Genomic DNA, 72,089 nt, shown 5'->3' on the forward strand with positions numbered 1-72,089 from the left:
TAAAAATTACATTCAATAAAAGGCCAGGAGAAAATAGATAAAAAATTAACTGGAAACTAAATAATCTCATCCTAAAGAATGAATGGGTGAAACAGCAAATCATAGACACAATAATTTCATCCAAGAGAATAACAATAACAAGACAACATACCAAAATATGTGGGATGCGCCCAAAGCAGTAATAAGGGGAAGTTTTGAATCTCTAGATACTTAGTTGCATAAAATAGAGAAAGAAAAGATCAGTGAATTCAGCTTACAAGTAAAGAAGCTAAAAAAAAAAAAAAACAAATTAAAAATCTCCAATCAAATACCAAACTTGAAAGTCTAAAAATAAGAGGAGAGATAAGTAAAATTGAAAGCAAAAAAAAAAAAAAAACTATTTAATTAATAAATAAAACTAAGAGTTGGTTTTATGACAAAACCAACAAAATAACCTTTTAGTTAATTTGATTAGAAAAAGGGAAGAGGAAAGACAAATTGTTAGTCTCAAAAATGAAAAGAAAGAACTTTTCACCAATGAAGAGGAAATTAGAGCAATAATTATGAGTTATTTTGCCCAACTTTATGCCAATAAACTTGATAACCTAAGTGAATTGAAGAATATCTACAAAAATATAGATTGCCCAGATTAATAGAAGAGGAAATAAATTACTTAAATAGTCACATTTTAGAAAAAGAAATAGAACAAGCTATTAATCAACTCCCTAAGAAAAAATCCCCACTAACAGATGAATTTACATGTGAATTCTACCAAACATTTAAAGAACAGTTGACTCCAATACTATATAAGCTATTTGAAAAAATAGTGAATGAAGGACTCCTACCAAATTCCTTTTATGACACAGACATGGTTCTGATACCTAAACCAAGTAGGACAAAAACAGATAACAGAGAAAGAAAATTATAGATCAATCTTCCTAATTAATATTGATGCATAAATCTAAAATAAAATATTAAGATTTAACAGAAAATCATCCCCAAGATAATACATCATAACTGAGTAAGATTTATACCAGGAATACACAACTGGTTCAATATTAGGAAAACTATTAGCATAATTGAGTATATCAATAACCAAAGTAACAAAACCCATATGATTATTTCAAAAGATGCAGAAAAAGCATATAATAAAATCTAACACCCATTCCTATTAAAAACACTAGTAAATATAGGAATAAATAAACTTTTACTTAAAATAGTCTGTAGTATCTATTTAAAACCATCAGCAAGCATCATATATAATGGGGATAAACTAGAACCATTCCCAATAACATCAGAGGTGAAACAAAATTGCCCACTATCACCATTGCAATGCAATATTGTATTAGAAATTCTACCCTTGGCAATAAGAGAAAAAAAAAGAGATTAAAGGAATTAAAGTAGGTCATGAGGATACCAAATTATCACTCTTTGCAGATGATATGATGGTATACTTAGAGAACCCCAGAGAATCAACTAAAAAGCTATTAGAAATAATTCATAACTTTAGCAAAGTTGCAGGACACAAAATAAATCCACACAAATCATCAGCATTCTTATACATCACTAACAAAATACAACAGTGAGAGATACAAAGAGAAATTCCATTTAAAATGACCTTTGATAATATAAAACATTTGGGAATTTATCTGCCAAGGGAAAGTCAGGAACTATATAAGCAAAACTATATAAGCAAAACTTTCCACACAAATGAAGTCAGATCTAAGCAACTGGAAAAATATCAAGTGCTCATAGATAGGTCCAGCAAATATAATAAAGATGACAATTCTCCCTAAACTAATCCTATTTAGTGCTATACCAATCAAATACCCAAGAAACTATTTTACTGAACTAGAAAAACTAACAACAAAATTCATCTGGAAGAAAAAAAGGTCAAGAAATTCAAAGGAATTAATGAAGAGAAACGCAAATGAAGATGGCCTAGCTATACCAGATCTAAAATTGTATTATAAAGCAGCAGTCATCAAAATCATTTGGTACTGGTTAAGAAATAGAGAAGTTGATCAGTGGAATAGGTTAGATTCACAGAACAAAATAATCAATGACTATAACAATTTAGTATTTGACAAACACAAAGGCCCCAGCTTTTGGGATAAGAATTCACCATTTGACCAAAACTACTGGGAAAATTGGAAACTAGTATGGCAGAAAGTAGGCATAGACCTACACCTAATAAGATATACCAAGATAAGGTTGAAATGGGTTCATGATCTAGACATAAAGAATGATACTATAAACAAATTAAAAGAACATAGGATAGTTTACCTCTCAGATTTGTGGAGGAGGAAGAAATTTATAACCAAAGAAGGACTAGAGACCATTATTGATTATAAAATATATAATTTTGATTATGTTAAGTTAAAATGTTTTTGTACAAAACTAATGTAGGCAAGATTAGAAGGGAAGCAATAAACTGGGAAAACATTTTTACATCCAAAGGATATGATACAAAGGCCTTCTTTCTAGAATATATAGAGAATTGACTCAAATTTATAATAGTTCAAGCCATTCTCCAATTGATAAATGGTAAAAAAAAAAAAAAAAAAAAAATAGGAACAATTTTCAAATGAAGAAATTGAAACTATTTATGGCCACATTAAAACATACTCCAAATCACTATTGATCAGAGAAATGCAAATTAAGACATCTCTGAGATACCACTACACATCCCTCAGATTGGCTAAGATAACAGGAAAAGATAATGACGTATATTGGAGGAGATGTGGGAAAATTGGGACATTGATACATTGTTAGTGGAATTGTGAATGGATTCAAACATTCTGGAGAACAGTTTGGAACTATGTTCAAAAAGTTATCAAACTATGCATACCCTTTGACCTAACAGTGTTATTACCAGTCTTATATCCCAAAAAGATCTTAAAGGAGGGACAGGTACCCCACATATGTAAAAATATTTGTAGCAGCATTCTTTGTAGTGGCAAGAAACCGAAAACTGAGTGGATACCCATCAATTGGAGAATGACTAAATAAATTATGGAATGTTGTGGAATAAGGCCTTTACCAGAACCTTTGAATGTAAAAATTATTTCTCAGTTTATTGCTTCCAAGTTGTATCTTCTTAACAGCAGTAGTCTTCTGATGATGTTGCAGAACTGTGAGTCCCAAAAAATAATAGGATCCAAAATATTAGAATTCTGAGTCAACCATTAGGCAAAGGTGAGGCATATGACAGGCATCAATAAATTGAAATAAGAAATGACCAGCAGGATGATTTCAGAGACGTTTGGAGAGGCCTATATGAACCGATGCTAAATGAAATGAGCAGAACCAGGAGATCATTTTACATGGCAACAAGAAAACTATACAATGATCAGTTCTGATGGATGTCGTTCTCTTCAACAATGAGTTGATTCAAACCAATTCCAATTGTTCAGTGATGAAGAGAGCCATCTACACCCAGAGAGAGGACTGTGGGAACTGAGTGCAAACCACAACATAGCATTCTCATTCTTTATATTGTTGTTTGCTTGCATTTTGTTTTCTTAGTTTTTTTTTTCCTTCTTGATCCAATTTTTCTTATGCAGCAAAATAACTGTATAAATATGTATACATATATTGGATTTAACATATATAACATATATTGAACTACCTACCATTTAAGGGAAGGGGTTGTGGGAAGAAGGGGATAATTTGGAACAGAAGGCTTTGCAAGGGTCAATTTTGAAAAATTACCCATGCATATGTTTTGTAAATAAAAAGCTTTAATAAAACAACTAAAATTTTAAAAACCCTCAAAACTCAAAAATTCCAGATTTTGGGATTAAAAATTCACTATTTGACAAAAGTTGCTGGGAAAATTGGAAAACAGTTTGCAGAAAGTAGGAAATGACTAACACCTAACACCCCACACCAAGATAAGGTCAACATGGGCTCATGATTCTATAAAAAAAAAATCAGCAGGATGATTTCAGAAAGGCCTGGAGAGAGTTACATGAACTGATGCTAACTGAAGTGAGTAGAACTAAGAAAACATTGTACATAACAAGAAGATAGTGTGATTATCAGTTGTGATGGAAGTGGCTCTTTTCAACAATGAGGTGATTCAGGCCAATTCCCAGAGACTTATGATAAAGAGAGCCATCTAATCCAGAAAGAAAATACAGGGACTGAGTGTGGATCACAACATAGTATTTTCCCCTTTTTTGTTGTTGTTCATTTGCTTTTTTCTTTCTCATTTTTCCCCCTTTTTGATCTAATTTTCCTTGTGCAGCATGATAAATGTGGAAATATATATGGAAGAATTGCACATATTTAACATATATCAGATTACTTGCTGTCTAGGGGAAGCTGTGGGGAGAGAGAAAATAATCTGGAACATAAGGTTTGCAAGGATGAATGCTGAAAAATATCTTCACATATATTTTAAAAATAAAAAAATCTATTTAAAAAAAGTGACTCTTACCCATATCTTCCCATAAATCATTCATCATGCTAGGAGATCATTCTTTGAGTTTTTGATATCATATAGTATTTAATAGATATCTATAAAATGATGAAAAGAAAAAAGAAAAGAAAAAACACAGGAAGAATCTTAGAGTAGAATGAAGCCAATATAAAAATACAAAGGGAAGCACAAAATTATAGTTATTCAAAAGAGTCAGAAATGTTCAGTGACCCTTGATAACAAATATATCATGTTGTTTAGTATTTACTTTCTTAAAATCATTGAATTTTAGAGGTTTAAAATAGTAAACTTTTCCCTGGAATGAAGGTATTTCTTCTTCTTCTTTTTCTTCTTCTTTTTCTTCTTCTTCTTCTTCTTCTTCTTCTTCTTCTTCTTCTTCTTCTTCTTCTTCTTCTTCTTCTTCTTCTTCTTCTTCTTCTTCTTCTTCTTCTTTTAATTATTATAGCTTTTAATTTGAGAAACATATGTATGGGTAATTTTTTCAACATTGGCTCTTGCAAAACCTTCTGTTCAAATTTTTCCCTCCTTTCCCCCATCCCCTCCCCTAGATGGTAGGTAATCCAATACATCTTAAATATGTTAAAATATATGTTAAATCCAATATATGTATAAATAATTTATACAATTATCTTGCTGCACAAGAAAAATCAGATCAAGAAAGAAAAAACTGAGAAAGAAAACAAAATGCAAGCAAACAACAACAGAGCGAGTGAAAATGCTATGTTGTGGTCCACACTCAGTTCCCACAATCCTCTCTCTGGATATATATGGCATTCTTCATCACTGAAAAACTGGAATTGGTTTGAATCATCTCATTGTTGAAGAGAGCCATGTCCATCAGAATTGATCATCATGTAGTATTGTTGTTGAAGTACATAATGATCTCCTAGTTCTGCTCATTTCACTCAGCATCATCAGTTCATGTAAGTCTCTCTAGGCCTCTCTGAAATCATCCTGTTGGTCATTTCTTACAGAACAATAATATTCCATAATGTTTATATATCACAACTTATTCAGCCATTCTCCAACTGATGGGCATCTATTTAGTTTCCAGTTTCTTGCCACTACAAAGAGGGCTAACTCAAACATTTTTGCACATGAGGTCCCTTTCTCTCCTTTAAGATCTCTTTTGGATATAATGCCAGTAGAAACACTGCTAGATCAAAGGGTATGCACATTTTGATAACTTTTTGAGCATAATTCTAAATTGCTCTCCAGAATGGATGTATTTGTTCATAGTTTCACCAGCAATGTATCAGTGTCCCAGTTTTCCCACATCCTCTCCAACATTCGTCATTATCTTTTTCCTGTCATCTAAGCCAATCTGAGAGGTGTGTAATGGTGTCTCAGAATTGTCTTAATTTGCATTTCTCTGATCAATAATGATTTGGAGCATCTTTTCATATGACTACAAATAGTTTCAATTTCTTCACCTGAAAATTGTTTGTATCCTGTGACCATGTATCAATTGGAGAATGGCTTGATTTCTTATAAATTTGAGTCAATTCTCTCTCTTTTGGAAATAAGGCCTTTACCAAAACCTTTGAATGTAAAAATGATTTCTCAATTTATTGCTTCGAAGTTGTATCTTCTTAACAGCAACAGTCTTCTGATGGTGTTACAGAACTGTGAGTCATGAAAAATAATAGGATCCAAAAAATTAGAATTCTGGGTCAACCAATAGGCAAAGGTGAGGCATATGACAGGCATTAGTAAATTGAGAAATTTTTTATGCAATACATTTCCATAAAAGTTATGTTGTGACAGCAAATGTAGACTATCTTACAAAAAAGCTCAAAAAACATAAGGTTAAAAAATAAGTATGCTTCAATATATCCAGGTCTTCAGATACAATTCAGTTTTCTATAGGTTTAGATAGCATTTTTCATCATAAGTCTTTCAGAGATGTGTTGGATCATAGTATTGTGGAGAACAGCAGTCATTCATAGCTGATCTTTCACAACATTGCTATTACTTTGTACACAGTAGTTTTCACTTTGCACGAGCTCATGGAGGATTTTCTAGATTTTTCTGAGAGCATCCTGCTCATCATTTCTTATAGCACAATTCCATCACATCACACACCACAATTTATTCAGCCACTCCCAGTTAATGGGCATCCCCTTATTTTCCAGTTCATTACCCTGAAAAAAATGCTACTATAAATATTTTTTTATCAAATAGATCCTTTCTTAAAAATTTCTTTTGGGATTTATAAATAGTATTGGTAATGTTAGGTTAAAGGTTAGGTATGATTTTATAGCCCTTTGGCATAGTTCCAAATTGCTTTACAGAGTGGTTGAATCACAAACTGAGACATCTTAATAATAAGGAAATATACAAAAGTAGAGTGCTATTAGAGAAATGTGTGACTGGAAATTGAAGAGGCCCCATCATATAACAGGAAGAAATTCTAACTATGTGTTGTATCTTAAAGATGAAGAAATCAAGAACTTTGAAGTTAATTGCACAGATCACAAAGATATAAGCATCAGTCAGTCAGTCCACAAACATTTATTAATCACATAGTGTCAGATACCATGTTAAACTCTCAAGATTCAAGGAAATGCAGTTATATTCTTTGCTCTCAAGGAGATCCTATTAATAGGGAAGATAAACTGTGGAAGAAATATATAGAGTTGATGGGAGGCAATCTCAGAGATAAAACAACAGCAGAAGATGGTATTTGAGTTTAGTCCTATAGGAAGCTAGGGAAACTAAAAGGCAGAAGAAGAGGGAAAGTATTCAAAGCATGAGGGTAAAGCCAGCACAGTCCTGGACAGAGGTGATAAGAGTATCCAATGCAAGGAACAGAAAGTAAAACTGGGTAGCCAGATTGAAGTATGTGTGGAACCTGGCAACCTAGGAAGGGACTGCTTAGAAATGACTTTAAATGTCAAACAGTAAACTTTATTTTTCATCACTGGAGTTTATTGAATAAGGAGATTATATGGGCAAGTCATTCTAACATTTTGACAGCTGAGTGAAGGCTGGGACTGGAATAGTGGGAAGTGACTTGAATCAGAATTAACAATTAAATAACAATTAAAAAGCCATGCAATATAGTCAGAATCAAAACAAAGATCTACTGATCACTCAAAGTTTTCTTCTATGCTACCATATTGCTTTAGCTGCACTAAATATTGTAATCATGCTACTCTCTGGGAATAAAGCTATAAATACATTGGAAAGAACCTTAGATCAGAGAACTGGATCCTGTCTTCAACTCTCAGTTTCTTCATCTATAAAATACAAAGTGGATTCAGTGACTTTTCCAAGATCACCCTATTAACCATGTGCAGAAGCAAGATTTGAATACTGGGTCTCTGCCTCCAACTCCAATAATTTTTCCTCTGTACCATACCACTGATTACCTGTATGACTTGGTAATACTTTCTTTTTCACAAAACAAGCAGTTTGGACAATGGCAATATTAAAGCTCTTTCACAGCTTTAATCTATGCTATTAATCTATACTCCAAAATCCTATAATCTTATAAAATAAAATAAACATGTCATAAATTACTGCTGCTAGGGAACATAATTTTTGTATCAAATCAGAACTCATCACTTTTTAGAAAATGGCATTTTACATTTTTGGTGTTTTTTGTTTTGTTTTGTTTTGTCAAATGAATCTATACAAAAGAACTCCTCCCCATTCCCTGAAGTCCTTGATCCTTATAGATTGTAGACTGTCCCTCATCAGAAAAAAAAAATCTTAGTTTGCCTACAACTTTAAACACAAATCCTTGCTGTTTCACATAGTAAGTACTGTCAAAAGGGCTGATTAGAGAGTTACTATTGGAAAATGATTACTTGTTTCTGAAAAGGGGTGGGATGAGAATCATGGGCCATCAAAGGCCAGGCACAAGGAGAAAGAACAAAGCTGAATTTGAGATACTTAGCCCTTTTCTGTTTCCAGCACAGTACTTTAGCTTATCTGGATTCTGGCCATTGCAGAGAGCAAAAGAAAGCTGAAGAAACAATTTCATTCCAAGAACAAGAATAAAAGTTCATGCTGATCACATTTGGCTGTCTAGATATGATGTATTCTTCTTTGTTCTGTTTTTGGTTTTTGGTTTTGGTTTTTGTTTTTGCTTTCTCATCCCTCACAGTCTTTATGTAGGAGTCATCTCTTGTATATGGTTCTTGTGATAGGACCCAATTACTGGACAAAGATTGAGTCTAAATGAGGTATGGAACAACTACTCCTCAAAGGAAGAAGCCAGGGCAAGGGGAGAGGCCCCAGCTGGGAAAGATCAGCTACACTCAACAGGACCTCTCCCACATATATAAACAGATTAGACATATGGGAAGAGGGTGTAGAAATAAAATACTGAGGTCTCTGAGGGTCATTATAAGCTTGGGCCTACTCAGTATGCATGACCATAGGTCACAAGCCCATGGAACCACAGGTTTCAGTTCATTTGCTGAAAATCATTGCTTGCTCCTGAAAGGATAGATTTTCAATTTCCCAGATGAAACAATCAAATGCTCTAGATATATAGCACTGGCTTGGGAATTCAGTCTTGGAATTTAGCCCTGGTTTGGCAATGATGTGACCTCAGGCAAGTCCTCATCTATAAAATGAAGGCTGTATAAGAATCCTTCCATATTTGGCTTTTGTATAGGAAGGAAGGAAGGAAGGAAGGAAGGAAGGAAGGAAGGAAGGGAAGGAAGGAAGGAAGAAAGAAAGAAAGAAAGAAAGAAAGAAAGAAAGAAAGAAAGAAAGAAAGAAAGAAAGAAAGAAAGAAAGAAGAAGAAGAAGAAGAAGAAGGAAGGAAGGAAGAAAGAAAGAAAGAAAGAAAGAAAGAAAGAAAGAAAGAAAGAAAGAAAGAAAGAAAAAGAAAGAAAGAAAGAAAGAAAGAAAGAAAGAAAGAAAGAAAGAAAGAAAGAAAGGAAGAGAGAGAGAGAGAAAGAAAGAAAGAGAGAGAGAAAGAGAAAGAAAGAAAAAAAGAAAAAGAAAGAAAGAAAAATGAAAGAAAGAAAGAAAGAAAAAAGAAAGAAAGTAAGAAAGGAAGGAAGAAAGAAAGAAAGAAAGAAAGAAAGAAAGAAAGAAAGAAAGAAAGAAAGAAAGAAAGAAAGAAAGAAAGAAAAAGAAGAGATGAGATGGAGGGAGGAAGGGAGAATGGAAGGAGAGAAAAGGGGACGGGAGGAGAGGGGAGGAAATATCTATACAATAAGTTATACATAAGGGTATATGAAGGACTGTAACATGCATAGGGAAGTACATGATTAAATTTTCAAATACCTTTGTTCTCTTTAGAGAATGGACTCTTCTTCTCTTGTGGATTTTGAATTTATTATGTTATCAAATCTGAATTCCACTTACATTCTCTAATAGAAAATGGCTAGGATACTGAACTGAATTGAATTGTATAGGATGTAAAAAAGATATTTTTTTAAATATTTCTCACCTACAGCCAAAAAAATGCATCCTATTTATGGGCAGAAACATTTAAGAATATAATGCTGTCAAGTCATCCTGCATTTGCAACTAAACTGTAAAAGGAAACTAATGCCTTCAGCAACTGATTGTGGCTTTTTAACTACTACTTCCCTTGTATAATGTTACAATAAGAAAAAATCCAAATGAGGTATCAGCACTTTGCTAGAGATTGTGAGGAAAATGTTTCTCTGGTTGTCTTTTACATAGAGAAAGCAACCTGTCACGGAAGTATTTGGTCCCTTCAGGGCAAAGCCTGTATTTTATTCATCTTTGTATCCTCCTTGCCAAGAAAAAGAAATATTTTGATTTGACAAAAATTCATCAATTACTTGCTGTAACTGTTCTAGACAATGAGAATATAAAAATAAAATTTCTGTTTTCAATAAGCTTACAATCAACTTCCTACTCTTTGAAACTTTTAATCACTTATGAGTTTTGAGTACTTCTAGTGAGGAAACTCCCTCCCTCAATGCATATTAGCAAGTTAAGCACCTTATCTTCTTAGAAAGTTGCCTGAGTACTATAAGAAATGATGAAGGGGACACTTTCAGAAAAACCCGGGAAGACTTATATGAATTGATAAAAAAAAAAAAAAGTACAGTAAGCAGAATCAGAACATTGTACACAGTAACAGCAATATTGTAACAAAATATTACAATATTGCTGTTACAACTGTGACAGCCTTAGGTACTTTAGGTACTATAAAAATATCTTGGGATCCACATTAAGTCCCCATAGTCCTCTTTCTGAATGCAAATGGCTCTCTTCATCACAAGTCTATTGGAATTGGCCTGAATAACATTATTGAAAAGAACCACATCCATCATAGTTGATCATCACATAATCTTGTTGTTGTATAACAAATTTCTCTTAGTTCTACTCACTTCCCCTACCATCAGTTCATGTATCTCTCTCCAGGCCTTTCTGAAATCATCCTGCTGATCGTTTCTTATAGAACAATGATAGTCCATATTATTCATATACCATAACTTATTCAGCCATTCCCCAACTGATGGGCATCTACTCAGTTTCCAGTTCCTTGCCTCTGCAAAAAGGGCTGCTACAAATCTTGTTGAATATGTGGGTCCTTTTCCAGTTTATATGATCTCTTTGGGATACAGATCCAGTAAAGATACGGTTGGACCAAAGAGTATGCACAGTTTCATATCCCTTTGGGCATAGTTCCAAATTGTTCTCCAGAATGGTTGGATGAGTTCACAACTCCAAATTGTGGCCAATTTTTTTAAATCCTTAATTAAGTGTTTAATTATCAACTTCCAGCCCTTTAGTGAAGTCATTGGACACAACTGAAGAAATAAAAGAATAGAGCAAAACTTCTTAAATATTTCAGATATTGCCTAAGGGCTATTTATTTCACTCAAAACAATATAAGTCAAGCTTCCAAGTATTTCCACAGATTTTGCCTTGGAATCTCTGGGAATCACAAGTGCCTTTGGACACAATTTTGAGAGTAAACATTATTTTAGAATCCATATGCAACCTTTTATTTTCTTTTCAAATCCAAGATCCTAAAAAAAAATCCAGAATCAGAACTGGAGGGAACTTCACTAGATCTGTATAGTAGAGCAAAAAGAACTAATGTATCAAATGATCTGTTTATTCATATCTCATCTTTGTCCCAAACTATCTCTGTGATCTCTGGGATCCCTTTGATCTCTAGATTTATGAACCTGTTTATTTACTTAAGCCTCCACATTAAAAATTTGTTGTCTCCATTTTGCAGAAGTTCAATGAAGACAAAGTTTCCTGTCTGAGTTCTTATAACTAGTAAATGAAAGAGATCTCACCTCGTTCAGTACATGACATAATATTGATCCACTTCCCTATACTGAGAAATTTCATAATTTGCTGATAGGTATGATTTTTGAAAATACTGTTTCAGCATGCAAATTTCCCATATGGTTTAATTGCAAATGCATTCAGCTAAGAACAGTTCATCTGCTAAGAATATGATCCACATATTATTCATTAATGCCTCATATTGGAAAATAGTTTTAATTCTGACAATTTAGCAATTTTGTTTGTATAGAGATTTACTAGAAAGTTTAGGATACTTGATGGACTAAGGAAAATACTCGAGTATTTTCATTCCATGGCTTAGTTGTTATCTTATGAGATTACAAAGGGAGAGAATCATAAAATTAAAAATTAAAGGGACTAGATTAATTAATCCAAACCTCCCATTTAATAGATATAGAAATGGAGACATAAAGAGATGAAATGGTTTGTACTATATAATAAAGACTAGAAAAAGTTTGGAGATCAGGGTTTGAATTCCAGCTATGTCACTTTCAGAATTGAATGATTTATCCCAAGAAGGATGGCCAAACTTGTAACATACCAACTTATTAGGTAGTGTTTCTTAGGTCAGGAGGCTGATATACTGTGTTGATATTTTAGACACCAATGAAAGAGATAGGTTAACACTTAATAACCTTATTATTTGGAGTCATATGGGAAGCTGCTATGTTATCTGTGACTATATGAGACCAAAGTCTACATGTATTCTTATATTGTCACTTAAAAATACAAAAAAGGAATATTTTCACATGTTCTTATCACCCATGACTCCCTTTCCTTCAGCTTTGCTCAACAAGTATTTATTAAATTTCTGCTATGCAAGATAATGTGTTAAGTGCTAGGATACAGACAAAAATGGAATAGGGATCTTATTTTCAAAGAAATTATGCTCTACTGAGTTTACATTAATATATTCTATGAATGACTTAATTGAAAGGCACTAATCACCATTCTCAGTTTACCACATCACACCCTCTACTATGAACCTTCACTTATGTTATCCTAAGTTTCTGTTCATCTGGTCATCACAAAACCTAGTCATCCATCATAACTCTTAGATGTCATATAGTCTAACTTCTTGATTTTTCAGTTCAGATACTGACAGGTTACATGATTTCTTCAAAGTTTGTATACACAGTCAGTAGCAGAGCCAGAATTTGAAATCAAGTCCTCTTGAATTCCAATACACCATACTTATTTCCTTACTGGAAGTGAATTGGGTATGATAATGAATTGGATTTAAGTGATATAGATTACTTGAAATCATCAGTTTCATTGACTTTCAGACTCATCAAAGTCCAGTGGCAAGACAAAAGTTTTCAAGATCTAGCCAAGATCCAAGCACTACACAATGCTTACTTCCACCATTTTCATGGCCCTTAGAACAAATTGTTCTCATCTGCCCATGCTACTTGGAGAAGTCTTCACATGCTTGGATTAAATATTCTAACTCACCCATGAGTTTGGGATCTGTCAATTTCTCCCAAACTGATTTAGCCCACCTGATAGATTTTGGGGGGATGTGGCTACTGTGCATGCTGGGTGGACACCAAAGGTGGATATACAGCCCTGAAAAGGGCTAGGCAAGTCCTCAAACCAGAGAATGTAATCCTCCCTATTTCAGAGACTGGAGAGGGGGAAGGTTCCTTCTCTATCTTCTATACCTAGAACAGCCATTTCATAATTTCTTCCACAGCTACAATCTTCTGGATTTCATCATGCCGCTAATGTCCCCAACTCCCAGTTTTCAGTTCCATTTTTATATGTTGTCTCCCCCATTAGATTGTGAGCTCCTTGAGGGAAAAGACTGTTGTTCTTTGAAGACAACTATAAATGTCTGACTGATAGATACATAAAGAGGAATGCATATACATGTAAAAGACATATTAAGCAACATACAGCCATTCAAATATCACTTTCTATTAGTCACATTTATTTTTTGACTTGGTATAGCTTTCTTTTCATGTCCTAATCTGTTTCCCCATTCTTAATGCAAAGGAGAGACAAAAATAGGATTGTCATCAATTAAGCATTTGTATACTCCATGCCACCAATACCAACCTAAATATTTTATATTAAGCAACAATCACATTATAACCTTACAAGTAAGCACTCATTTGTATATGTGTTTGTATTATGTAATATACATCCACATTCATATATATACATTATATATATATATATATATATATATATACCCACATGTGTTTGCCTTCTTATCCTCAAGATGTGCTTACTTCATTCCATGATAAAGATTGAAAATACATGCAGCCTAAAAACACATATACCCATATATTTGAAATAAACTTTCTTTCCTAATTTTGTCATGGCCAAAGAATTCACCACCCACAGGACAACCTACTAAAAACAATACTCTCCATTGTTGGTGAGATTAGTCTTCAGACAACAGATCCAGTCTGCTGCCAGGACTACACACTAAAGCAAATCCAGAATCTCAGAACTTGACAGAGCTTACAGTATCCTGTTATTGCCTTTGAGAACATAGGGACATTTCCAATCCAAGAGGCAATGGAATAGGATTTTCACAGGAGGGAAAAGCACAAACAATGCCATATTTTTTCATCAAAATGGATTTTTCTAGAAGTTCCCTGAATACTCAAAATCAACATTTTTAAACCAATAACAATATAAAATTTATTCATCCTAGATAAATGGATGAAAAGATATTGGCAAGGAAGAAATAGGCATTTAAAAGGATGGGAGGAAGTGAAATAAAGAAATTAAAAATCTTGATTAATATCCTGTGATATTTTCCATCAGTGAAATCATGTTTAGAAGAATAGCTTATGGACAAAAGAGCAGGCACCATATTTTTGAGATATTAAAGTATCACCTAAGATAATAACAGGAAAAAGGTATACTCAGATAGAAGAATACTTTAATTTGCTATGCAAAATCATAATATTTGTAATCTTGTCTAATAACTTAATGAATATGAAAATATATGAATTAAATGAGATTGGGGGACTATGTTCTTGACTATACTGGATTTTTACTGAAAATGAAGCATATTATAGGTTAGAGATTCCAACTTTAGACATTTCTTCCCCCACATGGTAAAAGAATCATTTTTTAATGTATGTATATGAAAATATAATTTTCTAGTGAAAATGTAATTTTTAAAATTTCCTATATGCCCATCCATATAAAGCTTATTCCCTTTTATATTGAATAGGGCTATAAGAAGATTTATTGAATGTCAAGCAATGCCAAGGCCAAAAATGGTTGAGAATTCCTATTCTAGAAAACAATAGACTGAACTTAATTTTTGAAAAATAGGTTCTGATAATTCCTTTGTTGCTAAAATTCTCTTATTTGGAAGGCTATTCAGTAATATTAGATCTTAGTTTCTTCTTATGTAAAATGAAGATAGTACAGTGATTTTTTTGATTTATCAGCCCTCAGCATGAGAATGTTGTAGTATTGTTCTTTTTTTTTTTAAACCAACACTATCTCAATACAATTCACAAGTGAATTCTCATGAGATGGATGATGCTATATAATGCTATTTGTTAGTGCCCTCAAGCATCTCTTGGAGGGAAGCATTGAATATGTCAGAGATACAGGTAAGCTGTTGGACCATTTCCTACAGTTGGTACTAAGTCACAGTGGAGAAATAACTTAAGTATATGGTTTTCAGTAATGACTAGGTCAAAATGCAGTAGGAAGGAGATGAATAGCATGACCCAAACCAGTGTTTGTGCAGACAGACATAATATTTTTAATAAAACATTTTCTTCCATTACAAAGGCAAGCACAAGAAGAAATTTGATGGAATTTTCAAGACATTTTCACAAAGTGTTAGTGTATACATCAGTCAACCATCACATAGCTTTTGATTTCTATAAATTGTCATGCACAAAAAATCAAGCACATCAGTCTTCATTCTTTAGCAGTTAAGCAGAAATATATTTCCATGCTTGTACATATGCAATTTAATGAGGAAGTTCCAAACATTTATACAACCTGTAAATGGCTATCAAATTGGCTAACCAGTCATGAATATATAAACAAGGCACATACGCATTGAATGTTTTTGTCTATACATTAAAGAACTAAACAATTTTATTTTTGTATAGACCCAACTAGGACCTTATTCACCGATTAAATCTTCTACTAATTAGCTATGTGACTCTACCATCACTTTACCATTCTGGGACTCAATTTCCTTCTTTGAAAAAAAAAATGAAAAGGTCAAATTATATAGCCCCTTAGATTGTCTCAAGTTCTAAAAATGTTTCAAGTATAATCTTTAACTTTATTATTTGAGGGGAAATTTTGTTGTAGTCTTTCAAAATATAGGTCAACTATTGCTTTCTACACAAGACCTTCCAATTTTCCCCTACCACCACTCCTTGGGAGCTTTCATTCTTTTTTTTTTTTTTTAATATTTTAAGTTCCATACTTTCCTTCCCTCCTTCCCCACCCTGTACTAGAGAAGGCTACCATTTGATTCAATTGTGTCTATTTGTGTGTGTGTGTGTATGTGTTTATGTAAAACCATACTATGTATATTTCAATTTATCACTTCTTTCTCTGGTGGTATATATATATATATATATATATATATATATATATATATATATACATCTCCAGGCTAAATTTGCTGAAACTAAACAACTGGAATTTTCACCTCTAGTCAGCATGGGTCCTGGGTCTTAGTCTGGGAGGATTGCTGGAATTTCAGATGATAAGGAATAGCAGGGCCAGCTCTGCTACTAAGAGGTGGCCCTGGGTGAACTAGCAGATACAGTGAGTGTAAAAGCAGTGAGAAAGGAATGCTGCTGGCTACTAGCACTTACAGGAGTGTAAAGCTTTGGGATTCCAGGTCAGAGGAAAGGGCTGAGGTGAAGTCAGAGGCACCATTCCCTCACACACACACCCCAGATTAGAGATGTTTATACTAATAAATGCTCATTTTAAAAAATGAGCAAAGGAGAAAGAATCCAACCATAAAAGTTACTATGAGAATAAGGAAGACTAGGGTTCATCTTCAGAGGAGTAAAGGAAAATAAAAAGTCTCTTCTTCCCCCAAAGAGTAATGTTACATGGTTCCCTGCCCAGAACCTAAAAAAGACTTTAAAAATCATATAAGAGAGATTAAGAAAAACAAAAAAATAAGAATAATCCAAGAAAAATAAGATTATGAAAAGAAAGTCAACCACCTAGAAAAGAAGATCCAGAGTCTTAAAAATGGAAATGAATCTATGAAAATTAGAATTTGACAAGAAGTCAATGGAATTATAAGAGACCAAGAAATAATAAAACAAAATATAAAGAATCAAAAAATTACAGAGAATGTGAAACATAAGAAAAACAACAGATCTGGAGAACAGATCAAGAAGAAAAAACTTAAGAATAATTACAGCACCTGAAATCTATGACCAAAGAAGGAATGTTAACATAATAATGCAAGAAATAATTAAAGAAAATTGTCCTGAAGTGACAGAATAAGAGGGAAAAGTAAAAATAAAAAAAAATCCACTGATCACCATCTCAAAGAGATTCCACAAGGAAAACAAAAATATCATTACTAAATTTGGAAACCCCCAGATGAAAAGAGTAAATTTTATAAGCAAAAAAAAAAATCAATAAGAATTGTACTAGATTCATCAATGGCTGCAATAAAAGACTACAGGTCCTAAAATACTGTATATTGACAATCAAAAACTAAAGTTGTGGCCAAAAATATATCTAGCAAAATTAAGTATAATATTGAATTTTTAAAATGAACATTCAACAAACTACCAGAATTTCAAGATTTTCTTTCCAGTAAACCTGACTTGAATAGAAAATTTAACATAGAAAAGCCAATATCAAAGACTAATTTCAAGGGACAAACTTGTTTTATATGTAGTAATGTAAACTATATGACTTGACTTACATTACTAATTGGGTGATATGGCTCTAAAAAGCAAAATTGCCTAGGAAAAGTTAAAAGTATTAATTATTCTATACAAATAAAGAGCATAGTGAGAACCAATAAAGGGTTTATAACACCTTCCAAAATCTATAAAGAAAGAAGGAAGATAATAGTGAGGCATAAAAGGATGCATAGCTTAACAGATTCTTGGGAAAGGAATACAATGGGAGGAACAGAGGGCCATAGAATAAGGTGGAGCACAAAAAAGTACCTTGATTGACAAGAGTGAGATAAAATTTGTAGATTAATGGGAACAGAATGAAGGGGGGAAAAGGATGAGGACAAAAGATAAGGTAGGATTCATGGGAGAGGAGCAGCAAGGAGATTAAATAATAGCAAGGCAAGTTAACAGGTAGAAGTAAAGTAGAACAGTTGGCAGAGATAGGAAATAAGAGATACATACAAATGTAATAACAATGATCAGGAGTAGAATCTATTAGAAAAAAATTAGGGGTAATAATCATTGATTTCAGATAATTTTAAACAAAAAAGATTCAATCAATTGAGAAATCTGCATTATATGTTAACATATCAAAATTGTTTTAGATGTATGTGTATGTATGTGTATATATATGTATATTGTGTATGTATGTGTGTATATATGTGTGTTTTACGTATATGTGTGTATGTATATATGTCTCTGTGTGTAAATATATATGCTATATACATACACAAATATATCAGTGCTTAATTGCAGCTTACTTGAGGGAGGTGATGGGGAAGGGAAAGAAAGATGGAAAAAGAATAAAGTTTAAAGTGTACAGTAGGAGCAACTAAGTGGTGCAGTGGAGAGAACACCATCCCTAAAGTCAGGAGGACCTGAGTTCAAATCTGACCTCAGACACTTAACACTTCTTAGTTGTAAAAACCATTACCTTGAATTCCCAATCCCTATATTTATGCCCACCTGCCTTTTTGATTTCCTTCACAAGCTAATTGTACAATATTTCAGAGTCTGATTCTTTTTGTACAGCAAAATAACATTTTGGTCATGTATACTTATTGTGTATCTAATTTATATTTTAATGTACTTAACATCTACTGGTCATCCTGCCACCTGGGGAGGGGTGGGGGTAAGAGGTGAAAAATTGGAACAAGAGGTTTGGCAATTGTTAATGATGTAAAGTTACCCATGCATATATCCTGTAAATAAAAGGCTATTAAAAAAAAAAAAGAAAAAAAACACTTCTTAGTTGTGTGACCCTGGGTAAGTCACTTAATCCCAATTGCCTCAGCAAAAAAGAAAGAAAGGAAGAAAGAAGAAAAAAAGTGCACAATTAGAGAACAAAATAAAACCTACAAGGAAGCAAAGAAAAAAATGGACAGTTATGAATATAATATCTTCTATTATTATATATGATTGCTTGAAATGGAAATTTATTGTTACATATTATGAATCCTCTCTCATATTTTGCTGGGAACATAGCAATTTTTTTAGATTTTTTAAATTTTTCTGTCTTCTTTTTTAAAATTTTCTATTTAAGTTTCAAATAAATAATTACCAAAAAAAAAAATTCAAGGAAAGCTAGGTGGCAGTGGATAGAGTTCAGGTCTTACAATAAAGAAGGCCCATGTTTAAATCCTGTCTCAGATACTTATTACCTATGTGATTGATCTTGGGCAAGTCATTTAACCTTAGTCTGTTTCAGTTTCCCCAAATGTTAAATGGGAATAATAACACATACTTCAGAATGTTGTTGTGTCAACTGAAATATTTATAAAATGTTTATCACAGTATCTGGCACATAGTAGGCACTTAATAAATGCTTGTTTACTTCCTTCCACTCAATTGAAATTGTTTTATGGTGATTGTTCTTCCCATTAAAATTATCCCAGTCATTGTATATAAATGTTTTCCAGTCTTTCACTTTACCTGCATCAGTTCACATATGTGCTTTCATACTTTTCTATTTTCATCATATTCAACACTGTTAACAATGTAATCATATATCATAGAATTTATTTATCACAGTTTTTTAGCCATTCCTCAATCAATAGGCATCTATGATCATAGAAGTTTTGCTGTTGTTATGCAACCATGTCTTGCTGTCATGCTAATTTTTTAAAGGTCAATATCAGTCAGTTATTCAGTCCTCTGTGATCAACCATGTTTGACCAGCTGTGACTCCACCAAATGGCCCTATCATCATATTTCTCCATATTATCCACAAGAATATGTAATTTTTGGTCCAAGATGTTAGTCTCTTGAAGCTTTCATAGCCAATATGATGTTATTCTGCATTCATTCATTAAGCTGTACTTGCAAGTTGACAGGCAAGTCTTGTCAAAGTACATGTTTGCTAAGAGAATCAACTCTCATCTGTCAAATCTGAATACTATATAATGGTAGCATTGTTTTGTTCCACTACTTAATAACTTCAATGTTTCAATGGATGGATTGTATCCTCACAAAGTCTAATTCTTCAGATAAAAGAAATCATTTCAAGTGAAATTAGTCTTTCAATATTAGCTTATTGCTAAAATATTGTTTATTCCTTTTCAAAGCACAGCCAAGAACTGTTAAAAAAAAAAATTATCCATCTCTCTTTATGAAGGCTCAAATTAGCTTAACAAGACTAGAAGAAAATCTACCTTACCTTTTAATATCTCAAAGTTCAGCTTCTTTATCTAACACATGTCAGGTGACCATGAATATGTTTTTCCTTAAATAGTAATTTTTCCCTTCATTTTGGCTTCCCCTCCTCTTAGTATATGAAGATCATAATGCTTTCTGTGAATTTTTCTCAGCACACTATTTCATACAAAGACTATTAGAGGAAAAAACTCAATATAAATCTACTTAGGTAGACATGTTATTAGTAACCACCTTTTTAAAAAAGCGAGATTAAAATAATATATTGAGAGCTTTAATAAACCTTCAAGATGATGTGGTACAATTTTCCCATTTATCTACTGAGCAATGTGAGATTCAGAGAGATTAATTTGCCCCAAGGCAAACAAGCAAGATTCAAACCCATTTCCTCTGATTTCAGTCACTTTCCACTTTATCAATGTGAAAACACAGCAAAGGGTAGTCTTAGAAAATCACATGAGACATTGTTAGCGAGTACTACTTTGCTTGTCATTAGAACTTCTGCAGTTATTGGATAGGAAATGGACAGTTTTCCTTCAGTTTTTTTTTTTGTTTGTTTTTTGTTTTTTGTCTTATTTTATTTTTTGGCTTCTTGCTGTCTTTTTCATTTATAAGAAATAAAAAAGAAAAATCCCATGGCCATCCACATATGGATAAAGTTGTAAATGAAGTCAATGTATATTACCTGAACACCTTCCAAGAAAATGAAAATTTCTTGAGAGTAGAGACTGTTTTGTTTTTGTTTTGTTTTGTTTTTTGTCTCAGTCAAGCTCAGTGTTTTCTACATATTAGACACTTGGTAAATGCATTTGTAATTGAATTGAGCACAATTAAATTTAATTCCTTTATAGTTTTTTGCATGATTAAAATTTTAAAATCCTTAAAGATCATTCTAAAAGGTTTTTATGAAACTTCAGTCAACTAGCATTTATTAGGCAACTATTGTGCTAGACATTGTTCTAAGGCTAGAAAAGGCAAAAATAATTAGTCCCTAACCTAAAGGAGCTCACAGTCCCAAAATGGAGAAAACATACAAACAACAAGGCACAAATAAGATTAATATCGATAATCGATATAATAGATCAGAAGGAGAGAACTAAAATTAAGTAACACTGGGAAAGGCTCTTAGAGAAAGTAGGACTTTAGGTAAAACTTGAGGGAAGTCAGGGAAGCTTCTTAGCTTAGTAGAGATAGAGAGAGAGAGAGAGAGAGAGAGAGAGAGAGAGTGTTCACCATATAAAGGATAGCCACTTAGCCACTTAAATATTCAGTCAGAAGGTAGATGCCAATGCCACTAGATCACCCGAGTGTAGTGTTGGGTAAGGTATAAGAAAACTAAAAATAAGAAAGAGCCCAAAGGCTTTGAAATCCAAACAGAATTTTATATTTAATGTTGAAGGTAGTGGGTAATCATTTCAATTTATTGAATGAGCAAGAAGGGCGATGTCAGACCTGAATTTGAGTATCTTAGTATCGTAATATTTTGATCTTATTTAAATCATTATTAATATCAGTAATTTAAAAATCTTGATAGTAGCAGAGTAAGTAAACTCATGCAATGTAAGGCAAGTCTTGTCAAAGTATATATTTGCTAATTACTTATTTACTCATGGAAGTGATTTATGAAAGTTGAAGTTATTTTTTGGTACCTTTAATGACATTCTAGATCTCTGTAAAAGTTGACCACCATTATCCAGAAGTAACTGCTAAGGTTATGATCATTTTAGCATGTTCCCTATAGTCAGCACATCCAAGAAAGGTGGTATAAAGCCATGGATAGAGTGCTGGACCTAGAATCAGGAGACACCTGAGTTTGAAACTTGCTTCTAATCCATTCATTATGCAAAGTATTAAAATTGCTTAGCTTTTCCAAATCTGTGTTCTCAGCAGTAAAAAATGATATGATAATGTTTGTAATACCTATTTCACGGTGCTATTATGAAGTTCAAATGAGATCATATATTTAAAACCCTTTGCAAATTTAAAATGCTATATAAATGTTAGCTAGTATTATTAGTCTTTCAATCTGAAGATTAATTTTTCCTAGTTTAGTTCTCCTAAACTCAAATTGCTCTTTCTCATATTTGGAATCAAATATAAAGTCTCTTGTTTGACATTTAAAGCTCTTGATCTTTCTCCTTTCCTATCTTTTTATCATATTTGCATATTACTCCTCCTCTGCACCTCTGCATTCTGGCAATACTGTCTCACTTATTCTACTCACATATGAGGCTTCATGACTTTGAACTTTTTGTACCCTATACCTGGGATGCTGTTTTTCCTTATCTGTACCTTTAAGAATTTTTGGTTTTCCAAGTCATTTCCCAATTGAGAAATGTCAAAGTGTTTGAATTAGCAGTTTTCAGATAAATAAATTAAAGCTATCTTTAAACACATAAAAATGCTCTAAATCATTATTGATAGAAAATGCAAATTTAAATAGCTTTGTGGTACCACCTCATATCTATCAGACTGGTTAATATAACAGAAAAGCAAAATGATAAATGATGGAGAGGATGTGAGAAAATTAGGACATTGATACACCATTAGTGGTGGTGTGAATTGATCCAAATTTTGAAGAGCAGTTTAGAACTATGCCCAAAGGACTATAAAATTGTGCATGCCCTTTGATCTTACTGCTAAGCTTATATCTCAAAGAGATTATCTTTTAAATAAGAATTGGAAAGTACCTATAGCAGTTCTTTTTGTGGTGACAAAGAATTGGAAATTGAGGGGATGCCCATCAATTGGGGAATGACTGAACAAGCTGTAATGTATGATTGTGATGGAATCTTATTTTGCTATAAGAAATGGTGAGCAGCAAAAAGTTATCAAACTGTGTTTGATCCAGCAGTGTTACTATTGGGCTTATATCCCAAAGAGATTATAAAGAAGGGAAAGGGACCTGTATGTGCACGAATGTTTGTGGCAGCCCTTTTTGTAGTGGCTAAAAACTGGAAACTGAATGGATGTCCATCAGTTGGAGAATGGCTGAATAAATTGTGGTATATGAATATTATGGAATATTACTGTTCTGTAAGAAATGACCAACAGGATGATTTCAGAAAGGCCTGGAGAGACTTACACGAACTGATGCTGAGTGAAATGAGCAGGACCAGGAGATCATTATATACTTCAACAACAATACTATATGATGACCAGTTCTGATGGACCAGGCCATCCTCAGCAACGAGATCAACCAAATCATTTCTAATGGAGCAGTAATGAACTGAACTAGCTATGCCCAGAAAAAGAACTCTGGGAGATGACTAAAAACCATTACATTGAATTCCCAATCCCTATATTTATGCACACCTGCATTTTTGATTTCCTTCACAAGCTAATTGTACAATATTTCAGAGTCTGATTCTTTTTGTACAGCAAAATAACGTTTTGGTTATGTATACTTATTGTGTATCTAATTTATATTTTAATATATTTAACATCTACTGGTCATCCTGCCATCTAGGGGAGGGGGTGGGGGGGGGTAAGAGGTGAAAAATTGGAACAAGAGGTTTAGCAATTGTTAATGCTGTAAAGTTACCCATGCATATAACCTGTAAATAAAAGGCTATTAAATAAAAATAAAAAAAAAGAAAAAGAAATGGTGAGCAGGATGATGATTTCAGAAAAGCCTGGAAACATTTATATGAACTGATGCAAAGTGAAGTGAGAAGAAACAGAAGAACATAGTACCCAGTAACACTATTTTATGATAAAAAACTGTGAATGGCTTAGCTATTCACTGCAATGCAATGATTCAAGACAATTCCAAAAGATTCATGAATAAAAAATGTTATATACCTCCAGCAAAAGAAATCAGAATGCAGATTAAAGCACACTATTTTCCATTTTATTCTTCTGTGGGGGGTTGGTTTTTTGTTTTTGTTTTGTTTTGTTTCATTTCGGTTTGGTTTGGTTTGGTCTGGTTTGGTTTTGGTCTGTGTCTTCTTTCACAACATGACTAATGTGGAAATATGTTTTGCATGATTGTACATGTATAATCTATATCAAAGCGCCTAACATTTGAGGGTAAAGGAATGGGAGAGGATTTGGAATTCAAAATTTTTAAAGATGAATGTTTAAAATTATCTTTACATGTAAGTGGGAGAAAATTTAATATATGCATATATGTATGTATTACATATGTATATGTGTATGTATGTATTTAATAAAAAGAATCCCTAGCTTTCTTTAAAATTTCGTTCAAATATTGCCTTCTACCTGATATCTTCCTGGCCCCTCTAGTTCTCTTCTTCTCTAAAGTTATTTCATATCTATTCTCTTGTCTCTTGTAGTGTACCTCTTTATGTATATTTTATTTTCCTCCATTAGAATGTAAGTCCTAGAGGGAAAGCAGCTTATTTTTCCTTTGTCTCCCTAGTATCTAGCATAGTTCCTGGCAAATATTAAGTTTTTAATAATCACTCTTGATTTCTTGATTAAGAGGAACAAGATAGTTGGATTCCTCCTTTTAACTCATTATAATCTCCTTTTCTTATTTCTTCAATTTTCCCAATTATCCTGCTATAGGAAAGGTCAAGCTAAGCTCAAAGAGCTTTTTGCCTGATTTGCTTCTATTCTGAAAACAATTTACTCACTGTAAAATCAGTCTCTGCTGTTAAGGTGAGCAGACGCTAGCAACAGGGAGAATAAGTTTGAATAGTGGGCAGAAATTGATGGAGAATTTCTAAGTCAGCCCCATCAGCTTTAACTGAAATTCACTTTACAGTATTAGCAATCTGAAGTAACAGAAAGAGTATTCTATGTGAGAAGGTCTAGGCTGTGATCCCTACCATGCAGCATTGAAAATGGGAAGACCAGAGTTCAAATGCCACCTCAGACATTTATTTGCTATGTGACCTCTAATGAGCCATTTAACTTCTGCCTTGCTTCCACTTCCTTATATCTTAAAAATAATAATAATAATAATATTACTGCCCAGGGCTATTGAGAATATAAAATGAGATATTTTGTTTTGTTTTGTTTTTTTCTGAGCCAATGGGGGTTAAGTGACTTGCCCAGGATCACACAGCTAGGAAGTGTTAAGTGTCTGAGGTCAGATTTGAAATTAGGCCCTCCTGACTTCAGGGCTGGTGCTCTATCCACTGTGCCATCTAGCTGCCCCATGAGATATTATTTGTGAACTTTAAAAAACTATATAAATACTGGCTATTTATTTTCCTGTGGACCCGAGTTCCTTCATAAGTACAAATAAGACACAGTATGTATGTACATTCTCTGTTTCATTTCAGTCCCAAATTTTTCAACACTATTTGTAAATGGACTCGTAATTCCACAAGTTGTTAAATGGAGAAAACAACATGGTTAGTGTCAAGTGGCTAATGAGTCTATTTATTGCTGACAGCAATTTGATTTGGTTTTTTTCTATTTCTTATTTTCTTAACTATAGATCCTGCTTCACAAAGTCAAGTATAAACATCCCCTTGTCTCCAGGGAACAGTTTTATGTAAAGACTGTATTTTTATCTATCTAAATAAAAGGGGAGAAGGGGGAATAGATCATCTCTTAGGGCAAAAAGCAAGCTTTATTTTCATGAGTTAGGGTGACCACATCACTTACTGGTGGTGGGAAAGGAACACGGTCTAATGAGAGAAAATAAAACTGGTGTTGCCCCTCAAGAGGTGATTTTTTATTTACAGTACTTTTGAGGAGTGTTGTTTATTACAGCTTTGTAAATATTTTTAAGGACTTGTTTTGACGGGAGCTGTGTTTCTTCAGGGAAGAGAAGTTTATGTGGAATGTTGTTGCAGGCTAGCATATGCAAATCAGCAATATTTATGAGCTAGAAAAAGATAGGCACAAAGTTTTACATGACATACAATGAATATGTAGAACTTTTGCCATCACAATTGCAGATACACATATATAATAGAAGTCACCAGATCTTTTATGCCTTTCCAGTCCAGCTATACAATGGTCTTTGTCCTAAGTAATGTATAGGATCCCTTTTAAGTATCCTAACAGATAAAACCTTAAAAACCAGCATCTTTTAAATTTCTAGGTAAATAAGACTACAAAAACATGCTGTATTTTATATAAGAACTCACTGTTATGTTTCTTTAAACCTTCATTTCATTTTTTGCTTTTAAAATGTGGTTTGATTGACAAACTATGACCCACAAACTTTTAGAATTCCTCCAACTCTGCAAAATAGGTCAGACTAATATGGAATGGGAAAGATGAGGGAAAGGGGAGAGGTAGGAGGAGGAGAAATATATTATCATAAATGTCCTTAATGTGAGGCACCACGGGGCAGTGGGTAGAACATTGGATTTAAAGTAAAAAATACCTGAGTTTAAATTTATCATTGGATCCTCATTAGTTTTGTGATCCTATTTTGACATTGAGTTACTCATTGAAAAATGACAGGAACTGGATGATGATCTCCAAGATCTTTTCCAGTTCTACATTTATTATCCTGGTATCTACACTGAAGAGAGTGTTGTTGTTGTTGTTGTTGTTGTTGTTTTTCCAGGAAGAGGAAAGTAGAATTCCACTAATGTGGACCACTCATAGAGTGGTATTTCTCTCCAAGGTTGCCAATAAGCAATTCATCTATAACTCATGGTCAGTGAAAAATTTTAGAAAGTACTGGAAAGTTAAATGACTTGTATTTGGTTCTACTGGTCATACATGTCAGAGGCAGAACTGGAATGCAGATCTTCTTGGCACTAAAGCCCACTTTTTTATCCATTACAGTACATTTCTACCTCTCATGGGAGAAAAAAGACATATTTAAATTATAATTATACTATGTCCTCATTCTAATGTCCCAGCAACCATGAGACTACTTAAATAGGCTAAGCTTCCTTGTAACATAATGATCTTTTGGTCCTTCAGTAAGTAAATCCCTTTGGATTTAGTATATATAACCCTAGTAGACTACATTTACTTTAGAGTAAAGAAGTATAGCAAAATTCTCCTGTTATAAGATGGTAAAGTAAGAACATAATGGGTCTAGCAGTGAGAAATGTAGTTTCTAAGCACGGTACTTCTATGAACAACTTTGCATCCTACCCTCCCAACTTTCTCCTATGTCTCTAAGAATCTGTGGCATGTAGAGCAGCCACACCCTGATGAAAGTGACTTGGCAAATGGGCTAAATCAGATTGAGAATAACTAACAAGCTCCAAAACTGTGAATTAATTGGGAAAGGAGGTGTCCTACCTCAAGCTGAAGTGAAGATTTCACCAGGTAAAATACATGGACCAATACGTTCCTATAGTCAGGAAGATGGCCAAAATAAAGTTGGCCAGACATCAAAGATGCCAAAGTCATCTAATGCATCCCAAGTCATCACCAGTCATTTTTATTTTTATCATTGTTGATTGATCATTGGCCATCAGTAACTTTGGAAGAGAGAGTAAGACTGAGGCCTTTGTGTAATTCTGCCTCACTTAAATCTAATTCACTCACAAGTCAAGATATCACCTCATGATATCTTTTGGTCGTCTTCAAAAACAAAGACCTGCTAACAACAATAACAACCTTATTAAATCCCTGAAATTCTTTGGCTCTCAGTTTCCTCACCAAGCATTTACCACATCAAGCAGTACTCATCAAGTACTTACCACATACTAGATACAATGCTAGAGTCTGGAGACACAAATACATGAATGAAACAATCCCTGAGCTAATATTCATTGAGGGGAAGGGAGACAGAGGTATGACATGTAACAAGGCATGGAAACAAGAAATATAAAGAGTTGTGTGTGAAAAATAATAAGTCCAGTTTAGCTAGACTATAAAACATCTTAAAGGCTATCGTGTAATAATATCAGAAAAGTATTCAGGCCAGGTCATAATTGTCTGATGGAGAAGTTCATCTCACCCAATTAGAAGTGGCACCTAGATGATGCAGTAGAGTCAATCTACTATCTATTTAAACTTCCTTATACTACCTCCCTTGTGCCTGTTGTCTGCTCCTAGACTTTTAGGTGTAGGTGACTATATCTATCATTGTCTTTTGATTATTTTTAGTATTATTTGTCCTGTCCTAATAATTCTAGTTTCCATTCTTACCCATAATTTGTCTGAATTTAAAATAATTTCCAATTAAAAGTCTTCCATTACATTGTTCCTACTAACTCTGACTTTCTCCTGTATTTTTTCTCTTTAATTTTAGTGTCTCTCTTCTCTTACTCCTAATTTATCCTGTATATATCTTGATATATACTTGTTTGCATATTGTCTTCCCTATTGTACTATGAGCTCTTTGAGATCAGGGCCTACTTTTAGCCTTTTCCCCACCTAAGCATTCTTTGGCACAATGTTGGACACACAGTACATGTTTATTAAATGCTAGTTGACTTATTATCTCTCTAAAATCTACCTGTTCATGAGTCTGATTTCTTTTACATAACCACTTAGCAAAAAATCTCAGAGAGATGAATGGCTCACAGTCAAAGAGGATAAATTATTTGACATGGTCACACAGCCAAAAATGTCACAAGTTAAGATTTGTTCCCAAGTCTTCTGAGTTTAAGTGAAACTCTATTCACCAAGCCAAACTACTTCTTAAGTAATGTCTTAATGCAAAAAACTGGGTAGCTTTATCAAGACCTATAAGAAATAATACTAATTCTGGTAATCAGAGCATCAGTAAGAAAAAAAAATCCACAGACCACTTTGTATCCCACAAACCATGGCACTTTTGTAGTTAATAATTCTACCTACACCTAGGTCAGTCCTATGTGTAACTGGATACAGTTTATCTTTTCAAATGAATTTTATGTATACTTTTAAACTGATGGGCATGCCACAAGTTCCGAATAATGATAAATGCTGAAATAAATTATGTTTCTGGAAGCCCTAATTATATTTTTATCAAATAATTTGTATTAAATAATGGAAAAAATATTGGAGGATCAAAAGCATTTTCTCCAAGTTTACCTCTGTTTCCTATTGTGCAGTAACCAGTAGATTTACAAGAAGGTCTTTCTCTGTGGAAATGGGGAGATCACATTTCATTACTTTTTTTTCTTATCTCAATCATATCCAAAATAAAACTTTTTTTAAATAGATGAAGTAAATAAGATAAGAGTTTTCATTTTTTTCTAAAAGGAAAGCTGACTATTGTGCCTGTAGTTCTAGGTTAACAATATATGTTACCTGATTACACATACAAATTCCATTCCTTCTTAAAATCTATAAGATTGCCAATATTCTACATATAGCTGTCTGTATCCAGATGCTTCTAGGCGCTGAAATTATGAATATAGCCATGTCTCTGTTATCCATAAGCAGAGATTTCTTTAGTATATGTATATTTTTTCCAATAATGTAAGGCAAAGAACATCAAATATATTCAACTCAAGCCTTAATGGGAAAGAATTTACCTTTTCATTAATATAGTCATTGATGTTCTGAGAACATGTCATCTATAACTTAAACCATGTTTATTACAGAAATTACTTTGTAAATATAACCAAGGCTTATAGAAGGAGGTTGTATATTGCTTCTGTTAGAGAGAAATGTGAAAGCATGACCTGTAAGCTTAGATTTGAGTTATTTGGCTAGAAAAAGGGGGAGAAAAGTTTTTAGGAACTTCTGAATTAGAAATAAAAAAGTATACTACACTTCTTCAAGATATAGTATGTTTTTATAGTATACTGATTCTTATCAAGTTTATTTTGGAGGTCTATATGTATTACAGACCCACTTGAGGACCAAAGATTTAGCTTCCATTTAGACAGAACTTTCTAAAATTGCCAAGGTAATGAAAATGAAATGACAATGAAAATAATAGCTACCTATATTTCTGGGCAGCATGATTCATGGCAAATGCAATTTGTGGGCATTTCCTAATGAAGTTAGACTAGTATAAGTTGCATATATTGGTAACAATGTACACAAACATCACATTTATTGTCAGCTAAATCAATATCATCATCATCATCATCATCGTCATCAATGACATTACTTCAAAATCATCTACTTTTTAAAGCATGCACATAAGAGTCACTAACCAGAAATTTTCATATTTCTTCTGGCAATTCTTTTAGAGAAGGAAATTCCACTGACAACAAGACACTAATAGTTTGCCATGCCAAATGACATAGTTTGGCCAAAGTTACACAATTACATGATTGAGTTCCTTCAAAACTGTTGGGTGGAAACCATCTGTTCCTGTTGATTTGTGTATATCTGATTTATTAATTTGATTCTAAAATATGAGACATTATAACTACTTTAATTTATTACATGCAATTTTCTTATTTCAAAAGATCACTTGGATGTAGAAATCTTAGTATCTCAAAATAACATCCTTCTTCCTATTTTTATTGTATTTGCCCTTATTAAAACCTTTGTTTCCAGTTTCTCTCCTTTCCAATCTGTTCATACTTGCTACCTAAAGAATACTCCCAAAACACAACTCATATCTGAATACCACTTTATTCAAAAGTTTTCTGTGACTTCCCACTATCCTTTTAAATATTGGAGAGAAATTTTTGATACTGGTATTCAAAGTCTTCTACATTCTAGGACCAAGGAATCTTTCTAGCTTTAAATCCTACTGTTTTTCATATCATCAATACTCTACTTTCAAAGTAAACTCTTATTTTTGGACTTCGTCCATCCCATGCCCTTGATTATACATACTGTCCCTAGAATAGATAATTATCATAACCACCAATTGTTGACTATCAAATTCTTCCATTCCTTTAAGTCCTAATTCAAGTATTACTTTCTCCATGAAGCCTTCCCTAATCTCTCCTCTGTCCTCATGCTCAAATGAAAGTTATATTTTCCCTTTAAATTTCTATCACATTGACTGGGACTTGTTCTTTGCACTTAGTATTCTCTGCCTTGTATTATTGCCATATGTCTACCTGTCTTTACTGTGCTATGAAATTATATTCCCAGTATGAAACACAGTGTTTTGCACATAGTAAGCAAGTAATAAACATTTAAACATTTATTTGATGAGGCTTTCCTTCGTAAAGATTGAAGAAAAGAATGAATTCCATTTCTCTGCTTTTTTGTTTTTTATTCTTGCATACATTTTCCTACACCATATTCATCAACTAGTCCCATTCATTGTCTATTTAACTTTATCAACTTGGATTCAAATTCTACCTCAGACATTTCCCAAATGCCTGAGAAAGCCAGTTTACTCATTTGTAAAAGAGGACATTAATAATTGCTGTCCATACCCTTTAAAAGTTATTCTTAAGATCTAATGAAATAATGTAATTAAATCACTTTGCAAACCTTAAATAACTATATAAGTAGTTATTATGATTATGTAATTTGATAGATGGTGGGAGGGGGGAGAGGTAATCAGGACTTGCCCAGGATCTCATAGCTAAAAAGCTTCTGAGACTAAATTTGAACTCAGGTCCTCTTGACTCCAGGACTATCCACCTAGCTGCCCTAAATTTGATAGTTTTTAAAGAACTTTTATTATTAACTTTAGATCCCAGTGGTAAAAAGCTGGTTATTCTCAGGGAATTCTATATCTATTTCTGAAAATATCCAAACTTATACCTGGAGGAACTTTGTCAGGGTAATTTCTAAGGCTCTTTCTGATAAACCAAATTAATGAGATTAATTAGCTGTGATGTACAATTCAGGGTCAAGAGCACCACATCAAACTGTCAGACAAGGAACAATTGGGAATCTAAAGTTTATTAGTATGGGATCCAAAGAATATTGTTGCATTTATTTCACCCCAAATTCTGATCAAATGGTGAAATAGAATATATGTTCTTTGAGGTCAGGGACTTCACTTTTGACTTTTTATCTCAGGTAGTTAACAGTATTTTGTACAAAGAATGTACTTTGTGAGTTTTGAATTCAATAGGAAGAGAAGTCATATGTGTTAGCATCAAGTTTCAAGTCACCAAAGCAGAACATCCCCTTGTCTTTTTTAAGATCTTCAACTCTGACACAACCGACCATAGAATAATGGAATAACCTTAGGCTGTTTCAAAATATATTGAAATAATCATTCACGAATGGCTAAACAAATTGTGATATATTAATATAAGAATGAAATGGTAACCAAGAGGAAATCCGAGAAGTATTGGGAGATATAAATTGATGCAGTATAAAGCATGCAGAACCAGGAAAACAATTTACACATAATCCACTCATTTTTTGGAATCTCCTGTTTTAGGGTGCAGCTTAGACAATTGTTTATTAAACATGTGCGGATCATCTGGCTAACCCTAGACAGCAGACCAGGCTTCATCTTCACATCTCATCTAGGCATCCATGTAAGCTATTTCACCATATTCTTGTCACTCCCTTTGTCTGCCCTTCTTCCGTGCTTTCTCTTTTTTTCTCAATAGTATTTTCTTTTCCTAAATACAAGTAAAGATGATTTTCAACATTTATTTTTTTTAAAACTTTATGTTCCAAATTTTTCTCCTTTGCTCCCTTACAATTCTTCCCCACTGCCCAAGACAGCAAGCAATCTGGTAAAGGTTAAATATGTGCAATCCTTTTAAATGTATTTCCAAGTTGTCATGTTGTACAAGAAAAATAAGAATAAAGGGGGGAAAACCACAAGGAGGAAAAATCAAACAAACAAAAAGATGAAAATACTATTATTCAATCCACATGATCACAAATGCCTTGACGAAAAGCATAATTTAGCTGAATTAGGGTTGAATGAACCTGAAGTAGCAACCAATAGCCAGGTGGCATTTTCCATCCCATGTCTATTGGAATAGTCATGAATCATCACATTGCTGGGAAGAACCAAGAACATCACAGTTGATCAAAATATAATCTGCCTCAGCTCACTTCATTTAGCATCAGTTCTTCTAAGTCTTTCCAGAGTTTTCTAAAATCAGTCTGCTCATCATTTTTTATAGAACAATTTCCAGTTCCTTGCCACTATAAAAAGAGCTGCTATAAACTTTTTAATTGAATGCAATCAAAAGTATCAGTTTAGCATTTCATAGTTCTCTGGTTCTTTTTTGGCCATAATTCCCCCTTCTCTCCTGATCTCTATAAGGGCCAAACTTTCTAAAAGTAAGACTGAAGGATATTCTTTCTGCCCCTTCCTTCATGGATGGATCCTTTGTGTGCCTGCCATTCCTCTCCTTCAATTAATTTTACTCCAAGTATAAGAATTCCAAGTTACAGCACTGACCACAACTAATTTTGGTCCTGAAACTGGCCAAAGAAATGACATCTTTGAAGTGGAAGGGGAAGATATTGCTTATATGCTTTTAAAGATATACTCTTCATATGTATTTGTGTAGAGACCTTGAAGAAGTATTATAACACTTCTTTGTAGCTCTGAGAAAGTAAAGGCCCATAATATTCCTAGACATATATATTTACAAGCATATGTCTCTAGTCTTTCAGTCAACATGTGAATGTTTACTACATATCAGGCAAAAAGAAAGATAATTCCTGACCTCAAAGTGCTTATATTTTAAAGGATAAAACAGTAGATTAAAAGAAACTGAAAAATAATGGGGAGGAAAGAAAGTACCCAGAATTAGGACATAAGAGTACAATTTAACTGACTTAAGATTGACTGACTTCCTTCTTCAATGGAACTTGTAGAAGTAACTATTCAATCAGAAAGAGAGTCCCTAAGGATAGATGATATGAGTTTCAAAATTGAAGTGTTCTTCCAGAATATAGAAATATATGGAAAATAATGGAGAACTCCAGAGGAGTGCAATCTGGTGGGAAATGTGTCTTGCATAGGAATTGCAAATAGAATATAGATTCTGTCCATAGAGTTCCATCATTTTCTTATTTTTAAAAGCTTAATGAACTACAATGCTTTCTAAACTCCTGAATAAATCCTATTTTTTCAGAATTTTCAAATGAAATTATTTCTACACTATTTGTATTTAACACAATATTAAAACATCTAAGCAAGTAATTCTACTGACATACTTCCAACAAACAAACAAGTTCTTTCTATGGATGGATATCTGAGGTGCATCTATGGACCCTATGGGTCACAAAAGTGAATGGAAGAGTCCTAGCTTTAGTTCTGTCATAGATTAAAGAAAAATTAGATCTTCTGTTTCTATTTTTAAAGTATTCTTGTATTGTTTGGTATTTTCCAAGTTATTTAAATAATACTATTTTTTTTTATTTTATTAGGTATACCGCTTTTACTTTCTGAGTTGGCTGCCAACTCAGAAAAAAGTTCAGTGGTTAGTCACAAGCTTTATTAATAACTAAACTCAGCTCTTACTTTGTAGAGCAAAAAATAAAAAAAAAACAAGAAATAAATCATATTACATCCTCAATCCACACAGTTAACCCAAGGCACTCAATCAATAATAAAAAGTTTTTTATTTAAAGTTCCCTCAATTTTTCTTCTTTTTTTGAAATTTCTACTGAAATTTGAATTCTAAATCTATGGTCCTTTTAATTCAAATAAATTAAGCTGAGAAGAAAATAAATAAAGCATTTTAAAAGAGCTTCAGTCCCTAACATGAGAATAAACATCATATAAACCTAAACTTGATGAACCCTAGTCTTCTCAATTCTGATGCCAAATCTCTATCCACAGTGCCACAGTGCATTTACTTTTTAAAAAATATATATATTTTTAAAATGTTAATGTTAAATATTTTTAAATGATTAGCTCAATAAAATGTGCTTTTTTATTTTTTGTTTTTTTTCTTGGAAATTCACTTTGGGGAGTTCTGTTAAAGAGGTGTCAAATATAGCACCTTGAATTAAATTGTGGACTTAATGCCTTTTGAACCAGATTAAAATGTAATTTTGAAATAGCAAAATAAATAAAAAGGCAAAGAGACAGATAATTTTAATATGTGGTTTTCTAAACCACTATATGGTTACAGTTACTCCTATATTATTTCATGGCTTCATTTATATCTGAGTTTTCCAATCACTGCTCTGATATTTACCAGCTATGTGACTCTGTACAAATTGCTTAAATCCTTCAACACTCAATTTCCTCATCAAAAGAATAAGAATAATAATATGTGTAATGCCTGATTTCCTATGGTTTTTAGGGGGAAAGTGTGTTATAAACATTAAAATGTAATATAAAAAGGGAATAGGAACTAGACCTATTATTATTCTGGAAGTGAAATTTCACTGGAAGCTTCATTAGGATGAAACTTACTAACCAATCGAAGTTGGCACTTCTCTACAACTGATAATATTTGTCTTGCCTAGAACAGTGGTGTAAGATTCAAAAAGAAAGAGATCCCTTCTATAAGCATATTAACTTGGAAAACCACAAATTAACAGTATCTCACTATTTATGTTGTATGTTATTTTCCCTTCTTTTGTTAAATAAACATTTCTCAATTATATTTTTAATAATTTGTACTATTTTTAAACTTACTTTATTTTTAACTTATAGAATCTCAATTATATTTTAGTCTAGTTCATATTCTGGAATTTTTCTGACTTCTTATCACAAAGGCTTATAGAACGAAAAGGTTAAGTGATTTTCTCAGTCACATAACCAGCATATATCAGAGATGAAACTTGACCTCAGGTCTTCCTGTCTTTGGGGATATCTCCCTATGGACTTTGTTATGATTTTATTATAAACAGATCTTCCAAAGGTAGAAGTGACTCTGGGTGTCAGTTTCCCTTTCTGAAAAATGGGGGTGGGCTTAGAATAAATTATTAATATGGGAATTAATGTTGGAAACAGAATTTGAACTGAGTTTAATTCTGTTTGTCTAATTAATGATCTTTTTATGATATCATTGGGATATGATTTGGAATTACCTATGCGAACAAGTCTCTTCATCTCACCTGATTCAAGGTTTCCTCATCTGTAAATTGAGGAGTTTATGTGTGATGACTTCTAAGATTTCTTCAAGCTCTAAATTTATAAACTTGTGATCTGTATAATCCAAGACTCTTCTTGACTTCAGTTTCCTCTTTTATAAAATGGTATCCTGACGTTTGCACTACCTACCATAAGATTGTTGAAAAGCTTTCTTAACTTGCATCACTATAGAAACGTAAGGAATCATGCATCTGAGGACATAAGTAAAGGTATGCATCCATGCTGCCTCATCCTGTGTGACTCTTAAGCATGGCCTTCAATAAATCTACTACAGTGGGAATGCCCAACATGTTTGCGACTTTAGCCTCTTGATATATTATATGGATACTAATGGACCACATGGACTACCTCATCAGTTATTCCTCAGTCTTGCTACATAAACCACTCACCTATTTTTCTAAAATTTTTATACTGTTTCTTGTATACTTTTTCATTTGCAGAATTCCAATGCATTCTTATTGATCTATTTTTTCATCATCCTTTTGAAGACCTATAATTTGAGGGTACATTAGCATTTCATTATTTTTAATCCATGTCATACCCCAGCAGAATAGTTTTACTAAAAGATAGTTGATTGTCACAGGAAGAATCTTGAATCATTGAAAACACTGAACAAATTCCGAAGCACATTCCAAAATACTTCATTCTTCCTATTCAATTTCATTAGATTATAAGCTCCTTGAGGACAGAAACTACTTTTGCCTTTCTTCCTGTCCCCAGAACTCAGCACAATGCCTGGCACATAGTAGATGCTTTTATAAATGCTTGTTGGCTTGACTTTAATTTTGGGTACAACTTATTATTGTTCATCTACATTGCCCACTATATATATGATTAATGGACCAGTTCTTAGAGTTGTCCATTCTAATTAATCTCATAGTATGGGAACAATAAACATTCCTTACTCTATTTAAAAAAAAAAAAAAAAAAAAAAAAAAAAGCATTTTCCCCCATTGGAGAGTTAGTCCAAATTCTCTATGTAATTAGAAATGTTATTCAGATCATTCTGCAATACTCTGGGGCTTGGTATAATCAGATAATATAATTCACAAATGGGAAAAATTAGAGGAAATAAGTTATCCATATGGAATAAATCTTCAATAGTCTATCACCTTTATCATACTGATATCTTATTTGTTGCTTTTAGAGGGGACAGGGGAAGTGGTAATCACAACTGTGATATTTCTTATCCTCCCCTCTTTTACAAATATCATTTGGGTAAGATCATGGTTAGAGCTTTAGAACTAATGTTTAGGAGAGAGATGTCTCAAGAGCTACTTTTAGATCTAGAGATCATATCACTAGAAAGGATTGTAAGAGATCATAGAATGTCAGAGCTAAAAAGAACCTTAGAATTCACATAGTCCAGCACTTCCAAAACTTTTCAACTTTGACGGCCCCTTTTCAATGTCAAAAAATTTTTGCTGACACTCATATAACAATAGTTTTACTATTAGTATTTGTGGAGGGAGAAAATATATTAAAATAAAAAATCTGTTATGGATTAGTAATATTGCTAAGCAGATGTGTACTTTACTAATCACAATACATACATTTGAAAAATACTAATACATATATGTGAGACATTATTCAGTCTAGAGAAGATATGTTTGCTTATTTATCATAGAATCACACTGCATATTTTGCTAGAAATAAAGATAAAAAATTACAGTGCTGGGTGTACATATGGATTTCAGGACTTTTTGCAATAATTTCTCAGCTCCTAAAGGATCTAGTATCTCAAGTTTGAGAGTCACTGAGTCAAGACACCTCACTTTACATGTGAAGGAATTGAGGTTTAGAGAGGTCATATGTTTTGCCAGAGGTCATAAAGAGCCATAAATCATTGATCTGGAGATTGAAGGAAATGTAATTTCATAATACATTCATCTCATCTTACAGAAGTGGAAACTGAGGTTCTTACAGTTTAATTGATTGACTAAAGACTAATATACTATTATCTAATAAAGATAGAGCTTGGACTCCAGGCCTTCTGACTCCTAAACCAACGTTCTTTCCTCTATACATGGCTCATCTTTGATTGGGCTTCCGTGCCATCAAATTTCACAGACCTAATAACACCTAAGGTACACAAAGTTTAAATGATTTGAATAGTTCACATAGTTAATGGTAGAATCAAGACTAGAACTTTAGGTGTCTTTAATTCTAAGGTAGTGTTCTTTCTACCTCACAAGCTACCTTTTTATCTCTAAATTACCAAAAACTGCTTTAGAGTGAAATGATTCTATACTCTATGGGTATTTCAATGACTTATTTGCTATTCTTTGTTGTTTAGTCATTTCAGTCATGTTCAACTCTTCATGACCCCATTGGGGATTTTCTTGACAAAGAGTAATTTGCCACTTCCTTCTCCAGTTCATTTTACAGATGAGGAAACTGAGGCAAACAGGTTTAAATTATTTGCCCTAGGTCATTCAATTAATAAGTGTCTGAGGCCAGATTTGAACTCAGGAAGATGAGTCTTCCTGATTCCCATCCTAGTATTCTATCCACTGCTTCACCTAGTTGTACCCTTGGTTTTCTCCTAATATTATAATTAAAATATTATAAAATAGGTCAAGTTCAAGGTCTCTGAAAGTATCACAAAATCTTGATAGGGTTAGGGTCTGAATTTATAATATCACTGTTACAATGAATTCTTATGTGAGGAAACTTACTCCACCAAGACAAGTTGGCACTCACTGTCATTTAAAGCCTTAGAGAATTGCCTCTAGCAGGTGTCAAACACAACTTTCTTTATTTCTAGGTGCTGAGAGCAGATTAAAATGTTATTGTGAAATATTTATCAAAATAATACAATAGAATTTAAGTCAGTAGTTGGCCCATTTCCATTTGTTTCACAACAGTTCTCTAGAGAACTGAGAGATTAAATGAAGTCACCCAACCATAGGATATCAGAAACTGGACCTGAAACCAGTTCTTACAAGCATTAAGTCTCTGCTCATTATGTCATGCTGCTTCTCAATGACTACATGTTGCATGCACTTGGATTCTGGTGTATGATTGGCCTAGCCAAATACATTTCTAGTCTTGTCAATTTGGAGAGGCCATGTCACAGATGAGTACAAAAGGCAATGAATTAATATGGTCATCAAGCCAACTAAATGTTATGTGATGATGAGGCTTCTAGAAAATAAGTATCAAAGCTACCTCAACAAGAATTCCCTAAAGTTTCATAATTCAAATAGACATACTGAATGCTTTGAGTATATGGATCTAGGGCATATGAGCAAATACTTAGAAGCTCCTTTCTTACACAGAAGAATAGTAATGTGGCCAAGAAGTAAAAGGGAATTTAGATAATGATGGACAATCTAAGTACGGTGTCTCCACAAAGACTTTGCTGCTTGTATACTATTATGATTGTGTGGTAATCTTACACAGCTAGTGTTTTCTTAATGTCCTGGAGAGCCTGATCATTGTAAATTACCTGTGACATCTCATTAATCCTCTTTTTCCTCACAAACGCATAATTAATGGTAACATTGACAATAATACACAAATTAGCTAAGTGACACTTTATGGTGTTGGTTTTGATTAACGTCAGGAACCCAAAAATGACATTAATGTAATGCAGATCCCAAAAGGCAGCCTGCCCTTTGACCCTAGACATACATTTTGTTTGCACCATCACCAAGATTAATCCTTCTTTGGATGAAGAAAAGACAAAACACTGGCCACTGGCACTGTTTGCTGGGCATGTCAGAAAACAGACTGCCTCCATTGCGTTTGTTTAAGAGGGGAATCGTAATGCATAGAAAACAACGGGGCTTGGTGTCATTTCCTATTGTCTTGTTAGGACAAAGATAAATGAGCTACTGTCATGATTTAGATCCACTGTTTCTCTACTAGCTTTCATCATTTGCTTATTTGTGGCAGGTGTTTAATTTAAAAAAGACCCAGATAAGTGTGAACCACCTGATAAAATGATTGAAACACTTTCTGTTTGTCCTGTAAAAGATATTTTGGGAAGTCACATTGGATTTTATAAAATGCCCATTGTTTACATGTTGCCATACACGGTACCATGGGAAAAGAAAGTAGTGTCTCTAAATGATGGATTCCTATTAGTCAATTGACCAGATGAAGCCACTCCTTGGTCAATTTCCTTTGTCTCTGACCTGAGCATCAAAGTGAAAGCTCTAGAAAATATCTACACGGAGTACAACTTCTTTTCTTCAGAAACAAGTTATCTCACAGACAATGAGGCAGCTGAATCACAACCACTTTCTCCAAATAAGCAAAAAAGAGAGGCAGATACTATAAAGTTAGTCATCTTAAAGTACAATGCAGACTACTAAATTCTAAATTCAAGCACAGTTTCTTCATCATGATTTTCACAGATTGATTTCACATGATTTCACAGATCACAGGGCAAGAAAAGAGTCTTTTTAACTCTTCCACTATTGGACCTAGACTAGATTTAATGTTTACTATTTTAGAATCCACCTTTTCTGGCAGAATAACTTATAGCTAAATATTTATAATATTGTGGCATTAGGGGAAAAAACATGGGCCAATAGTTACTTTAAAAAAATTAATGTGGCAACTATTATTCCTTCAGTATGTCTTTCAGAACATTACAGTTAAACCAGAGCCCTTGCAGAACTCCATAATCAAATTATACTCACCTCCATTTCAATGATGAAATAAAGAGAAAAGTCATATTTTTCATATTTTAGCCTACAGTTCGCATAAATGACTACCACTGGGTGGTATGACAGATTTGTGAATGTTTTATGAACAAATACACAAGGAGGAAAAAAAAAAGGTGTTGTAAAATTCAAAGGAAATTCCAATTCAAAATGGAAGATAAAGATTACCCAGAGTATAAAACATTTTGTAGGCATGTAGGTAAAAAAGATGAGTTTGAAGATGGGGCCTGACGGCTTTAGTAACTGTGGGTATACATTTTACATTTTCCAAAACAAAAACAAAAAACTCAATTTAAAAAAAAAATGTCAGAATGCCTTACAACTGTTTGTCATCGCTGTTTAATTTTGAAAAATGTCTCATCTGTTCCAGCTTGCAATATTTTTATTCTGCAACTTAGTTTATCTTTCTGGTTATTTAAAGGTGTATGGTACCAAAAAACAAAACAAACAAACAAAAACAAGTTTTAAGAATTACAAGGTTTCCTTTCATTTAAAGAATGCTTTAAAATTAAAAGCTGTTTGCTTTCAAATATGTACATTAAGCCTTGGTTATACCAGCTTTGCCTTGCATAACTGCATTTAAGGAACTTAAAGGATTCCCATTAAACTCATATTTGTCTTCTCTCTGAACAAGTCATGAATTTAGCCATAAATTATTTGCATTTTTTCATCAGAAATGAGCATAGTGGTATATTAGAAAGGTATTAGATTTTAATTAAATATCAAAATTCCTCAAAATTAAGGATACCTGGTACAAAAGGGAGGACCCATTTAACCTAGACTTATTGGCAGTTGATACCACCATCACTACAGAGGAAAGTCATTGAAATATAATTGTTCTAAAAAGCTCTTAGAAAAAAAAATGTAGACTATTAACAATTACACAAAATATACTCTAAATGATTTTTAATAACAGAAATACAAATTTAAATATCTCTAAAGTTCAACTTCACATCAACAAAGGTATCTAAATGTGGAAATAATAAACATTGGGGAATCTTTGGAAGACCAAGGATATTGATACATTGTTGGTAAAGCTGGGAATTCTTCCAACCATTCTTGAAACCATTTAGAATCATTTGAAGAAAATGACTGAAATGTTAAAAGCCCCTTTGACCCAAGCTAGGCATGTGACCCAGGTCAGTCACAAATAGAGAAAGATTCTCCATATATCAAAATATATATAGCAACATACTCTGTAGTAACAAAGAGTTAGAGGCAGATACTAATAAATTGGGGAATAGCTAAACAAAGTGTATCAATAAATGCCATACAATATTACTATACAATAGAAGATGATAACTATTATGAATAATAAAAACCATAAGAATTATAGAAACTAGTGCAAAGTAAGAAGATCCAGGAAAAATATTATAAAATGAATATAATAATATAAATGAAAATAAGAAAAATGAAACTGATCAATCATGTCAAAGTTTAGTTCCAGATCCAGAGATGAAAAAAGTTTATCTCCTTCTCTGTCAGATTTGCTTAATGAGAATTTAAGAGTTGGAAGATGTCTCAGTAGTCATGTAATCCAACCCTTACACCAAAGGAATTCCCACAATAATACACCCAACAAGGAATAATTCTTGGCTTATTTGAACTTCAGTGAAAGGGAATCCACCACCTCTCAAAGCAACCCATTCCATTTTGGAACAGCTGTAACAGAATGTTTTCTCTAACATTATGGCTAATAATATGTTGACTAATTGCACTAAACTAGTTTTTTCCCCCTATCTTTGTTGTATTATTTATTATAAAAGATGATTCTCTGGGTAAAAAAGTAGGGAGTGATATATTTGGAAAATTAAGTGATTAAAGAATAAAATATATCAATAAAAACATCATTTGAAAGAAACATAATTATTCTTCCTTGCACACAGCATAAGCAATATATTGGCTGAAAGCTGCTTAAGGGCAGGAAGTGATTCGTATTTTTATATTTGTATCCCCAGACCCTAGGAGAATGCTTAATAGATACCTGTTGTGTTGAAATGAAAATTACAAATTTTAAATGAGTCTTTCTCTAAGTCTTTCCTCAGAAACTGTCTGAAAGAGTTGGTTATAACTCCAATAGCTATTTAACACTCTTACCTAGCTAATAATACTAATCAGGCCACAAAACATTTCCCATTCTAAATGTTTCATCTGTAACCAAGCCATTTGAACCCATCCAAAATGTTTTAATTTCCATTTTCACAGCAGGTTTGAGCAATATTGCCCCATTAGTCCAACTATGTCATTTTATCCTTTCAATTGTGTTCTTGCCCTTGGAAAGCAATCTATCAAGTGACATTTTTATAAAAATGCTTTCTTTTAGAATTTAAATGTTGTCCATTGGATTTTAATAACCCCCAATGGTTATACCTGGTGGAAATTCTCCTTTTTTCCTTTTAAAGATTTTTTTGTACAAATAGAAGCTTGCGTATTTGTTTAATAGTGTTTAATTGTATATCTCCAACTCACAATCATTAGTAGAAATGTTTTTTTCTTCTAAAACATAATCTTATCTGAGTAGTTGGTGTAAAATTCCTGTCTGCCTTCTTACCTTTGAATTTAGGTTCTATTTAAATGGCTACTAAATGATGTCTACTACTAAGGCATTTCCTTACTGGGGAATTTTACATGAATGTGATTAATATAAAAGTTCTATAAGCCACTGAATAGCATGTCAGTTCACGTTTCCTTTCCAGCCTAACCTTATCAAAGAGCTCCCCTTTATATAAGAGAGAAAGAGGAAGGGAAGACATATAAAAGCAAAAGAGACTGGATGAATTCAGTTTTATCTTTCTAATGTTTTTCCCTTGATAAAATATTCTCCCAGAATAAACAAAAAGGGATGAATCTGTCATTCCTTATATAGTGATATTAGTGAAAATTTGGTCTAATTCAGGATTACAGGCCTGGTTGGGCCTCTTTGCACAACAAGACCAAACTGCTGTGAGAGATTATATTTAGATGAAATGCAAACATTCAGTCCTCTCATCTACATTTTGAAATATTGGGTGATGTTTTCCATAAATCTCTTCTTACTGATATATTACCTAGCCTAACATAGGGTTTTCCATTCATTTTTATCCAGAAAATAAAGGAATACACAGAACAGAATTACATACTATTTCTCCAGCAAGTTATTTTTTTTATTTAACTTGAATATATAGTTATTAAAGAAAAACAATAGTCATTTGGGCATGTCAATTTTTACCTGTTGCTATATAGAATCTTCTGTGCTCCAAAAATGTTCATTTTACTCTGAGCTCTTGTTAGGAGCAACATGCTTATAATAATAATTTAAAATTATTTTTATAAACAGAAACAATAAATCAATAATTAGTTAGAAAGGGGATGTAGTGCTATTATTTAGACAGCAAAAAAATGAAGTGAGTTGATATGAAGCAGTCAAGTCCATGACTGAAGGAAATTTTGAAGTACACTTCTACTTTTAGCTTTGGGGTAAATGCTCTACTGAGACTGTACTTGATTAAATAGTTGTAATGATTGTTCTGCCTATATTTTTCTACTGAGAATGTCAAATAAGATTAAAAAGTGAATGTAAACTGTAATGCAAGTGACACATACTAAAAATAACCTCATAAATCTGTTCATTTTGTTTATTCTCCAGAGTTGTAAAAAGTGTGACTGCTTAGCTTTATTAGTTGTTTTGTTAAGAAAGAAAGAAAGAAAGAAAGAAAGAAAGAAAGAAAGAAAGAGAGAGAGAGAGAGAGAGAAAGAAAGAAAGAAAGAAAGAAAGAAAGAAAGAAAGAAAGAAAGAAAGAAAGAAAGAAAGAAAGAAAGAAAGAAAGAAAGAAAGAAGGAAGGAAGGAAGGAAAGGAAGGAAGGAAGGAAAGGAAGGAAGGAAGGAAAGGAAGGAAGGAAGGAAGGAAGGAAGGAAGGAAGGAAGGAAGGAAGGAAGGAAGGAAGGAAGGAAGGAAGGAAAGAAAGAAGGAAGGAAGGAAAGAAAGAAAGAAAGAAAGAAAGAAAGAAAGAAAGAAAGAAAGAAAGAAAGAAAAAAGAGAGAGAGAAAAAGAAAGAAAAGAAGAGAGAGAAAAAAAGAGAGAAAAAAGGAAGGAAGAAAGGAAGGAAGGAAGAGAGAGAAAGAAAAAGAAAGAAAGAAAAGGGGAGAAAGAGAGAAAGAAAAAAGAAAGAGAGAGAGAAAAAGAAAGGAAGAGAAAGAAAGAGAGAGAGAAAAGAAAGAAAAAAGAAAGGAAGGAAGGAAGGAAAGAAGAAGGGAGGAAGGGAGAAAGGGAGGAAGGAAGGAAGAAAAGAAGAAGGAAGGGGATAATTCTGTGGGGATTGCCAGGCCAGTGATAATGCTGTAGTATTTCAAAGGAGATTTACTACAATGGTGTCTCTTTAAGAATAAAACCTTAACTCCATCAGAAGCTTTCTTTTCCCTACATTAGTCAGCTCAGCTATGAAGTAGTTAAAAAAAAAATGGTCAACTCCCTCTTCTGCCTTGTCATTTATTCATGGAACCCAAGACTTGGAAATGGTTCTATTTTATGAGAATGGAATTAACTGGAACTTTTGAAGGAAATTCTCATTCCTATTAACATGTCAAATGTGAAGTTCTCAATAACAGAAAAACAATATTTATTATCCTACACATCATGAGGGTTTTTTAAAAGCACTAAAACAACATTTTTTAGAGTATCCAAAGTCTGAAAAAGAAAAAAAAACAGACTTTTGAGTAAAAAATATTTCATTTAGATTATGATGTTTAATTACAATAGTATTTTAGATAAGGACAGGATTTGTATTTCAATAAGGAAGAGGGGTGGAGAATGTAAGGCCTTTCACAGGGTTGGGTGGTCTATTATTTCTTAAGTTGGACTGGGGAGGGGGGCAAAAGTAGTTTATCTTCATTTTTCTTAAGAGAAAAAGTTTGGGTGGTTTAAACTCTTCCTTTTCCGTTTTCTCATGATATTCAATAGTATTTCTGGGATTGGTTGCATGTCCGTGAACATGAGCCAAGATTGATTGCAATCTAAGGCTTTGTTTTTAGATATTTTATCCTAACAGCAGGCATGTATAAACAGACTAAATGACTAAATTGGGCAGCAATCTGACCTTTCTGAACAGAGAAGGCTCAAAATCTGCACTACTCTATGTCTTGAACAACAGAAATATTTTCAGTTTAAGTGACCTTATAGCTTATTTCTTTGTATTCAGCAATGGGGAGAATAAGCATGTCCTGAAATAAAAGACTAAAGGTTTACCCCTACCCTTACTGATCCAATTTTGAAAGAAAAAAAAATTATTTTATATTCATATGCTGATTGTTAGAGACCCTAAGTGTCAACTAAACTGTGTAAGGAAACCATTAGTTGAATGTACACTCATATTTCTACAATGTGTGGCAAATGGAGCAGATGTCATCTGGCTTTTTCTTTCTTTTTTTTTCACAATTATTTAAACAAATTATTCAGATTTTTAAATCTAATATCAACTAAGATGGAAGTTCTCATTTTGATTTTGTTTTGCTAAAATTGAATAATGAGTGGAAATTACTCTCACTTGAAAAAATCCTTTAAATCAATGTATAAAATATACATTTAGATATCATATATATATATATATACACACACATGTATATTAAAAAGGAAACTTCATAATACAAATTTCTCTCCAACAGTCTCAATTTGTAGTTTCATTTAATTTTCATTTAATGAATTCTGAAACACCTAATTCCAATACTCATAATGACAGAAGTCAACAGCTTCTACAATAAAGTAGAAGTTTACAGTAACATAAAGTATAAATTAAATATCCCATTCTTCTTTAAATTAAAAAAAATTGTCATTCATGGAAAAAGTCGTACAATGAGAAAATAGAAAACATAAATTTGTTTTCCCAATGCAGGGTAAATGAAAGTCTATTCCTTATCTCAAAAAATTTCACATTGAGGGCTTTAAATACATATGATGGCATCAACACATCTTTTAAAATATTTTATATAAAAATGTCACACAGAAGGACATAAATGTGATAACAATAGCAGGAAAATCAACTAGCAGTTAAAAGAGAAAGCAGAAGCAATAGTTGAATTCATGTTTATAAACCTATTGACAAGACTAGTCTGACCTGCCACAAATTACCTTTAGCTACTGTACATTATGTATAGACTAGTCAAAACTGATAACATTTTGCTTTCATCAGTTTTCTGTTCAGGTTGTGAAAACCTGAAATGTTTATTGTAGCAAAGTAATACAATATAGCTAGATAGCACTCAGTCCCTGGGTGTGTTTACTTGGTGAAAAATGCATAAATGGAGAGAAAAAACCGTTAGGGTTAAAAAACAGGATTATTGCTTCCACAAGGCAGTTCATGGATTGTTTAATAGTATTTTAAATGTTTGTTAATGAGAGCCACAAGGAAGCAAGGAAGAGCCGAAGATTGGTTACAGTGGCAATAGCACAGTAGGCCTGAAGATTAACATACCACTAGGGGACAGCAGAAAGTCACAAAATGAAGCAATGCCAAAGAAACAAGAACAAAAGGCTTTTCTTTGTCAAAAAAGGGGGGGGGGGGGGAGAGAAGGGGGAGAACTAAGATGTATTTCCAAACCAAAATCATTTTACAAGTGAAGTGTTTGCAACTATATTTTTAAAAAGCAGCAAAAATATTTGCAGGGGCCTATTTTTAGGTAGCTGGGATCTGTGTACCCGGAATGTGTTATAAAATATACATAATTGTATCATCCTGGCAAAATAAATTCAAATATGGACTATTCTATTTTCTGCTCTTGCTAGTACAGAAAAGTTTGAAAGATCGGGGAAAAGCATGGAAAAGCACATTAAAAAGACCTTATCTGTAGTAGAATATGACAGTGGGATATGAAGTCTTTAAATGACAAGGACAAAAAAAAATAAATAAATAAGAGAGGTATTGTGTTTCCACAGAGATGGAATAAATATAACAGGAGAATAAAATTAATTATACAGAGGGTACAATGGACAGGCCAATCTAAGAACACACATGCTGACTAAGGGATACTCTATCTTCCTAGTTAGCCCTAAGCATTTACTCTGGTTGTTGAGCTTGCTTACCTCCATAGACTAAGGGCAATTCACGGACTTGGAATTTGGATGTTTGTGACTGCTGAAAACTGAATACATATACCTTAACAATCTCCCTCATCACTTCTTTGAAAAGGCCATTTATACTTCAATATCACAAAGCTAAAATTCATTTTAAATGTCTTTGAAATTCTAATATTCAAGCAATTCTACCAGATTGTCCATACCTTAAAATATAAGTTCTTTGCAGACATAAACCATGTTCTGCCCAATGTCTTAAACACTTCAGAAGTCTAGTTAATATCTATGTTTGGCAATACTAATAATGTTTGCCATAACCTGCTTTAAGCTACACTTAACAATTATAACACTGTTAACTTCAATGTCATTCCCCTCCTTTCCTTTTTTCTTTCCCTTTTCCCTTTTTTCTTTTCTTCCCCCTTCCTTTTTCCCTTCTTTCACTTCCTTCTTTCCTTTTCTTTCTTCCTTTATTCTTTCTTTCTTCTTCCTCCCTCCCTCCCTTCCAGTCTCTTTTTTGTCTTTTCTCCCTTCTTCCCTTTCTCATTTACTTGTTTTTTTTTCTTCCTTCCTTCCTTCCCTCCTTTCCTTACTATTTTCCCCACTCCCTCTATCCTTCTATCTTTCCTTTCTACTTTCCCTCTTCTTTTTCTTACTTCTTTCCTCCATTCCTTCCTTTTCTTTCCTCTCTTCTCCTCTCCTCTCTTCTTCTTCTCTTCTTTTTCTTTCACTTCCCTTCCCTTCTCCTTCTTTTTCCTTTCTTTCCTACCTTTCTTCCTTTGTCTTTGAGATCTGGAAAATTTTTTTGATATGATCTAATAACTAAACAGTCTATTATATATCAGTTCAAAGAATAATAAAATTTTAAATGTCTTTACAAAGTTGTGTATTTTGTCTTCATTTATTTTTTGCAAAAGTGTCATTAAACCATGAGCAGACAAGTTATCTATTTACAAATATACTTAGAAGTCCATCATACAGGACTTTTCATAGTCATTATTAAATGCATTTTTTAAAGGTTGTGAAAATTTATAGCCCTTTTTCAAAACCAAATCAACAAAAATTGCATACCTATATATTAGTTTCTTGTAAATGCCATAGATTGCTTCTTTGTTTTCCCTTCCCTTGTGTGTTTTACTCTCTTATAATGTTTTACTCTTCCTGCCAATTCTCTTACTATTTTGACCCATTTGAGACTTCAATATTTCTTTTAGCCAGTTTGTTTGTTTTTATCTGCAAGATTATAACTTTTTTCATCCTCTTTTCTCTTTTGCTTTAAGAGTTAAAAAATTGTTCTTTATCACTTAACCATCCATTTTCCTCCCATGATCTTAGCCAACACACCCCAAAAATCTTTGCTTTAAAAAAAGAAATAGTGCAAAATAGAGTTCGGAAAAATCTATTTCACAATTGTTATATCAAGAATCTCTTCCTAATGTCCAACTTAAATCCCAATGACTGCAGTTTAAGACCCTCTGCCTTTTCCTATCCTTGGTGGAAACAGAGGCCAGCTGTTCACCACCACCTGCAAAAGTCCTGTCTTCCTTCATGTTCCCAAAGATTGCTATTAACTCCCTCAAAATCTTTTCTTCTCCAGACTAAACAACGCCAGTTCCTTTACTCTTTCCTCATTGCAGTTCTTTCCCAAGTCTTTAATCATTTTGCTGTTTTCCTCTGGAACCACTCCAAGCTTTTCACATTTTGGCTTACCGTGTAGGGTCCTAAATGGGACATAATGTACTAATGAAGAATTTACCAGTGTTGAAGGCAATGGGATGATTAAGTTCTGTTTCATACATTCTCCAGTTAATACATGTCAATGTTGTTTGTTTTAAAATACCAGTGCTATATTTCTAACTTATAATTAGCTTGTGATCCACTGTGATCCTTTATATCTTTTTCTGTCATATTTATGCCTGGTCAGACCTTTGCTATCTTGTATTTATGATTCTTGTGTCATCTGCCCACCCTCCACATAAGTTAACTGCTGTCATGCTTTTCTATTATGTTTCCTTCTAGTCTTCATCTAACTACTTTATTTTTTTTTCTAACTACTTTATTTTTTCTACCTTACATATTTAAATTTAGATTACAATCTAATGAACATTTATCAAATCCTTGATAATTTCTTTTTTCAGGATACCAGATTTCCTAGTATCATTAAAAAGAAAAAAATTATGCTTCACTTCTTTTGAACATCTTTAAGTTCAGTGTTTAAAGAGCAAAAGATGATTGTATGAGTGTTTTGTTAATCTATTGAACTATGTAAGATTATATGAGTTTTGAGAAGGAAAGTCAGAGGAAATTTTTTTCAGTCTTATCTGGCCCTTTGTGACCTTATTTGTAGTTTTCATGGCAAAAATACTTAACTGGTTTGTCATTTTCTTCTTCGGCTCATTTTCACTAATGAGGAATTATGGTAAACACAAGTAAACGAGTGACTTGTCCAGGATCATACAGTAAATGTCTCAGGCTGGATTGGAGCTCATGAAGATGAGTCTTCCTGCTTTTTTAGCTGGGACTCTATTCACTATGCCACTTTACTACACAAAGATTAGTGATATGCTAAATGATAAATAATTTGTGAAGGGTCACAAATTGAAATTTTTCCTATATTCCTGTTTGTGCTATATGCGTGTGTGTGTGTGTGTGTGTACATATGTGTGTATATAAGTAAACTTAGTTTACCTTCTCAAGAGCTGGAAGCATTTGACCTTCATTCTGTTCTCATTCTTTCAAAAGGCCAGAGATAATATTTTTTTCTCACAACCTCACACATTCATTATCTGCTTATATAGACAAATAGAGAAGGTAGATATGAATAAAACTTTATCTGATCTCTTTCAGAGTACCACCTCTGAATTAGTCACCTCTCAGCACTTTCACCTCATAAAGCTGATTATTCCACTTAAAAATTATTTCAATTAACTCTAGTTGAGTTTGGGTAGGGTGGAGTTGGGAAAGCAACAAAAGAAAATTTTTACTTCTATGGATTTGCCCATAAATTTGTTATTGAAGCTTAAACTGAAAAACAGTGAAAACATAAAAACATAAAATCAAGATGTGTATCTCTTGGTTCAGTTTTTAGAACACAGAGTACACAAGCAGGAAAAAAATAAAAATTTCAAAGTTAAATAGTTTTTACAGATAAATCATCAATGAAGGAACTGACTGGAAAGTGTCCCCTAGTTTTCAATATAAAAAGGTGAAATTTTAGATATTGTATATTATAATTATTCATTTATATTGGCCTAGGGATTTTTTACAAAAAGATTTAAAAAGTGATAATTCCATTTAGTTCAATTCCACAAATATTTATGTATTACATATTGTATAATGGCATAATGAACTAGGTGCTTCTAAGGGTACAAACACAATACCAAAACAATTCTTATCCTTGAGGAGTTTACATTCTACTGGAAGAGAACAATATGAATGCAAAAAAATGAATATCACATGAAAAGAAGGAAGGAATAAATTATAAAATAATTTCAGAGAAGAGGAGAAAAACAGTAAGAATTATAACTGAGAAGAGAGGAGGTAGGGACTAAGATCTTCCATTCTTATTACTAAGCCATCCCCAAAATATCCTATATCCTTCCCTCGTCAATCAATCATTCTGAGTTTTATCTCCATATATATATGTGTATATATATATATATATACACATATATATATATATATATGCCACTGAAATTGAGATTCCATCAGAGAACACCCAATACTATTCTCCTGACACTTATTTCCAAACTGCTATTACAAAAAATATAATATTAAAACATGATTAATGCATTTGTTTCCTGGTCTTGTTAGGAGTTCACCTACATAAAGAAAGTATCACTTTCCAGGAAATAAAGATGTAAAAGTAAATGTTCAATTTTTTGTATCTAGTTTCAGCCAATAAAATGTAGCACAGTATCATTTGGCACACAGAATTTTAGAAGCTTACCTGAAGATCAGAAATGCAATCAACATTTGAACTAATTACAAATGAAAAATGAGGGCAAAATCAGAAAGTATCCTTCCCCCACAAAATGTTTAATTTAAGCAAGATTATTTTTCTATTTCAACAGCACTTATTGAAGCTTTAGAAACAAAAGCAAGAAACTGCTTGATGAGATGTGAACAATATTTGAAAATAGAAAGGAGATGGGACAATTGAAGACACAATGATTCCCAGAAAATTTATTTCTGCAAAGCATAACTCCTTAAAGTTTCAGAGGGGGAAAAGAGGGCTATTTAGTATAGGGGAATATAAACAAGGATAATATTTTTAAGCTAGCTTCTTTTGCTTCTATATTTTGAGACAGTGATATGAAGTGTCTGTCTCATACTTAGTTCAGATGAACAGATACAGTCTTGTGCATTGACACTAGGTTGACATTTTTTCTCTCTTCTGGGTCCCTTTACCATGTTTCTAGGGCCAATTTTTAAACCCAATTCCAGAACATTATCATTTTTTCACTCTTTCTCAGCTTCCATATTCATTCTATCATTTCTCTATCTTTATGATTTTACTCCAGTAATTCTTTCCTCTTTCTCTTTTTCTTCCTTCCTTTCTGATTGCTTTTCTGTCATCCTTTTTACAATCTCTCTATGTATAGACATACACATACATATTTCCTGAAGTATGTGTACATGTATGTATATGTTTATGACTCTTTTTTCATTTCCTTTTTCTTCTTCAAACTTTTTTCTTTCTTCTTCCTGTCCTGCTTCTTTTTTCTTCTTTCTTTCCTTCTCTTTTTTCCCTCTCTCTTTGAGTCTCTCTTCCTCTTTCTCTTCCTATTCTTCTTCCTCTTCCTCTTCTCCTCTGTCTCTAAATGTGTCTTTCTCTGTTTCTATCTCTCTGTGTTTATATGTCTTCCTGTCTTTGTCTCTGTCTCTGTCTCTCTCTCCTTCTCTCTTTCCTTTATTTTCTTAGTCATTTTCCTCTTTTTTTCCAGGTCACTTTTCTTTCTCCTCCAGCCTTTTTTCCTATACAATCACCTTATAGTGCTTCTAAGTTTATTGCTCTTTTTTTCTGGTCTCACACAACTTTCAATTTCAGATTTCTCTTTTCTGTATCTCCATGCTTTGTGTGTAGGAGGGAAGGTTGATTCATTGGGTCAAGAATAGGTAAAAAGGCTCCAGTGCCCAAGAAAGTCCAGAATACTTCAAAAATGGTGGTTTTCGTTTTTTTATTCTTTTTGGCTTGGGAAACTAACATCCAAAAATTAAAAAGCAATATTCACAAAACATAACAGCCCTAAATTTCAAACACACTGACTTTATATCATGCAGGTGTTCCTCCATACCACATTGAAGCATATTCATTCAAAAGATCTGTCATTTCTTTATTTTTATTTTTCACATTCTTGAAGGTTTAATATTATCTTTTATTGTTAAATAACAATTTATTTTAAGGGAGTTGGGTGATTTTTCTACTATTCCTTGCTTCTATGGTTTGGCTCCAAGACAACATGTATTTTAACAAGTCTGCTCTTTTAGGAGACATGGTTTAAATAAGCTATTGTGCATTTCATTTGTAAATAATTTATTCTTTAATACAAATGGCTACTTATTCTAACACATCAAAATCAACAGGAGGCAAGGCTTGGTAAAAGGTTTTACCATTAGTCCAATTCAATTTTTTTTTTTCCTAAGATAGTATGAAAGGGATTGTTAATATTTAATTTAGCTTATAGCAGTGAAATCCATAGAGGTATATACCTCCATGAAGTGATATGTAAGATTGGATCTTTTTGTTACTACTTTGGTTAAAAGAAAAGGGTTTAATTTCCACCAAAAGAGTAATCAGTGAAAGTGTCTGCCATTTTTATTTGTTTTATCTTGCTCTAGAATTCAAAAGATATCTGTAGGATATTGAAAAACATATTTTGAATGGTCTTCAATTTAAGAATCTTCCCACTTTATTCTAGGAGACAAGAAAACAATGGCTGGATTACATATAGCACCTGATTGCTATTTCCAGGGTGTGAACCACACCACCCATCCACCCCCTGCCAGATTAGACTGATATTGCATATTCAAACACATACAATGATATATTTGTCATTGCTATTGACCTTTATCTCTTCAGTTTCCTGACAACCATCTACAGTTATTGACATTACAAATACCAGCAACAACGTGCAGGGCAAAGTATAACCTTTCATTTACCTTCATGTCCCTCAAGTGACTTGTGTAGGTAGTTTCAACAAAAGCGGCAAACAATGATACTGTTGATTTTTTTTTCTTAACTTGCTAAAATGTTTTCCATTTTCCTCTTGTTCTCTGAAAATCATGCCAATAACTCTCTACAAAGGAAATGATTTCAAATGAATACAGGTAATTAGAAGTGTCAAGGAATCAGCAGAGAGTAGGGTGTCTGCCATCATTTCTGTGGAAAGAGTGCCAGATTCCCTTTCAAAAAGGTCTTTGTCATTTTTTAATAGAAGGTAATTAATGTAGACTATAGTAAAGTGTGCAGGATCTCAGTCGCTTGTCTTTCTTGCCTTAGAAATGGGACCATAAAGATGTTTTGATTTATAGAAACAATCATCTGAGGTTATTTAAAAATGACTTTTAATTATAAGAGCAGTTTTTTTAATCTTTTCATTTTTAAAGTAAAAAAGAGAATTTTAAAAGAGAATATTTATTAAAAGACAAAGAAGAAAAAGTTTTTTGAAAGATGAAAAAAAATGAGGAGGTATGAGCTTTATTAGAAAGTGAACCAACATGATTTTATATCAGTGATGAAGGAGATTGGATTAGGATGAATATTCCAGACCTCTAAATATATCCAATGAAATTAGAAAGTAAGCCTATCACTTCTATTTCAGCAATGATATAATTTTCAACATAACAGGCAAAATGAGGCTGATATTTTCCAAAGCCTGAAAATAATTAGTTACATGAGTCCTTTGAAGAACCCCCTGAAACCAACAAGCAGCAACAACAAATGGTGCGAAAACAGATTTAAAAAAAAAAAAAAAAGTAGATTTCATTTTAAGACCACTTTCATTTGGAAGTTTAAAAAATGGTTTGAGGTTTTTCTCCTTAAGTTGATTTTCATAAAATCTATAGGAGAAAGGATTTCCTACTGTGCACTGAGCAAACAGAATAATCCTTATTGAATTAAATCTTCCATAGAAATAAAATCAGAATCAATTTAACTCATGTTCTCAAAAGCAAAACAAACAAAAATAACCCACATCAATTTTTTTCTTAATCCATTTTGTTATATTGGGACATCAGAAAACTCTAAACAACAACAAATGTGCACAAATATTTAAATGTTTTTAATTAAATTTTAATAAACCAAGCCACCATTGGTAATCTCAGCATTTTTAGTTTCTTTGAAAGAGACACATAGAATGGTTTTGGATAATGACAAAGCATTTTTAGAGTACTAAGAATAGGTGACAAACTGAATGAAATATCATATGTTATTTATTGTTGTTCAGTCATTTCAGTTCATGTTAGTTGCATCCTACTCTTTGTGATACCATTTGGGATTTTCTTGGCAAAAATACTGGAATGGTTTGTCATTTTCTTCTCTAGTTCATTTTACAGATGAGGAAATAAAGGCAAACAGTTTTAAGTGACTTGCTCAGGGTCATCCATCTTGTAAGTGTCAAAGGTCTGATTTGAACTTATGAAGATTAGCCTTCCTAACTCCTAACTTCCCAACTAGGATGTCAGTCTATCTCTTGTAATATCTAAATACTTCTCTATCATAAGGCATAGACATCCTCAACTCAATGCAAAAACTCTTGTCCTCAAAGAACTGACATTATAGTAAGGGAAATATAACAAATGCTTAAATAAGTAACTAGAAAGTAATATTGAAAGAAAGAGAGGGTAATAATTAAGATGAATCAAAAAACACCAAAGCTTTGTGTTCAAGGATGCTAGGGATTTTCAGCAGAGTTGATTAGGGACATAGAAAACCATTTCTATAAAGATGCAGCAACCCATTTGCCTAAGGACAGTATATATGTGGTCCAATTAAGATTTAATTGTAGAAGAAAAAACAACTATATTAATATCAGTTTTCAAAGATTAATTTGTCATGTGAAATTCAGTGATGGGGGAAAATAAGGCACTATCAGATGCTACCATGGTTGATTCTCTGTCTCAGCCAAGTAGGAAAAGTTTGCAGACTAGAAAACAGGACCTCATATATGCGGCCCAGAAGAGTTTGTGTAAGATTGGTAGGGAAATAAGAATAGATCCAAAGGTCTAAAGTAGGACTGAGTTGAAAAATGGCAGAGTATTGTAATGATGACATGCAACAGTTTTGGAGAGGAGAAGATTATTATTATTTTTTTTTTTGAAAGATGAGAAGGGATCAAAATGGAGTAAAAGAGGGAAGAATGTAGTTGTACTTCATGAAGCTTTCAGCAGCTCATCTTTTAATAACTAACTTCTCAAAGAAGTCCCTCCTGTTGAAATATCTCAATCTCATTTCTATTTCTTACAAATGAAATAAATTTTGCTGTCTTTATAGCAGGAACATATATATATATGCCATCCAGGGAAAGTACCAAAAACTTCCAATTAAATTAATTTCATGCTAAAACTGAAGTTCTTCCAAAATCTCTTAAATCAGAAGTAGGAAATGCTAGAAAAGGGAAGAATTGAGATGAATGATTAGAGTTTTGAGATATAAACTTTAGATGTCATGTTTAAAAACTATTGCCTCCTATTTAAATATTGAAAGTTCATGCAGCCTTGACCTCACAATCAGAAAGACCTATGGTAGTTATGTAATGGGCTAAAGTTTGAGTTGATGCACTTAGGTCCCAAGTACATGAGGCTAAATAGTAATTGGGCTATACTTATTAATATACATGATTGGATAAAGAATGGTCCCTGCCCACTCTCTGTGCAAGTCCTGATGTGTTGTACAGGAAATGACGGTTTTGGTGGGTGGAGGCAGAGACAGGAACAGGAAGAGAAGCTGGGAGAGACTGGGCCTGGGTCTATTCTCCTGGCTGCTGGTTGTGTGGCTGGTGATCTAGCTAGCTTCTTGACTCAGCTGCACACATTGCTATCGACGATTCTCTTCCACCTCCGATCCTTCTTCACTGAGAATAAAGACTGACGATTTTCCCCTAACATGAACTCTGGACTCCTGCTGATTTTAAAAATACACGGTCTTCACAAGTTATATAACTATGCTCAGTACCTCAGTTAATCCCTAAGATTCTGAAATTCCAGAAGATTTGTATTAATAGAGGAAGTTCCTCAACTATTTTCTAGGAGCAATGTACTTCAATGAAATCACAGATCCAATTTAAAAAATCAAATATGACCTTTAAGTAAGACAGTATAAGGCTGATTCCTTTAACTAAGTACACAAATCTTGCCCTTGGTAAAAGCAGGCAACTTTAGGAAGATAATTCAGAACTAATTTTTATGCCATTAAGCTTAACATGAGTCAGTATGGTGATTAAACAGGAAAACGTGCTTCTAGTTCCTGATTTTGACCCATGCTGGCTGTGTGACTTTATTTATATTTATATCCCATGATAGCCTTATCTGGTTTGTTTCTTTGTGTTTTTAGGCAGCTAGGTAACATAGTAGATAAAGAACTGGGCCTGGAGACAAGAAGACCTGAGTTCAAATTCAACCTCAGACACTTACTAGCTATGCAACCCTTAAGTTTGTTTAACTGCAAAATGGAGATTAAAACATCATTTATGTCACAGGGTTATTATGAGGATCAAACAAAATAATATTTGTAAAAGGTTCTTAGCACAGTGCCTAGAACATAGTTGGCACTATACAAATGTTTATTTTCCTCTTTTCTCCCTTCCACTTCTACCCTACCTAAGAAAATCAGAAGACAGCACTTTAAATGTGGAAAATAAACTTTATAGGACAATAAATAAATTTAAACAAGTACTATTGAATACTCTTGTCCACAGACCAAAGATGTCATAAACAGCTATTATGATTTACTGTATATTATTAAGTGAATAAAAATTTTTACCCTCATGAAAGCATTTTTTTAAAAAGTATCTGCTAAATTCCTCCCTATGTATAGAAAGTACTTAAGCTTAACTGCATCTTAGAAATTTAATTGATTATCGATATAAAATGTAACATTGTGAGAAAAATTCTGCTTGCCAGTGAGCTCATAGAGCTCCAATTTTGTACAGTAAAGGCCAAACAAGCATAGCTAACAGTCAGAGTGACCTTTCATAGGAATAATCCATTTTGCAAAGACCCTACATGAGGTTTCAGCAGCCTCTTTTCAAAGGGCCTATGTTTGTGCCCAATAATAGAAACAGGAGGCATGGAGGAAAAGGGATGAGGTAACTAAAGAGAATTTGCAAATCTATCACCTTGTTTCAGATCTTCATTATTTCTTACCTAGGCTATTAAAGTAGCATCCTAATAAGTCCTCCCACCTCTTGATTAGTCACTTTCCCATTTCAATCTATTCAATCCACTGTTCTACTGATATTCCTGATGTAGAACATCAACAAGATTCTTTAACCTCACAAAATATTTTTGGCTCCCCATGGCTACCAAATAAAGACTAACCTCCTTTTCCTGACATTTAAAGTCCTACTATTATGCTCAAATCCATCCTTCCAGCCCTATCTCACAACATCCTCTTTATGTACTCTTTATGTATGTAATCCAAACCAATGAAATTTGGGAAACATCTTTTCCCAAATCAAAGTCACTGCTACCAATTATCCTTATGACCATACTCCTTCCAGTGATGTAGATTGCAACCCTTCTAGCACAGTGGATAGAGCCCTAGAATTAAGAAGACCTAAATTCAAATCTGATCCTAGACATTTAATAGTTACCTGATCCTTTGTAAGTCACTTAAGCTCTATTTGGTTCAGTTTCTTCAAATGCAAAATGGTGATTATAATAGCACCTACCTCAAGGATTGTTGTGAGGATCAAATGAAATAGACTGTATTTGTAAAGTGTTTAAAATTGTTCCTGTTCTATGTAGAAATGTTGTTATTTAATCATTGTCCAGTCCTTTCCTACTCTTCATAATCCCATTTGGAGTTTTCTTGGCAAAGATATTGAAGTAGCTTACTATTTCCTTCTCCAGTTCATTTTATAGATGAGCACATAACAGGCTCTATTAAAAATGCTTATCTCCTTCCCTCAATCCCATGTGAATCCAAGGCCTCTGGTAAATACTCCAGCAGGGTGTCCCCATCACATGCTGAAGGTTTCCCTTTGTTTTATTATAAATTGTATTTAACAATAGAGCACATGAGCTATCTATTTTGTTTCTCTTTCTTGCTATACAATCTGTCCATGAAATTTGTAAATGTATTCTAGTTTTATCACATTTATGTATTTTATGTTTTTCCTTCCTACCCACTCATCTTCACAGCTATTAAATTGGCCTTAATTCCCTCCTCAGTCCCTGACTCTCTTGTAGACCCTTGTCTTGGTGCCCTTCATCTTCCCAAGTTCAGATCTGGCCTCAGACACTAATTTTTTTTGTTTGTTTGTTTGGTTTCGTTTCGTTTTTTTGCTGAGGCAATTGGGGTTAAGTGGTTTGGTTTTTTGCTGAAGCAATTGGGGTTAAATAGTTGTTAATTTTTTAAAAGTCAGTATTGCTTTAGTTTATTTAATGAATAATACAGAGCTAGGAAGTATTAAATGTCTGAGGCTGGATTTGAACACAGGTCCTCCTGACTTCAGGGCCAACCCTTTATCCACTACACTGTCTAGCTAGTCCCTAGACACTAACTTGTTGTGTGACTCTGGACACACCACACTTAACCCTTTTTTGCCTCCATTTCTTCAACTATTAAATGAGCTGGAGAAGGAAATGGCAAGTCACCCCAACATCTTTGACAAAAAAAAAACTCTAAATGGGATCACAAAGAATAGGAAATTACAGAACAACAGAAGGAATCGGCAGTATTTTCCACTCCTATCCTGGCATCCAAATAAATACAATTAAATCAAGAAAAAAAATAAATATCCCCCCTAATTTTATTCCTCTTGCTACTTTGTTCTCCATAATTTAATCATTATTAAGAGCTTACTATGAAACAGACACTGTGCTAAGTACTAAAGATATTTTTTTTAAAGCCATAGAACATAGTATAGGAACTCTGGGTATGAAGAAATTAAGGTTTTTAAATTTTTAAGAAGTAAAACTTTTTAAATTCAAAAGAATGCTTCACTAGTCACTAATCTTTATGCTTCACCACTGGTCTTCTGTATCAAAGTCCAGGTCAAAAAAAGAGTGACCAGATAGAAATTGTGCTAATATATATACACACACACTAAGTATATGTATACTATGTCACGAAGTTAAGTTCTATATTTCAGACTAGAGGGAAGATTTTAATCTTTGAATTTTTTCCATTTTTAAATAAAATTTAGTTGTTAATTTTTTTAAAGTCAATATTGCTTTAGTTTATTTAATGAATAAAAAAATACCTTTTATGATTGTGTATTTAATAAATTCTCACCATGAAATACAGAAAATAAAGTTACCTGGCTAGACACTCTAAAAAAATAATGCATGCCTGTTTAAGTAAAAACATTAATTGTTTGCAAATGAAATATAAAATAATTTTAGGGGAAAATTCTAACAAGTAGAAGAATCAGGAAGACAGCTTATAGGAGGTATCATTGACAGTGGGTTGACCCTTGAATAACATAGCAAAGGATTCTAAGGCAAGGAGATAGGCGATGGAATACAATGTCTAGGGAAGAGTTTGGGGATGTATGTGGAATGGAGGAGGAAAGGGGATATGAAATGGATCTGGAAATATAAATTGGAACTGGATTATGAAGGTATTTAAATGTTTGTTCCTAGTGTTGTAATTCTTCTCCTATTAATCTGACTTCCTTTTCATTTTAATGTTTTACATTTTCCCTCCTGAACATGAATTCTTCTTTTAAAAGGCAATTCAATGTGAATCAATAGGAAACTCCAGTTTTCTATTGCATTTCAGACTTTGTATTAACATACATTGCTACAAAGCAGAAAAGATTAGTATTCTGGTTAGAGTTTTAAAATATTTCTTCTGATATAAAGAAAATGAGGGAGTTTCAAGTGTTTTATCTATATATCCCCAACAAAAAGCACATGTCTGCAGAAACTTTAAATACATGATTTTAAAATCTAATGTACCATAAAACAGTCCTATGTCATAAAGTCCTATCTAAATATTCTTTGAACTATTTACACCCTATGTGTGCCAGTGGGATTTTTATTGGCTAGATAATGACAAATAAATGGAATCAAAAACTGCTCTAAAGATCCTTGTAAGCATCACGAAACTCCACATAATTTTGCTTATATACAATTTAGTTCCCATTACATAGATTTTCTGAAGTTCATAATCTTTGACTCTAAGATAATAACAGAAACTGAGACTTTGCAAATAAATTAAATTCAAGAAAACACTAGTTTTCCCCTTACCCTTTGAAACCCTCTGGTTCCTAGACAGTCAGTAGGGTGAAAATCTCTCCTGCCATCTCTGCCCATTTTCTTATTTCTGTCTATCTTAGACTTATACCTCTCCTCTTCCACTGTACTCTCTGGAACTCCTCTAATATTAACATTCTTTTCAGCTTATCTCTCTTCTCATGCACTTTCTATCTTCTTAATCTCAAAAACCTAGCTTTCTCCAGATGTCTCTTCAAAATTGTCCACTCTCTCCAATGCTGGTGACTTTATTTATTCTAATCAACACTGAGACTGAAGTGAGCGAGGCACATTTTATGCTTTCCACTGTCATTCTCCCCAACTCCACTTAGAATATTTTCCTTTGCACTTTATTCATTCCCTTGTTTGCTTCTGTTACTACTCAATTTCTAGCATTTCTGGCTATACTCTTGCTTGGTTAACAAGAATGGTCATACGACAGACTTCATCATCACTATTTTACTTCCATGAAATTGAACAATGAAATTCATCTCCTTCATGATAATTGTCCTTTCAAATCTCCCTCTCCCTTTCTCCTCCTAAACCACTTCTTCCTCTTTCCTGCAATTCCTTTGCTATTTCCATTTGCAATTTCCATGCAATTCCTTTCTATTTTCCAGTTTCCAACCTCACCCCTCACTTTGCTCTTTTCATAGTATTGATGCTTAGTTAAATAAGCAAATGTCCTCAAGACTTGAATCTTTTGAATTCTTATACTTCTATCACAGAAAACCTGACCTTCTTTCATTATAGATCATACCTAAGTTAAACAACTTTCCTACCCCTACTCACTAAAGGGTAAAATCTGTTAAAAGAAGTCATAACATCATACTGGGAACACTATAAATTCATGTTATTTCACTTCCACTAGCCCTCTTTGATGCAGTTATACTAATATTTTCTCTGAAAGGCCATTTTTAAATAGAAAATGCTCTCAACTTTTCTTCTTCCCTCAAATATCCAATACCAGTTTTCCTTTGTTATCTCCAAGGAAATGTGTATGTTATTATTATATCTAGTGGAATTCAAACACTTTGAGGACAGGAATTATAGATTGGTTTGTTTGGTTTGTTTTTCTTTTATATACTGCCTTGCACAACAGGCATAGATAAAAGTTTGTTGAATTGAATAAGACTTGAAAAAAGAGAAAAGCAAATTTGCCAAGATGTTTTTGAGTAGCTTCAAAAAGGCCTGGGATGGATACTTCTTCTAACCAAAAGACAATGAATTGATTAAATTTTAAAATAAGAACTAATTCAGTGAAAATGATGAATGATGGAAAAGTTTTTAAAGCTTTTTTTAAACTTAAAAGTTTTTAAAGCACCATAACATTTCCTATCTTACTGTATCACAATCTCTTCAATATTTTCATTCTTTATGAAATAGGACTTTCAGATCTCTTATTTCCAAAATTCCATTAGGAAAGAACAATAAATTCACTGGTAAAAGGGGAGAATGAGAACTTTTGTTATGTCTTAGTATTCTGCACTAAATCCTATAATTTGCCTGGGGAACAAGGAAAACCTGTCCCTCCTTCTGACTTACTGATTTCTGTTGATGGCATCACCCATTATTTCATTTATCCAGGCTTATAACTGTGCAATCATGTAAACTGAGTATTTGCTCATCAACTGGGGAATGGATGAATAAGTTATAGTATATGAATGTAATGGAATATTATTAATCTATAAGAAATGATGAACAGGCTGATTTTTAGAAAAGCCCAGAATCACTTAATGTGAACTGATGCTAAATGAAATGAACAGAACCAAGAGAATTTTGTACACAGTAACAAGTTTATGTGATGACCAGTTGTAATGGACATGGTTTTTTTCAACAGTGAAGTGATTCAAGGCAATTTCAATAGACATAATGAAAAGTGCCATCTGCACAGAGAAAGAGAGAGAGAGAGAGAGAGAGAGAGAGAGAGCGAGCAATGAAGACTGAATGTGGATCAAAGTATAGTATTTTCACCTGTTTGCTTGTTTGTTTGTTTTTCTCATGTTTTTTCCTTTTTTTGATATTTTTATTGTGCACCATGACAAATATGGAAATACTTTTAGAAAAATTACACACTTAACCTTAAAAAAATAACTATGCAGTCATTTGCAATTTCCTCTTCTACACTTCGAATATGTAATTGTTAGGTCATATGACTTCTCTTCACAAAAATCTTCCTTAGTCTCTCTCTTTTTAGTATATCTATTCAAATTCAGACCCTCATCTCTTTTCACTTAGACCATCATAATAGTTTCTTTCATAAAAGCTTCCTATTTCCTACAATTCTCCTTCCTTCATACTTCTTTGGTTGTGGCATACCTCTAACCCAAAACTTTCAGAGACTCCTCATTGTCTATCAAGTTTAAATTCCTAATGGCTGGTATTCCTAGTTGTCCATAATTTGTCTCCAACATACCTTTGCAACTTTATTTCATACTATTTCCCTTCACTACCTTCTTATTCAGTCTTAATTTGACTATTTCCTATTTCATGTTCTCATCATGTTCTTTCCCTTCTTTATGTCTCTGCTTATACAGTTCCCTTAAATAATTTTTAAAATGGATATCCCTTCCTACTTCTATCCCCAACTTCTTTCAAGGTCAAGCAAACTGCTACTTCTTCCCTGTATCCTTCTCTTATGCTTACTCTCCCCTGAATCCAGCCAAAAGTGAATGTTCTTTTTTCATCCTTCACATAATACATTACCTGGACATCTCCTTTGCATTTATTTATAACATAATGATCTGCCTTTTGTGTTGGCAAATATCTTAACAATAAATTATTTTTCAGAATCCCACAATTCCTATCAAGTTGACTTCCCTGGACCTTTGATTAAAAATTCATATCACATCTAGCTTTGTATCCCTTGTACCTAGTACAGTGTCTTGTACCAAGTAGCTTCTTAATAAAGGTTCCTGCTCCTATTTAATTGTAAGCCACACAAGAATTCTGTATTAAACTCCCTTTATAGTGCAATATTTTTTTTAATTGAAGCCCTACAAATAAATGTTTAGTATGTGTTTGTTCAATTGAACAAGTGGAACTAAATATTGTAGAGTGACATTAAATTTGTTTTTCATGGTTACTCTTAAAGTGAAATGTAAACAATAATGTATGTATATTAGATGATCAAAAAATGATTCTACAAAAGCTCAACTGTGAATTCCCGTCATAATGTAAAGATGACCCTGAGTACTCAAAGAACTATCCATTCTAGGGAGGTTCACAAATTCTGACAGTTTCTAGCAAGTTTGAAAAGTTATGAGAATGGATCTAGTTATTAGACTTCCTGCTATCTAAGGATATATAGAGAACCTAATAATCAATAGTGTGACTACTAGGCAATGAATTATCTAGCTATGGCAATCCATGAAACAAAGAAAAATTCAAAATAAGAATAATGATCTGTAAATCAATAAAAATGATAATATCAATAGATTATTTTTGTTATTGATGACATCTTCATAACAAAAATAATTTTCTCATTGTATTTGAAAATTTATTAAAACAAACTAAAAACATGTATAACTGAAAAAGAAAGTAGACAAATCATGTAGCCCGAATAAAGGAAAATAAGATCAGTCCATATCTGCATTGGTATCCATGAAATACTAAAGGGAAACTAGATTTATTGAACTAATAATCAAGAATTGCAAAAGACACAATGACATGGATGGGTTATGATCAGTTCTTTAAGAAAGAGGGTCTACATCGATAAGATCATAGATTCATTAAGAATCAATATGTAAACAATCAATTCATGCCCTGAGACTCCAAAAAGGAAATTGAAGGCAAGGTAATGGTGGGGTCTCAGGAATGAAACTCAGACAATGCAATCTAAAATTATTCTAATGATGAATAAGATGAGATGCTACATAAAGAGAGTGGTACTGTGAGTTCACAAGGAGTCTATCCATAACCTCAAATCTAAAAATACATGAATAATACCTGTAATTGAGAACAGATAACTTGGGACATATGAGAATATTATGTTTCCCAAAGAATAATGTCTCAGGAAGACTAAAGTCCATAAAGAGCTGACTCTTTTGAAAACTGTTATAGACAGGGAGAAAGCTGGCTATAGGGAGAATGGGGTCACTAGGACTTTGCCATAAGGCAGAACATTTAGAATGTGCTGACATTGTACTATGTACAAAGTAATAGCAATGTTGTGGAATGATAAGCTATGAATGACTTTGCTATTCTAAGCAACACCATGATCCAAGACTACTTTGAAGGACTTAAGATGAAAAATGCTATCCATACTCAGAGAAAGAATTGATTTGTGGGAATACAGATTGAAGTGTACTTTTATCTTTTACTTTCTTTTTCTTGAGGGCTTTTTTAGGGGGGGATATATCTATGTTCTCTGTCACAACATGACATAGAAATGTTTTGCATAATTTCACATATACCTTCTCAATGAGAGGAAGAAGAAGAAGAAAAGGAGAATCTAGAATTCAAAGTTTTAAAAACAAATGTTTAAAAAAATTGTTTTACATGTAACTGGGGAAAATAGATATTAAATAAAGAAGTTTTTTTTAAAAAAATAAGAATATGTTGACATCACTTTTCAAGGGAGGACTTCCTCCCCTCATTATACAGATAATGGCAGCCTCTTACAGTAATACATTTTCTTTCCCTTTTGATCCTTTTATTATTCAGTCATTTTTCAATAACATCCAACTTTTGTGACCCCTTTTTGAGTTTTCTTGCCAAAGATACTGAAGTGGTTTACCATTTCTTTCTCCAGGTCATTTTGCAGATGAGGGAGCTAATATCACTGAGTAAGTGACTTGCCCAGAATCACAGAGCTAGTTAAGTATCTAAAGCCAAATTTGAACTTAGACTCAGTTGTATAGACCAATACTCTGCATAGAAACTTCATTATTTCTAAGGTAAGCTTCTCTCACATCCTGCACAAAAGTGCTTGCTCTAGGTTCCAAAACTGCTAGTAACAGATATTAAGAAAGGATATTTTAATGTCTTGAAATGCTCCCAGAGCAGAGGACTGGGGACTGGATGATTATGTTCCCATATTCAGTAGAAAAAAAAAATAGATTTTGCATCTTTCTTCCAATTTGCTTGATATAAATTTACAGAAAAATGCCAGAATATATTCACTGAAAAATACGTGGAATGCATGCCCCAATTGATAAATGATCAAAAGATATGATCTGTGCCCAAAAGGCTATAAATTCGTGCATATGCTTTGACCTAACAAGACCTCTACTAGGCATGAATACCAAAAATGATTCAAGGGGAGAAAAGGGAAATGACCTATATGTACAAAAAATATCCATAGCAATTCTTTTCTCAGGGCAAAAAAAAAAATTAGAAGTTGAGGTAATGCCCATCAATTGGGTAATGGTTCAATGAACTGTGGCATGTGTTTGTGATGGAATATTATTGTCCTATTGGAAATGATGAGCAGGATGCTCTTAGGAAAAAAAATACAACTTGAAACTCAAGCAAAGTAAAATGCACTGCATACAAAGTAACAGTAATGTTCTGGGATGACCAGCTATAATGATTTTGCTGTTGTCAGAGTACAATCATCCACAACTACTCTGAAGGACTAATGATGAAAAATCCTACTCATATCCAGAGAAGGAATTGATTGTGTCTGAATACAGATTGAAGCATTTTTTATTTATCTCTTTTTTAACTTAATTTTTCTTGAGGGTTTTTATTTTCATTAGGGAAGAAAACCTATGTTTGCTTTCATAACGACTTTTATGGAAATCTTTTGCATAACTTCACATGTGGTATCTTAATTGTGTGTGTGAATGAGGAAAAAAACCTAAAACTCAAAAATTTTAAAGACAAATGTAATTTTTTTTTGTTTTAAATGTAACTGGAGGGAAATATTAAATAAATAGATAAAGATAATACAATACCCCCCTAAATACAAGTATACCATCTGAAAAAAAAATACTTGGCATGACTTCTTCTTAATGAACCCATGCTGAATCCCAGTGTTTACCACTTTTCTTTTAAATCATTTAAATTTCCATAGTAGAACACAAAAATACATTAACATAATATACTTGGACTTTAATAAGATGTTTTATGTCTTATAATCCTTATGGGGGAAAATGGGGAAATGTGAACTGCATAATAATAGATTAAAATTAGTTGAACAATAAAAACAAGAGTATTAATTAATTGATCAAAATCAGCCTAGTGGAGTCCTTAACATTCTGTCCTTATCATTGAAATGTATCAGATTTTTATAAATTATTTAGATAGAAGTACAAAATAAATGTCCATTTAATCTAAAGAATTAGCAGGCAGAGATAACAATTGAATAACCAAATCAAGACAGAAAAATATCTCAATAAGATATAAAATGTTCTGAATATATTGCAATTGAATATAATAAGGATAAATGAATACTATTGAATTTGCATTCAAATAATGAACTTTATAATTACAGAGAGAAAAAGACATGACCCATTAGTTTAAGTGAAGAAAAACAAAACCTGAGGGTTTTAGTTGCCTAAAAATTGAAGAATCAACAGTAACTAAGTTAGGAGCCTCCTACTTACTTAGATCTCCATGACAATTATATAATTACAAGTCACCTTTTAGAATAGTGATTTTTTTAAACTTATAACACAATTGGCTTCCTTTATAATCTTGTATGTTTTATTTTGGGTTCATAAAAGTATTACTCTGAAGGGATCTATCACAAAAAGTTAAGAATCCATGCTTTCAAGATATGGAATGTGAGAAAAAGGATAATGAAATGGTTTTCCCTCCTCTATTCAATTCTAGCCAAAACAATGGATTCAATGAATAAAAGTGATTAGATAATAGGACTTCCTTTACTCAAATATATTCCTTGAAAAATGTTCACAATACCTTTAGTAGCCCCCAGAGACCATATAGTAGATTATACAATATTGTTTCCAATCTCCAAGGGAAACTCCTCACTTGCAGCATTGGTGTGTCCTATCCTATTATCCTTTTGTCTAGGTTGGTCCTTAAGGCTTTTTGCTAAGGAGTAGTAAGTACTGTCTGTCTCTGTTCCTTATAGAATGAGGATCCCTCAAAATATGATCCACTCATCAAAATTTGAGCAATTAAGAGAAATAATATCATGCTATGAGCTGGTTAGATTGTGAAAGAAAATTACCATTGATGACACCTGGATATGGACTGGATCTACTTTCCTTCCATCTGAGAAAGTAGCTACAAATCAAATCTATAGTTAATATATACATACATGAAAGAGGGATAGAAATAAGCTCTTTTGAACAAAAATAAAATGGGGTATCTCAAGAAAAATGAGGTTTTCAATCACTCTAGCTCTTGAAGAAGAAAATATGACAGTCCATTTGACAGGACTGTTGTGGAAAAAAATTATGATCTAGCTAAAGATTAGCCTGTGTAATCTGTGGTCCTTCCCAACTCTCAGATTTTATAATTCTATATTTCATTTATAGAACATTTTACAGTTTTCTCAACACTTCCACATATATTATCTCATTTAATAAAACTGCAGTTTCTGTCTTCAGCCTTCAGACCAAAACATCCAACATGTTGTGCAAAAAAAAAATGACTAGTAAGAAATGTCCTTGCCTGAATGAACATAGCTGATAATCCCACATAGTTTGCCAAAAGAATAAATGTGTTGAAAGCAATGAAATGAAATATAATTTCTGTCTATGGTGCTCATTATGAAGCATTTGACTATACATTTATCTTTACCTCATAGTATACAATTTAACTGTAGCATATATTTTAAAAAGAAAAAAACTATGAAATAGAAAAAAATTAAGAATTTTTGTTAAACTAAAATAAAAGAGATTTTACTGAGTGACAGTATTAAAGGATAACAACACTTGAAAACCACCTGAAAAGAAAACTTCAGAAAAAAAAGTTCCTCTCAAAATTTCAGTTCTGATTCAGAAAACTACAATGAATTGTTATGGATGGGTAGATGGACCCATCTATGGGTGGAAGAAAGGAAGGAAGAAGAGGAAGAGAAGGAAGAAAAAAAGGAAAGAAGAAAGGAAGGAAGAAAAGAAGGAAAGAAGAAAGGAAGGAAGAAAGGAAAGAAGAAAGGAAGGAAAGAAGGAAGGAAGGAAGGAAAGAAGGAAGGAAGGAAGGAAGGAAGGAAGGAAGGAAGGAAGGAAGGAAGGAAGGAAGGAAGGAAGGAAGGAAGGAAGGAAGAAAGGAAAGAAGGAAAGCAGAAACATTTATTAAATATCTACTATGTATCATGCACAATATGAGATGCTAAGGAAACACATACAGAAGTGAGATAGACCCTACCAATAAAGATTTAACATTCAAATTGAAAAGTTAAAATAATTTGAAATTATGCAAACACAAACTCTAGAAGACAAAAGTGTTACTGAAGTACTCTAAAGAGCACTATCTCTGATTACTTAGATCAAAGTAATGCATTGTTTTACCAGTATGACTCAATTAGAAGTATCCACTTCATTATGAACTGATCCAACCATTCTGGAGAGCAATGTGGAACTATGATCAAAGGGCTATCAAACTGTGCATGCTCTTTGATTCAGTGGTATCTCTACTGAGCCTGTATCCAAAGGAATTATAAAAAAGAAGAAAGAATCCACATATGCAAAAATGTTTGTGGCAGCCTTTTTTTTGTAATGGTGAGGAACTGAAAGCTGAGTGTCTGCCCATCATTTGAGGAATAGCTGATTTCTAAGTTATAATATATGAATGTAATGGAATATTATTTTTATAATAAATGATCAGCAAGATGATTTCAGAAAGACCTGGAGAGACTTACATGAACTGAGGCTATATGAAGTGAATAGAACTAAGAAAACATTGTACACAGTAACAACAAGATTATGTGATTATCAACTGTAATGGACTTGGCTCTTTTGAATAATGAAATGATTCAGGCCAATTATAATAGACTTATGTTGGAGAGCCATTTGCATTCAGAAAGAAGACCATGGGGACTGAAAGGAGATCACAACATACTATTTTCACCTCTTTTGTTGTTGTTTCCTTGATTTTTTTCCTTTTTTCACTTCCCCCCTTTTTGATCTGTTTTCTTGTGCAGAATGATGCATGTAGAAATATGTTTAGAAGAATTGCACATGTTTAACGTATATTTGATAATTTTCTGTCTAGAGAAGGGGAAAGCTAGTGAGAGAGGGAGAAAAATATGGAATACAAAGTTTTGCAAGAGTGAATGTTGAAAACTATCTGTCCAAGTATTTTCAAAAACACTTCATAACATCTTATAACTGAATAATATTTATTTCAATTTCACTTGAAAAAATTTATGTGCTGGGGCAGCTAGGTAGAGCACATCCTGTAGTCAGGAGAACCTGAATTCAAATTTGATCTAAGACACTTGATTCTAGCTATATGATCCTGGATAAGTCATTTAATCCCAATTGCACAAAAAGAAAAATCTTTAAGTGCCTACTTTTCTGCAAGTCAGTTACTATCATTAGAAAGACATCTCTTTTAAATTTTTGTTACTATATAGGCAGTTTCTGAAGCAAGAACTTATAATTTACAAATGAAACTAACACATGGAAAGTCACTGCTATAGTTGTTCTTTTCTACTACCATTACTTGTCATTACCCTTATTATAGAGGATTCACTTCTTGATGACTCCATCTACCAAAGGGGAAGGAGAAAAAAAGAAAGTAATTCCTTCTCTTAGGAGATGTTGAAAATCTCTGTTTTTACAAATGTAATAGAAGTAGGAGAGAAGGGAAGGAAAATCTTTTCTTGTCACCAGAGCAATGGCTAATTTTTTCCAGAGCTTGGAGGTAAAGGAAAGTCTGGGATCTAGAAAATATGTCCTTGTTTCCTAGGCTATCATCTGAAATTCAGGATGAATTTTCCAATAGAAATTATGGAAAACTATAATGCTATAATTTAAATTTATTGCAATTAAATAGCCTTCTGTGAATCAGTTGGTTTGGAATAAAACCAACATATATAGCACTGAGCCTCAAAATGCAATTTTCCATGTAGTTAACTATTATTAATCCTAGCATTCTATTTCTTTATCAGTCTGTAATAAGATCTCCTGGGAAAGTTCTGACTGAGTATATCAACACATGTGACCCTAGAACTACGAGTATAAACAGGACAAAGATCAAAGGTCCTATGTCTATCAAATTCCTTTCTACCAAGCTCTTTGCCTCAGACCTGAATGAAGGAGGAAAAGGAACACAATGAGATAATCTCAAGGCCTCCAAGGAATCACTGATTTACTCACAAAATCCAGTCTGATGGCACAGTCCTACCATTAAAAAATAAATAAATAATCAAACATTTCATTTGTAAATGTACTGGGAGCTCTCCTTGGTACTGATAAGACCCTGTCAAGCCTACCTGGTCTACTAGATCCTGGCTTTACTTTTGCCTGTTTGGACAAAACTCCTAACCCAATCCTACTTGCATTTGTGAACTGACTTCATTGAAAATGCCCACTTTCATCTCCAGTGCCCAACTATCATTAAATCCAATAGTTTGTCCAATCATGGCTCACTGTTTTCCAAAGGTTCCATGGTAGAGTGATGATTCTGGAGTCATGAGATCCAGATACAATTAACATTTTTTGATGGTTGCTACTTATGTAGCCTTAAACAACTCATTTATCTTCTCTCTGAGCCTCATTTTTCCTCATGTATATCAAAAAATATCTTAGCCGAGATGGTTTTTGAGTCCTGCTTAAAGCTTCAGGTCTACAAATCCTATTTTACTGTTATGCACAAAAGTTGAACCATTCTTGATATTGGTATTATTTCTGACACTATGAATTCACAGAATCTAATCCTTGCTAGTCTTTTTGAAACTTAAAGTCCACACACTTCTATTTATGACTCTCTTCTATGCCAGGAGTTAGAAGCACAGAGTTGAAAGATATACCTATAGTATAAGTCCATCACTTTGAAGCTAAGATAATT

This window comes from Sarcophilus harrisii, chromosome 2 (assembly GCF_902635505.1).
Source record: "Sarcophilus harrisii chromosome 2, mSarHar1.11, whole genome shotgun sequence".
NCBI classification, from domain to species: Eukaryota; Metazoa; Chordata; class Mammalia; order Dasyuromorphia; family Dasyuridae; genus Sarcophilus; species Sarcophilus harrisii.